Source organism: Dermacentor variabilis, chromosome 5, assembly GCF_050947875.1.
Source record: "Dermacentor variabilis isolate Ectoservices chromosome 5, ASM5094787v1, whole genome shotgun sequence".
Lineage (NCBI taxonomy): Eukaryota > Metazoa > Arthropoda > Arachnida > Ixodida > Ixodidae > Dermacentor > Dermacentor variabilis.
The window spans coordinates 133,597,385-133,669,473 of NC_134572.1; the positions used below are offsets into that span (position 1 = coordinate 133,597,385).

The window sequence follows — 72,089 nt, forward strand, 5'->3', positions numbered from 1 at the left end:
AGAAACTCGAAAACGGGGTCAATGCCATAGTGACTGTACTTCGCAGACTTGCAGGCACATCATGGGGCGGATCAGTATCGTCCATGCTGACTGTTTACAATGCATTAATACGACAAAAAATTGCGTGTTCCGCGCCCATCTTACACGGACTTTCCCACACGTCAGAAGAGCGACTTCAAAGACTTTTAGCTAGAGGACTACGCCTATGTCTAGGAGTTCCACGAGCTACTTCTAGTTCTCTTGTAATAGCTGAGGCTCGCCAATCACCATTTCCAGCTATGGGAACTACAGAAACATGCCGGCATTATTTCCGTCTTCAAACCCAGCATAAAAACCACCCATTGGCTCTAGACATAATGAAACGAGATAGAAGTTATGTTCATATAGAAATTCAGGAAAATATTCACATATTGCCAAGAAATTAATTTTGGACCTCAGACATCGAATATCCTCCATGGCTGCTTACAGTTCCAAAAATCGAATTGTCAGTAGATGGGATATTCAGAAAAAGAGACATGTTCATTCGAGCTGCTCAACAACTAGCACTATACCATATATATATGCGGTATTCAGGATACACACACGTCTATACAGACGGCTCCAGTACAGCAACCTCTTCATCTTCATCATTCATTATACCGCACTTCAACAAACAAGAATCATTTAAGTTATCTCGTGCGACTTCGTCCACAACGGCTGAACTGTTCGCAAGCCTATGTGCGATAAAATTTATATTGTCAGTAAGAGATGCGCAAAAATGGGTAATTTTCAGCGATTCACAGGCTGCTCTAACATCACTCTGCAACACAAAGGGGAAAACGTTCAGTGACAGTATAATATATGAAACACTTAAAAACCTCACAAAGACAAGCGAAGCGAAATATGCAATAGCATTCCAGTGGATACCAGGGCATTGCGACATTCCTGGCAACACAGCAGCCGATGAAGCAGCACGACAAGCGCACCTCAGAGATGATACGGCTCCGCTCCCAATATCAGAGGATGAATTACGCTGCATTATAAGGACAACGTCTCTCAAAATGTCTAGAAACACTTGGTTTGACCAGAATTCTAAGAGCTCGGACTTATACCATATTGACCCATTTATTGAGTTCAAATTTTCATTGTCATTAGATAGAACTATGGAAACCCTTATTCATCGATTAAGGCTAGGCACTGCCTACACAAAGCATTTCTTACACAGAATTGGCCGTACGGAAACCCCCGAATGTGATTGTGGATTTGTAGACGAAGATATATATCACCTCATTCTAGATTGCGCACATCACGACACACCAGGATGCCGACTTAAATCAGCGCTAGGTAAATTAGACCGCAGACCTTTCAGTTTAAGGAAACTTTTAGGGCCTTGCCCAACAACGGCCTTGCAGAAGAGTGCTTTAAAAGCACTAAAGACTTTTCTTGAAGACAGCGGCATTGTTGGACGTTATTAGCGCTTTCAATGTTCTCTTCATTTCAATGTCACTGTATCTATGCATCTGTTTGTGAATTATGTTGACTGTTCTGTTATGACTGTATAATGCATTTACACGATGTATGTACCACCCGCTGACTAGAAAATGTGTTATTAGGCGACAGTATCGCTTGTACTTTTGAGACTTTCATCTACATAAGTGTGGAGGCATTTACATTGTGTATTGTATGTACCATGTGTTCCTTACGTCATAGTCTTCCTGTGGAAACGTTGCGTGATAAGTCCTGGTGCTTGTGTGAAAAGACTATTTGATATGTAATCTTGAACACTATACGATGTATGACGGAACCACTCAAGAGACGAGGAGTAGCCGGCACCTTAAATTGTGCGCCAACATCTCCTTATATCATATCAATAAAAAAAACCTAATCTAGAATCTGGATACAAAATCTTCTGTAGAAGTACGGATGGTGCCCCAATTCTTTTCTTGTACACAACGTTCAATTAAAACGCACTGCCCTACGTCACATTCGCCTTTCAGAAATCCTTAAACTTCAGAGAAGCACCAGGCTTGTGGAAAGTTCACTGTGGAGGCTGGTGGTAAGCACGTACTTCTGTTGCTTGCAGACCAACATCTTCAACTCCATACTCGAGTAAAATGCTGTAGCAGATTACTGATAAACGTGTCTTGAAATTCGATTGCTTAAGCACCTTCTAACCTCGCTACAGCATGGTTTCCATCGTGGATAGAGCACTGTCACAGTAGCCAATTTTCTCCATGACGTCTATTGTAATGTCGGTCTGTTCGTAGACCGAGATTACAAAAGACGTCATGGAGAAATTTTTCCAAATAATGCTATTTTCAGTCACTTTCGTAAATGTTTTGTTTCAGTGATTGATGTTCAATTATTCGTCAAATTTAACGGTACGCTTAATAACCATCTTCTTGGAGTGCCAGCTTACCTCCCTTTGTCACTTACAATTTGTTTGTTTTATTCCATTCTATTGAATAATAATCTATTATATCCGGTGTGCCACATGGGTCCGGGTTAGGCCCTTCCTTATACTTAATGTAATATGTCAATAATTTGCTTCTCAACAAGTAATCTAAAATCAGTCTTAATGCTGATTATTGTGCCCTGTATGAAATCATTAATTTTGTTGATTACCTTTATCGTCTTGTTTAGTTCCTTGTGCCACATTGCGACGGGTGTAAAACATGGCAAATTAATATCGAGGGCATGCAGTAAAACAGTCCAAATATAATTTACGAAACGACTTAAATTGTTCGTTTTTTACTATTCTTTGACTAGCTAAAGCTATCAGTTTCCAAATATAGATATTCAAATGTTATTTTCACATTATTTTCTTTTCCGTATAACCTCGCTGATATTAAATAGAAAAGTATTTAAAATTAAGACTAGCTTACTTGAGCCGAATTTCAAGTAACAACCCACACTACACTAAGCGGTTTTTATATAAAACGTCAATTCGGCCACTACAAAGCATATCTATTCGTTTCATCTTTCATAATTTGGGCTGCAATATTTTACTGACACATGCACTGCAGTCCCTGAACTTAAACAACCACTCATGTTGAGTTATCACATCGTATATATAGACCTTCTGCGTGTACTCATTAAGCCTGCCTCTGTATTCGTATCTGAGTTAGATCACCCTTGCTAACGAATGTTGTGTTCACCGTTTCCATATCAGGAACACATTACCTCCTTTTGCTCATACTAAGGCATTGAAATGGACTTGTTTTTTTCTTCGCGGACAACAGTGCGTTAGAATTCACTGACCATTATTGTTCTTTCGTTAATTGCGGCCAAAATGAGTCCTTACTCTGATCAAGATGAGTACAGTTCACTTGCCTATGCCAATGGCTTCAATTATTTGCTTCTCCTTGCCTTGTTGGCCTTTGCTGATTTACTGTTATCTCTACATTTTTCTATTCCTGGTGAAAAGGTAGACGAAAATCCGGGCCGCTACGCCGACCAAAGTAAAATTTAAAAGAAGAGAAGACGCTTCGGCTCCCACAAGGGAGCCTTGTTCACAGTTAAAAGTTCTAGCCATAATACAGGGCTGCAATGTGTATAAATAAGCCAAGGAAGTTTATTCAGAATTTTGAATGGCTGTTTTGTTTCATTATTATTTGCTACCAATATTATTAATGTTGTTGTTGTTGTTGTTGTTGTTGTTGTTGTTGTTGTTGTTGTTGTTGTTGTTGTTGTTGTTGTTGTTGTTGTTGTTGTTGTTGTTGTTGTTGTTGTTGTTGTTGTTGTTGTTGTTGCTGTTGTTGTTGTTGTTGTATAGTTACCAGTTGATCGCAGGGATAAGGGCTTGCTCTGCACTGTTGATTAAGATTGCGTCGCTGCGAGGTGGGTGTTTCTTGTTTTGTTCTTTCTTGCTTGTTTTACAGCTGGTGCTTCCTCTGCATCTGACATTCCAAGCCGATTGGATCGGTAGAGCCCCGTCTAAAGCGCACAAATTTCTGCAATGTCCGTTTAGTCATACGCAATGACACTGGGAACGTTTGGATCAAACGAACTTTACATGACTGACTGCAGCAATAATTCATTTCTTGGTTCTGTGCATGCGTAAGCCTCAGGACATGTAGTCAGCCCTCTAGGGCAACGTGAAAGGGGGCGCATGAGTGCATATGTACAGCGTCAACTACAAGGACTGTTTTGAAATCTCCGGATTTTTAATATTTTTTTTTTTATTTAGGGTGTCTGGGCTAAGATATCTGCGAAGGCCACGAAACGCTTTGTCGGCGTCGCAAGTATGGACCGCTGCTCACCACATTTAGATAGCTGCCAGGATAAAAGTAGCGCAAATTATGCCAACAATGATGAATGTTGTGCAGAGCAGCATATTCATGCTACCGAAGAAGAACCATTATTAAATGTATTCTTTGCACTACTTTCCGGGGAGTCGAAAGGAGACGGCACCGCGAAGGAAATGGAAACAGGCACCTACACTGAAGGTCTGATCACTGAGTATACGCGCCCTGGGCCTACAATAACTATTGTTTCTCGGCTGCCTTTGAGCGCGAGCCGAGGTAGGAGCCATAGTATGTTCTTCACCCATTCTTCACCGATCCCCCAGAATCGATGTGACAAGGCGAACACAAGGGGTATGGTGGCCTTAAATATGTTAAAGCGATCGCGCCGTATCCGCACAGACACCTCCGTCTCGAGCGCGGCCGCTTTATGGATAGCCACTGCAAGAAACTTGTGGCCAAGATACAAGGAACAGTGGGGAATGCCACGGGGTTTGAACTGGGGTGCAGCGATTGCAAGACGGCATGGAATTTGTGATCGTCGTATCATTCGACATTGTGGTTGGCAGCGAGCTAGCCATTTCGTGTGTCCTCCTGATATGCCCATAAGGTATCATGGCTCACGGGCGGCATGAGGATGTGGTATGGGGATGCATCAATCTCGGTAATAATAATCACAACGTATAAAACGTATCACCGATTACGCACCTATCGTGAGAAAGATTGCTGCTCACATTAACGTCGCCAATCATCTTGTAGCAAGGGGGTACTGCGCTATAAACACACGGACAGCAGACGTAGAAGGGTCCTGTCCACTTCTGGTTCAGTTGTCTGTGTGTTTACAGCGCAGTAACCCCCTTATTACAAGATGATCTTCTACCAACTAGCACAACATGCTACTCTACCACAATACATCGCCAATCATGTCAAAAGAATGAATAAGCCGCCAATTTGTTTCTCTCTCAATATTTTTTTCTTTGCAGGAAATACAATATTCCTGTAATAGTATATGCAGGGTGTTTCACGTAACTTGAACCAAGGATTTTTAAAAGAGGTTTAACCGAAGGTAAGCGAAACCAACGACATCAGTGTGCCACGGCCAAGGATGCCACAGCCCTCGCTCACGGTTCTTTCGCACGAAGCGCGGTTGAGAGCGCTGAAACACAATAGCGCATGAGCGCATTCGCATGCTTTTATTTCACATTTCGCGGGGTTCCTTTAAACGCCGAAAAAAATCACCGTGTAGCACGTACGTTGCCACAAACAATATTGGATCGGTCGTTTCTGAATCCCGTCTACAACGCAACGAAATGCACTTGGCCCTAGCGCGAATAGTATAAACATTTTGCATAATTAATCTTAGTTAATGAAGTAATTAAACGAAATATAAAAAATGCTCTAAGGAGCGCAACATGACGGTAAACCACATGCATTGGTTTCATTCAGCTGAGGCTAACCACTTTATTTAAATCCGTGGTTCAAGTTACGTGAAACACCCTGTTGTTTGGATCGCACCGCTGGTACGATCGGTTGTTGGGAACTCGGCGCTGACGCCCGTGGTTGTACCTGGGTCGCAAGCCCCAAGGGTAGCGTTGGCCTGGCGGCCTGGGGTACAACTGGAAGCATCCGAAGGTCCCGGCAAAGCATGAGTCGACTGGTAACAACAAAACAACTTGTTTATTTTAACATCGCAAAGAGTTGGCGGTCAGGTTGACCGAAGTAGAGAGACGGGAGAGCACTTTCCTCAACAGAAGAAATCGGAGCCCTCCTTTTGGCGTCCGGGGGCAGCTGTTTTTATACTCTCGCAGTTGAGGGCAAGAAGGAACCCCTCAAAAGACGAGCACGTGAATGTACAATGGGCTAATGGTGACGCACACTGTCGAAGCGCTGCCGTAGCACCATGTCGAGCACGATCTCGTAGCACCCTGTCGTAGCGCTGCCGTAGCACCATGTCGAGCACGATCTCGTAGCACCCTGTCGTAGCGCTGCCGGTCGGGCACAATGACTGGAATGAGAGGGTGATCCTTTGCGGTCGCATCGCCGCAGTCGCGCCTGGAAACACCTGCCGATGAGCGTTGCGGCGACGACGATCGGGCCAAAATGTCTGCCGCCCCGCCGCAGTCGTGCCGGCAAAACCACGTGTCGCAGGCGAAACGCAACAGACCGCCCCGCCGGGGGAAGGAGATCCCGATGGACAGGGGACTGCATCCGCTGTCCGGAGGGATGTCGCTCGATGATGCTCATAACCGAAGTCGGGCGTCCCTCGACGTTTCTTGAGCGCAGCGCACAGAGAAGGCCTCGTTCTCTCGTTCAGGTTCGCACGGGACACTGCAAAGTGACTTCGGGAGAGTTCACATTTTTGTTCTCGTTCCCGGCAAGCGTTAGAACTACGCTGAAACTCAACCGCTCAGTCAGCAAGCACGGCACAACCCTCACTAAGCCCTGCCAGGCTCTTTCCCCTTTTTATACCACTGCCTAGTTCCTTACAGTAGTCTAGCATCACTCAGAACGCGTCCACAAATTGAAAAATTGCACTAGAAAGCATATCATCACTTTGAAACACTAAACAAAAGCAATATGTTAAAAAAAATCCTGCCTCAGGAAGAAAAACATCAGTAACAAACAATTTTGAGGCTGATTCCTACGTTAGGGGCTTCGACTTAAGCCATCGGCGTTACCGTTGAGACTCCCCTTTTTGTAACGCACCTCAAAGGAATATTGTTGTAAAGCGAGGCTCCAGCGCAGGAGGCGGCCATTTTTGGGAGAGATGGTCTGCAGCCATTGGAGAGGGCAGTGATCCGTCTCAATGATAAACCTCGAGCCGGCTAGATAGCATGACAATTTCTGAACGGCCCACACGAGACACGCACACTCTTTCTCGGTGGCGCTATACGCCTGCTCACGACTGGACAGCTTACGACTAGCATACAGGACGGGGTGTTCTACTTCTCCATTTTCCCGTTGGCACAGTACAACGCCCATGCCTCGCTCACTAGCATCGCACTGAACAACGAACCCTTTTGTATAGTCTGGCGATCGTAGCACAGGCTGGTTTGTTAGGGCACTCTTTAGGGCGCTAAAAGCTCTTTCCTTTGTCTCGTCCCAGACGACTGTTTGAGGCTCTGTTTTTCTTAGAGCATCCGTCAGGGGAGCCGCGATATCAGAGTACCTAGGGATGTACCTCTGATAGTAGCCGGCGACACCCAAGAACGACCGAATATCGGTCTTGGTGCGCGGTTGCGGAAAGTCTCGCACAGCGTCCACTTTTATTTCAGAGGGGCGGCGACGACCCTGACCAATCACGTGACCGAGGTAGACAACCTCGGCCTGTGCTAACTGGCACTTAGGAGCCTTGACTGTCAAGCCCGCTTCGCGCAGGCGGGTTAGCACTGCCCGCAAGTGTGCCATATGCTCAGACCAGGATGCGGAGAATATCGCTACGTCGTCTAGATACGGTAAAGCGAATTCTTGCTGTCCCCGCAACACTTTATCCATGAGACTTGAAAAACAGTATGGCGCGTTCTTCAAACCAAAACTCAACACTTTAGGACGGAATGTTCCCATTGGTGAAATGAACGCCGCATACCTACTAGCCTCTTCTGTAAGTGGAACCTGCCAATAACCCCTGACAAGATCTAGGGTGGAAATAAACTGAGCGCTACTAACTTTCTCAAGGCGCTCCTCGATGTTAGGGATCGGATAAATTTGATCCTTAGTGATGGAATTAAGCCTGCGGTAGTCGACGCAAGGACGAGGTTCCTTGCCCGGTACCTCAACTAAAATCAAAGGGGAGGTATAATCACTCTCACCTGCCTCAATAACACCGAGCTGTAGCATTTTCTTTACCTCAGCCTCCATAATATCGCTCTGGCGGGGTGACACCCGATACGCCTTGGATCGTACTGGCTCTGTGGAGGTAAGTTCTATATCATGAGTAAGTACAGAAGTCCTACCAGGCCTCTCAGAGAACAGACCTTGAAACTCTTGTAATAGCTGGTGTAGTTCGGTTTTCTGCTCGGGCGACAGCGGTGCTTTACTGATAAGGTCACTAATGACTTGACCGGTGTCTTCCCTGTTCGTCACTGAGCCTAGTCCCGGAAGCTCGACCGGAAGCTCTTCAGGAACGTTTACCATCATGCACACCACTGCTTCCCTTTGTCTATAAGGTTTGAGCAGATTACAGTGGTAAACTTGCTGTGCTTTCCGCTTTCCTGGCAGACTTACCACGTAGTTAACGTCCGACAGTTTCTGAACAATTCGTGCTGGGCCCTCCCACTGCACGTCTAGTTTGTTGTTTAGCGATGTGCGCAATATCATGACCTCATCGCCCACCTCAAAACGACGGGCCCTGGCTGTCCGATCATAATAAACCTTGGCCCTCTGCTGGGCCTTTGTCATTGCTTCACCTGACAACTCCTGTGCCCTTCTTAAGCGTTCGAGGAGCTTAAGCACGTACTCCACCACGACTGGGTCGTCGCCCCTACCTTCCCATGATTCTCGAAGCATGCGAAGCGGAGATCGAAGCGAGCGACCGTACACCAGTTCAGCTGGCGAAAACCCCGTAGCCGCATGCGGCGCGGTCCTTAAAGCAAACATCACCCCAGGCAGACACAGCTCCCAGTCAGTTCGATGTTCAAAACACAACGCTCTCAACACGCGCTTCATGACGGAGTGGAGCTTCTCAACGGAATTCGACTGTGGGTGGTACACTGAGCTGTGTAACAGCTTTACCCCACACCTTTCGAGAAAAGTTGTCGTCAAAGCGCTAGTAAACACTGTGCCCTGATCTGATTGGATTTCCGCAGGGAAACCAACTCGCGCAAATATGGACAGTAGTGCATTAACTATCTCAACTGAGCTGAGTTCTTTAAGCGGCACTGCTTCAGGGAACTTTGTCGCTGGGCAGATCACAGTCAAAATGTGTCTGTACCCCGTGGCTGTTACCGGCAGAGGTCCCACAGTATCAATAACGAGCCGTCTAAAAGGCTCCGTAATGATAGGTACCAATTTCAACGGCGCCCTCGATTTGTCCCCTGGTTTGCCCACCCGCTGACAAGTGTCACATGTCCTCACGAAATGGTCTGCGTCCCGAAAACACCCTGGCCAATAGTACTCTTGCAAGAGACGGTCCTTAGTTTTCTTAACTCCAAGGTGTCCGGACCACGAACCCCCGTGTGACAAGCGCAACAGATCCTGACGATAGCATTGAGGCACGATCAGCTGATCGAACTCCACTCCTCTGCGGTCTAGATACTTCCGGTACAGGACTCCACCTCTTTCCACAAAACGCGCAGTTTTCCTGGCGATACCTTCTTTGACATTGCAGCGCACGTTTTCCAGGCTGCCATCCTTTTTTTGCTCGGCTATCAAAGCCGTCCGGCTGACTTTTAGCAACCTATCAAGTCCGTCTGACGTAGGCGCGATGAGCAAATCAGTAGATAGCTCTTCTAACTTTCCCGCGTCGGGCGTTTCCTCTCCAGTATCTGGCGCCTTTAACGTTACAGACTCAAGTTTATTCAGTTCGGGCGTGCTCGGAATTTCAGCTTGCTGCGCCACTGACCCTTTTTCGTTGTTTGATAACGTCGGCCCCGCAACTACCGCCTTTGCAGCGAGCTCCCGAACCTTCGATCTGGTTAAGGCCTGAACACTAGCTTCACCAAACAAAAGCCCCTTCTCGCGCAGGAGGTGATCGGACCTGTTTGAAAATAGGTACGGGTACTGGGGTGGCAGCATAGATGACACTGCCGCCTCCGTCTCTAGCGCTCCGAAAGGTCCTTCAATAAGCACTTTTGCTACCGGCAGACACACGCTATGAGCTTCCACGGCTTGCTTGATCCATGCGCACTCGCTCGTGAACATATGGGGTTCTACGTAAGACGGGTGAACTACATCCATCGTAGCTGCGGAATCGCGAAGCACTCGGCACTCTTTCCCGTTCACGAGGAGGTCTCGCATGTAAGGCTCGAGAAGCTTCATGTTCTCGTCAGTGCTGCCTATTGAAAAAAACACAACTTTTGGTGTTGTTTCCGGACACTGCGCCGAAAAGTGACCCGGCTTCTGGCACGTATAACAAACGCGCGCTCGCCTCATCTCGAACCGCTTTCTGCGTTTGGCTGCCGCCGTCTCTTTACGTTTGGTCGGACTGCTTTCACTCGCATCCTCACTACGCGTGTCCCCTTTTAATCTCATGGGCGTGAACTTCGGCCTCTCAAACTTCGAGCCAAATTCACCCTTTTGACCGTCCTTAGCTCCGCGAGCCCGACGCGTCACAAACTCCTCGGCTAGCTCAGCGGCTTTAGCCACCGTACAAACGTCTGGCCTATCCAAGACCCAGTATCGCACGTTCTCCGGTAACCGACTATAAAACTGTTCTAGCCCGAAGCACTGCAGAACTTTATCGTGGTCACCAAACGCTTTCTCTTCTTTGAGCCACTCCTGCATGTTCGACATAAGCCTATACGCAAACTCTGTATATGACTCACTTCTGCCTTTCTCATTTTCCCGAAACTTCCGACGGAACGCCTCCGCAGACAGCCGGTACTTTTTTAGCAGACTCGATTTTACTTTGTCGAAATCCTCTGCCTCCTCTCTATCCAAGCGAGCGACTACGTCGGCCGCCTCGCCGGGTAACAAAGTGAGCAAGCGCTGTGGCCACGTTTCCCGAGAGAACCCCTGCTTCTCGCACGTTCGCTCAAAGTTAACCAGGAACAAACCAATGTCCTCTCCAAGCTTAAACGGCCGCATCAGGTCAGTCATTTTGAACAATACGCGTTCTCCTGCACCGTGTGCCTGACTTCCATTACGAGCGCGTTCCATCTCTACCTCAAGACGCTTCATTTCCAAAGCGTGTTGACGGTCACGCTCTTGTTGCTCTCGCTCTTTCTGTTCTTTACGTTCACGCTCTTCTTTTTCTTTTGCAGTCTCCCTCTCTTCAATGGTCTCAAGGCATTCCGACAGCTCGTCATCCTCAGCCTCTAACTCAAGAATAGCCTTTAGCAGTTCTGGTTTTCTGAGTTTGTCTGAGACATCCAGACCCAACTCTCTTGCAAGCTCCAACAATTTCGGTTTGCGCAACGACTTCAAATCCATGGCTGCTCTGAATGCTGCTTTCTCTACTGCTTACTATTGTCTTGCCGCAAACTAACCCGGCAGCAACGACAACCACAATTACCAGCTCTGTTTCTAACACTAACAAAAGCCTGGCAAAGCTCAGAAGAAGAAAGTCCCGCACTCACCAAACCTCGCAGGCAGGAATTCCGCGCAGTCGTTCCGCTGCAGGCAACCAGTCGTCACACAGGGCTCGTTGCACTGCTCCCGGATCGTCGTTGAGCTGCTCAGCATACAGTCAACTGCATCTCTTCGCTGCTGGCCTCCGTTGTCGCGATCTCACCGCTGGCAGACAGTTGTTTGAAGTCGGAGGCGATCTCACCGCTGCCAACCAGATGTTTGGATCGCACCGCTGGTATGATCGGTTGTTGGGAACTCGGCGCTGACGCCCGTGGTTGTACCTGGGTCGCAAGCCCCAAGGGTAGCGTTGGCCTGGCGGCCTGGGGTACAACTGGAAGCATCCGAAGGTCCCGGCAAAGCATGAGTCGACTGGTAACAACAAAACAACTTGTTTATTTTAACATCGCAAAGAGTTGGCGGTCAGGTTGACCGAAGTAGAGAGACGGGAGAGCACTTTACTCAACAGAAGAAATCGGAGCCCTCCTTTTGGCGTCCGGGGGCAGCTGTTTTTATACTCTCGCAGTTGAGGGCAAGAAGGAACCCCTCAAAAGACGAGCACGTGAATGTACAATGGGCTAATGGTGACGCACACTGTCGAAGCGCTGCCGTAGCACCATGTCGAGCACGATCTCGTAGCACCCTGTCGTAGCGCTGCCGTAGCACCATGTCGAGCACGATCTCGTAGCACCCTGTCGTAGCGCTGCCGGTCGGGCACAATGACTGGAATGAGAGGGTGATCCTTTGCGGTCGCATCGCCGCAGTCGCGCCTGGAAACACCTGCCGATGAGCGTTGCGGCGACGACGATCGGGCCAAAATGTCTGCCGCCCCGCCGCAGTCGTGCCGGCAAAACCACGTGTCGCAGGCGAAACGCAACACTCTATACAGTTCCATAATTATACAACTCCTTAGCTAGAATAAGAAGAATACCCAGAATAGCTCGATATTATAACTGCGTATATTAAGCGAGCTGCCGGCTGAAAGCACCAAGACGTTAGGACGAATTTAGAAAGCTTTTCGTTTGTAATTTTTGCTTGCTATTGTCTGACCGTCGTCGCTATTATAGTAGCGTTTTTGATATCTGGACGGAGTTATCAACGCTATATGTATAGTTCAGCAATACATTTACTATTTCATTTATTAATTTAAAAACAAAGAACTGAATTATCATTTCACTGTAACTTGTACGAGCTTGTACTCTCTGTGGCTAGGAATGAACGCAAACAAATTTGAATTGTGTTTCACATCTAATGGGGTTCGGTTTTCGTGGGATTTTCCTATGTCTTACGGGCACACTGAGATCAGATTTTCGACGCTTCATGTTCTTGCGTTATATCGAGATCTCGAACCACTAAACCTTAGAAAAAAAATACTCGTAAACCGCTCAGTAATCTAAATAATTTAATATATATTAACATTTCTGCAGCTACTTTTACTTTCGTTTCTACTGGGTCGTGACATCATGACGCAAAAAGTGGTCATGTGAGAGCAGGACCCATCGTGACATTTTGACACTATAGCTCCGGCTCGCAGCAAGTAGCAGCATAGGAGGCGAACGAGCGAACCGCAGCGACTGTCAAAACGTCCTATCTCCTGCTGCCATGTGACCACCTTTTCTGTCATGACGTCACGGCACAGTAATCTGCTGGGAAAGGAAACCGAAATTGTCTGTAGAAAAGCTGTTTTACTGAAATATTTAGGGCGCTCGTAGGCTTGCCAGTATATTTTCTGGAGTTTAGAGATCCAGGCCCCTCCTTAACAAAACAAGAAGGATGTAAAAGTCGCAAATGTCATCTCAGCACGCCTTTAATCTGTAGTCGCTACATCCCAGGTTTCGTTTAATGGCCGAGGTTTGCGTACCATTGTCGATATTAAACTGTTGCAGGGAGGAAAGCATAACCTTCCTCTGAAATCAATCAATCAATCAATCAATCAATCAATCAAGCAATCAATCAATCAATCAAAAAATCAATCACTTCATCGATTACCATGCCCAGGAACAACCCTAAGGTCTCAGTTCTGGCGAACGCATACACACGCACGAAAGTAACTACTGAGGAACATAAGTTAAAAACGAACACAATGAATAAAAAGAACAATTATGAAAAAAGTCTGTACATGAAGGAGCACTACACACTGAATAAAAGGAGGAGGAGGAGGAGGAGAAATGGACGGACAGACAGGGTGGTTGGCCAGTTCTCAGACCGGCTGGCTGGCTACCGTGTGCTGGGGAAAGGAGAATAAAAGATAAAAAAAGATATTACAAAAAAAAGGAAATAAAGGGAATTATGAAAAGAAGAGCGAACGTAAGAAGAACGCACACAAAGCAAAGCACAAGGTAAATACGAAAGAAAAAGGAGCAGAAAGGCAGTTGAGCAGTGTGTAAAGCTATGAAACAAACCCAAAAGTCCCAAAATAAGAATGACAGCGACCTATGAAAAATATCGAGATAACTATAATAAGCTTTATAATGACTCGGTATTCTGTGGATGGTTGAGCGCTGGCGATGACAAGCAGTAAAATGGAAACCTTTATATCTCCGGTAAGCTTGCGCGGAATACGAAACATGACACAACTGATAAATTCGGGACAGGTGAGGATACCGTAAAGTAGTTTGAAAAGAAACCGAAGGTTAGCACGATTACATCTGCAGCGAAGTAAGAGCAATGATAATAATCCAACAGTGCTCAAACAAGGTCTAGTGTTTGTGTAAGCAAAGCGGTAATGACATATGCTTAGAAACATTTTCTGGATCCGACCTATAATGCCACTATTGGACCTAGAAATGCCATTTCAGATCACCGACGCGTACTTGAGTTGAGGAAGACAGATTGTTGTGTACAACTTACGGAACGGTGTAGTAGAATTGAATTCACTCAAAAGTCTGTAAATAGAGTCGAGAGAGCTCATACCCCTCATTGCAATGCGTTTAGTGTGACCAGAAAAGTGCGAGGTTGTATCGAAACGTACACCGAGGTCATTGATCTCACAGGCCTTACACAATGCCACAGAAGTTACAGGATAAGAAAAAGAAATGCCTACTGTTTTGCGTGTGATAGTCATGACTGTGATCTCGGGAGCACTCAAGGTGAGGTAACCGCTCAAGGTGAGACTGACACCATCTGTAGATTGGCTCCTCTGATTGGCTCACGCAACCTCTAACTTTCGCTGCACTGCAAATGGATTGCGGGACGGAGTCTAAAGCTGGAATTTACAGGCATTCCTTAAGGCGCCTTCAGAGTGTGTGACAGTGTTGCTACAAAAATTTTCATAAACACGCCATGCATATTTACAGATTATAGTATTTTAGAATTAGCACCAAAGAGAAAAGAACGTATTCATGAAATGTACTATGTCATGCTCAAATGGAACGCTGAAGGGGAAATGCAAATCAGAGACAGGCATTCGGAAGTTTCTAATTAAGATGTACGTTTCACCGTACTTCTGTATGACTTCGACGTGCCACACATAGCTCTTTGCAGAGGAAGACTATGTATACTAGCATTCCTTTTTACAACCCGTTCATATTATTGTTAAATTTAGTCCGCATGTCTATACAGTTCTCCGCAAATTTTCTTTGAAACGTAAAAGAAGATTCATGTTCCCCTTATAGACACGTCATTTGCAAGAAAAAGTACAAGTTTGTGAAATTTGTCTTGCTTATGAGAAATACGCCTGTTATATTATTTCCTATCTCATTAAAGAAAACCCATCAGAGATACTTTCTATTTTCCACCACGCTAGCCTTTGCGTCCTGGAACTACATATGTGCGTGAAAGAAAATGCTACAAAAGAAAGAAATGGGGGAAACTGAAAACGGGACGTTTCTGCGACCCCCCGTGGCAATCAGGCGTAACATTGATCCATGGTTCAAGAGCTTTTGGAACGACGACTGCTATACTCGGGGGAACTCTGGCGCTGCAGTCGTTATACGGTAACGTTGTAATGGTGTTCAGTACGTGGACTTGTCTGATATCCGCGCTGGTGGCTTCAGACGTTCTTGTTGCTTCGCTAACCCGTAGGTTTAGCTCCCGTCACTGGCCTGAATTTCGAAGGAATCCTGGTTTTCTAAACATGGAAAGGAAGAAGTCTCTCCGCGCACGCACAATCACTTCGATTTGTTTCATATATAACGCAATATTTTGTTGAAAATGACAAATTGGCTCAGTCGCAAAGCCGTTTGAAGCCATATGGACGAAGTTTAGGCAAATCCACGTAAAACCCACTATTCCCATGCTGGTTGCCGCCATGCTTGCACTTTTTGTAGGCGGTATAGCACCTGATTTCCCTTAGTTTATTTTTTGTGAAACATTCCATGAGCACTAGCATGCTAGAACGTAGGAGTGCATGGGCTCCTCACAACGCGCATGACCATGAACAGGGCTTGGTTTACGATATCACTTAAACGTTGATACAGCTGCAGGCGCGCGTCTGTTAACGTTCATATTTGTCATGCCATTTTCGTGGCATCCCTATCGTACGGTGTCAAGAAATCTTAGTTGAACACTAAAATTGCCGTAACGACTCCTGGCAATACCTTGTTCCCCGCATATAACCAATAGCCGTTCCACAAAGTTCGTTTTCTTCCTCCCCCCCCCCTTCCCCTTAATCTCGTTGTCTTTCCTTGGGCTGCAAAAAATTGCCCCTTCTATATTTCTTGCGCCGCTCTTATACTTTCGATTTTCGCAGTCGTGCAAAGTTTGCCGCATACTGCAAACTTGTGCGTCCCTGACTCATCTGAAGCAACTCATCAAGAAAAAGAACAGAAGCAAAAGAAAGGAGAAAAAACAAAAATCGAAAAAGCGCGTCGCCGCCCACGAGGCATGACTGAAAGGGGCGTTGCGTTTTCCCCTGGCATCCGAGGCAACAGCAGCGCGATTTGAATATTCAGATCAGCGCCGCCTTTTCCCCGTAGCCGGAATGCAGGCGGTAGCGAACAACGGCGGCTTCCTCCGGCTGAATAGTGATGAGTGACAGAGGAAGAGTTAATGGAAGGGGACGAGGCGCGCGTGTTTGCTTTGTGACGAAACGCGCGGTGGCCCCACCGTCATGGTCGTCCCATATACGCATGCGCGGGTCAAGTCAGCGAGAATGAGTCGCCTATATAACCACCTATATAACCGCCGGTGTATAATATGGTCAACCAAAACAGGAGAGAAGTTCGGCCATGATCTTTAGGATGACGACCTTTTGAAATCGGGTCCACGTGCATGCATTAATCGAGGAGGCATATATCGCCAACTCTTACCAAGTCAGCGCTGTACTCCGCGCTTGTTGATAAAACATACTCTTCTTTTTTCCTCGCATTGGGATCTCCCGTTCTTGTGGAGAGCTCTCCACAAGAACGTCTGTCATGGCACCAGCGTTGCTTTCTAACGTTAAACTTCACAATTAATGAATTAATTATTTAGCTCAGTTAGTCAGTTACTCAGCCTATAATTACCTACCTAGGTAACTAACTAATTAAAGAAATCAAAAGGCGAGGCTTCAGGACGCAACCGTGGAAGGAGTAATCGCAGCAGTTTTCTTGTGCGGTTTTGTTGCCTCGACCTGTCGTTATGGGGCAGGACGAGGCCACAACCTTCGATGATGAAGCTTCGAATATCATACGTGGGAACAGATAAAATTGAAAGCGCTAGCATTCGTGCATCCCGTTTTTCATATCTTCTTTAAAGAAGTGTCATGTCGAGAACTTCCTCAAGCTTATCCGTGAGAATCCGTTTCACACATATCAAATCGCAGATAAGTCTATATATATGCATGTTGTTAGCTGTCTTCGCCACCTGACAACATGCATCGTGCGCAATGAGCACATTTGTGCCCAGTGAGTTTGAAGGGGTCAAAGTGGCAAAACAAACGGTGAAAGTCAGAGAGATTAATCAGATGAAACATCCGCTTAGTTACAGGTAAGAGCACTAAACAAGAGAAGACTAAAAAAAAAAGAAGAACGCATCAGTTCGCAACTCCATATATACGTTTTCAATGAGTCTCGCTTCTTTTAAAAAGCACAGCGCTTTTAAATCAGTTCGGGCCGACGTTGGCTGCGAACAAGGTCCAAGAATTCTGGCTTCCGTAGGGGTACAGTTCTCAATCTCGTCGAGCGTGGCACTGAGGACTTTTCTTTGCGTACTAAACCGATTACAATCACACAGAAGGTACGCTATCGCCTCTTTGCACCCGCAAACTTCACATTCAGGACTTGATGCCATTCCGGTGAGGTAGGCGTGGGCATTATAATAAAAGCTACTCCAAGTCATATACGACAAATGAGAGTTACTTCCCGTCGTGGTGAGCCATGTGGAAAGCGCAGCTTCTGATGAGGATCCAGGGAACAAGAGGACGAGGAAGAAGACGACGAAGGAGCTGCTGCACGTCTAAGTACCATTAGAATACGCTTCCATAGTATGGCATCCAAATAGCGCTGATCTTTCAAGCCAGCTTGAATCTGTTCAAAGCAGGGCAGCCAGGTTTATTTTATCAACATATTCATGTTATCAAAGCGTAATGGCGTTGAAGCCAAGACTTCATCTCTCTAATCTTGACACGCGACTCAGGATATCTCTTTCTTCATTTTTTAACGCGAGAGCGTTAAGGGGCTCGTGTCGCAGAAAGGCCGGTGTGGGCGGCGTTGGCCATGAGCGAAAAATCCCGGAAGGCAGTTCATAAATAAAAACAACTTGCAAGATTGGCTGGGTGGGAATCGAACCAGGGTCTACGGAGTGTGAGACGGAGATGTTACCACTCCGCCATGAGTTTGATGGTTCAAATCGGGGCAGTATTTAAACGAGTAGCGAAGTACGTTTCCGCTACATTTCTTCTGCGCTTGGCGCACACGCAGAGCCATCTTGCGGCAAACACAGAAGACCCCCTCCGCGCAATGTACGGCGCTGCACCGACAGGTGGCGCGCCACTCGCCCGCTTCTCCCCTTCGTCTCGTCAAGAGCATGCCGAGCGAATGAATGGGTGGTGCGAACGGGGTGCGATAACGCTATCGCGTTCCACTCTTGAAGGCGAAGCTTAAGCGTCCTCCAAATATTTTCACTCGATGTACTACAGCAATACAGATTTTGCAACTAGGAATTTTCTCCCGGCGCATCATATCTCTTCACGCAGAGACCATCGTCTGAAAGTACAACCAATTTTCGCAAGAATATTGAAATGTCAGAACTCGCCATTTGTGTTGTCAGTAAAGGAGTGGAATGATCTGCAAGAACAAATAGTTTACCCTTACTGACGTGTCATACTTTAAGACAGAATTACTGATGTATCTTGATCGAGCCGACATTCAGTAACCCTAATTCCATCAATATGCATGAAATCGATATTTTATATGGCATACTTCTTGATTGTGAGACGACATCTGTAGTGCTCTGCTGTTTTGATTTGTAGATGCTCCATTTCTATTGTACTTACTATATGTTGTTATTTTCGTAGGCGTCTGTAACGTTGTTGTAACCTATGATTGTATAGTAATCCCCCCCTATGTAATGCCCTCTGGGCCTTTAGGTTATTGAAAAATAAGAAAATAAATATGCCTGCATTTATTGTTATTTTCTGGTCATCTTCCTGGTCGGATTTGTTCTAGACGTCGGACAACTCGAAAAGATGCCTTCCGTATGGGAGAGCGACGATTGCTGCGCCACCCGTTGCCTCTCAAGGTGCTAGAAGGAACCCAGCTGGCCCCGACGAGCACTCCGCCATGACCTCCCAAGGGGTGGCACCGGCTCGAAAACGCCAGCTGGTTTGTACAAGCCCCCCTGAGTGCAAGCGACAAGACCCCGGAGAACCTGGAGACGAGTCAACAATCATCGGGGACCACGACGAGGCGAACCTTTAAGACCTAGTTGTGGACGAGGCTGGCTTCCGAATCGTGCGCCATCGCAAATACAGGACGGTGGGAATTCCAGTGGTGATCACTGCAGCATCCGAAAGAGCTGATTTAAGGCAAGTGAACCCTGTTGATATATTCTGAGATTATAACGATTCCCGGTGGAGCCTGTCATGTTTGGAGTCGGGCATGAAATAGCTGGCCCATGCGGTCGTCCAACTTATCGACGCTGAGCACGTTGAAGGGAAGGACTGCTTCTCATGGAGAACGAGGAATATGGGTTTATTCACTGTCTAATAGGGACGTTAATAAGGACGTTGCAGTTCATCAGTCTAGTATGACTGCGAGAGAAAGCACACTCAGCAGCCGCACAACAGCTGCTTATAAACACTCTGTCCTCCCTAGATCCCTAGGTGAGGGAAAAACGGCAGTTCACCGCCAATTCGCAGCGTCCTACGTTATCGTAGCCGAGCCGCCTTTTAGGGGGAGGGTTACACACACTTCCACACAGGTTTTACTGACCATGCCGAGGTGAGTGGGTTCTGGGAGACAAGGGGCTTGGCCCTAGCAGGCGCCTCTTCATCCCAGTGTTGACCCCGCAGACAATGGCCACCGCGTCTGTCCATGACTTCTAAGCCCCGTGAGACGGCCGCGCAAAATATCTTCCAGGGGCTCCCCTGCTTCAAACAGAGGCCACGGCTATTTCGCGAACAATGCTTGGTCCGCCGACCGCGTTTAGTCATATATGGCGCCGAGGGGGTGTTAACGCGGCACATCGTCGTCCCTACGAAACGAGTCACCGCGGCAGGTGGTGAACGCTTCCATGGTCGCTTCGGGGAAGCTCGCCACGCTCGCAGCTGCAGCTGGCTGAGAAAACTTTGCATGTCGGCACCTCTGCAGGCCGTTCCTAACAAGCCCCAGCCAAGAGACATTTCATAGCGCAGGGAGTATTGCTCTTGGAAGTAGAGACAGAAGGACAAACTATATAACGCCCTTATAGAGACCAAGAATATCAGTGGCATAGCCATATCTGCCCGTGTTCCACACAGTTATGTGAAAAACACGTGCATTGTTAGAGAAGTCCAAAATGGTACTCGGATGAAGAGATGCTCACCTACCTGAGACCTCAGGGAATATTCCATGGGAGATGAATCATCCGTCGGGTCCAAACCTTGTCACCTGAATGGGAGTCAAGGCGCACTGACTCGGTGGTTCTCATATTTGCTCCAAATTTTGAGCGCCCGCAAAAGATTACCTTCGGTTTTGCTAGACACGAGCTTGTCGACCGCGTGAAGATGTCACCACGCTGTTTTAAGTGTCGGCGCTTCGGAAATATAGCTAAGTGTTGTCGTGGGGAGCAGAAATGTAAGCACTGTGGCGGTACTCATGACTAAGACGTGTGCAAGTAAAGACAATTTTGTGTGTGAAAACTGCGGCGGCGACCACTCAGCTAGATACGGCCGATATACTGCACGGACAGCTGCCCAACAAAGGAATAAGATGTTTGTCTTGGGTCCGAAGAATGCAAACGCACCACCGAACAAGGACAAGACGTCGAGCGCGTGACACCTACGTGGTTCGGAAACAGAATACGAATCTAATTTCCCATGTTTCACACCGACAAAAGAAGTTATTGAGCCAACGTGAATAGTCAGTGGCACCGTTCCAAAAGAGTCTGAAAAGGGCGCCTACGCAGCCCCAGTAAACCAACCTAAAATGCCACTTGGAAACACTCAGCAGGAAAACTGCCAACATGTGATACGAGCTTTGTTCACGGCACTACGATCACACGTCGCGAAGATCCCTGTGAGCTCAACGAAGAATATGCTGGAAGCAGTGCTGGTTCTTGAGTCATTAATACTCTGCTCTACACACTAAGAAAAAAAGGAGTACCTCTTACTCTTTTCGGAGAGTCTGGACTCGCCACGTATACGACACACTTTGTGGGAGACACCCGAACTACCTTTCGGAAGAGAGTCCCGAGACTATCTGTGCTCGATACAAGGTGGTTACGTGACTCCACACCCAATAGTCATGCATACTCTCTTGTAGTAGTCTCCTAACCCTCTGAAAAGGGTTACACGACTAGTGCTGAGGGAGTCCGTTAACTACTCTGCATGAGTCAGACGACTCAAGATAAGGGGTCACATGACCACTGCTGAAGGATTCGGGTAACTATTCTTGATGAGTCTGATGAATCCAGCAGTGTGTGTCAAGTTACCCTTAGTGTGTGGTGCAGGACTCTTGCAGATAGAGTAAAATAACTAATCCATGTAAGTCGTTTGACTCTCGGATGGCAGTGTCGAGCCGCTTTTCAAAATGTGTCACCAACTTTTGCTGTAAGTACACACCACTACGGCTAGTTCTCAAGATTCCTGTAAAAAGACAACACATAAGAACCCATAGCAAACTTGCCAAAAAGGACATGGCAGGTTAGCAACAAAAAGTTAACATTTCATCACCCTTTGTCGTCTTCTGGAAAATTCAAATGTGTTAGTCAGCACAGAATCACCATGAAAGCAAGACAGTTCTCATTACTATTAAACTGGAATCAATAGCCAACCATGCAAAACAGTGTTAAATAAACATCCAATATGTAGCCTGCAGGTGCATATGCATGACACTGCAATGCAACTCAGAACCATAATGAGACCCCAAAATATTATGTAACTCGTGTAGAAGTTCAATGCAGCACTGCACAAGTCTCTAATGTCAAAAATTTATAAGTTAAACCTATTTCACTGTTCTTCAAGACGTGTTTTTATTTAGAACTTACGATTTACCATTTTAAGCAAGTAAGCTACACATAACAAATAAAAAAGGCTGCACTTATGTACAAAGGAGACCAAGATAATCAAGTGCAATAAAAACAATATTCCAACTTAGATTACATAATCTATGCATTATATTATGCTTGCTGAAAACAACTGGTTGGCAGTTGATAATCCAATCTAACAGTAAAAGCAGCTGTCTTACCTTATGGTACTCTTGTTGGCACTTTTCCCCCACAACTTGTGCATGTTAGCGTCAGTTGAAAATTGATCTGAAAAATACCACATTAAAAATTTGTGCATCAATTTTATTCTGTCATACAACATGCAACAGTGTATAAAAGCTTCACAACAGATAATATTACAAAAATAAATACAGCAACATTTATACTAATTGTTTATTTATGTTGACAAACATACTTTTCCAAGACGAAGCATAATAGCTGACACAGACAATTTCACAGATTGAAATAACCACTAATACAAAACTTGCCATAATGCAAACACTCTGACAAAATATGTAGCACAGGTAGCTGTATTTTGTTATGGCAAAGATAGCAAGATAGCAAACAAACTATACCCAGCTGCATGCACGCAGCTGTAACAATACACATGGCGCACCAAGATCCAAAAGAAACAAAGAGGAAGATGTGAGGAAGGCTTTTTTGTACTCATCACAAGTTATCCTGTAAGAGCAGATTATGCACTGCCTGTAATCTACCCTCAGCACGTACGTAAATAAGTTACATTAGGTGCCACATTTACAAATCACTCATATGATGTTCTTGTGATTGTCCTTATTCCGATTTTTACCTTGGAAAGCATGACTGAGTTACGTAAAGCCTCCCGACGGCTTGGCATATATACAGAAAGAACTGTTTCTATAAACACTGGAGGCCATGGAAGGATGACTGACACATACCTCTTTTAATTCTTTTGTCTTTGTCTTTATGATTATCTACCACAGTAGTCTTTTGTAGAGTGAAACACATCCAGATAATACACTGTGGGCAACAAAGTGTGAATACCTGTTCTTGATTTCTACCTTTCTCTGGTGTCCAGCTAAGGTAAGGTTGGTGCAAAAAATTGTCTTCCCAATGTATGCGCTCCCACAAAACAAAACTGGAGCAGATGATAAGCCACATTAATGGTGCGCAAAATAAACATCTGTTCTTAACTTACCACTGCCATTCCAATCTGGTGAGATTTTCTGCTTTGTTGTGTACTCTAGCACAGGTGCTACGCAGTTCACTTGGTGCCCAAAGCAACTCTCACACCATAGCAGGATGTCAATTTTGTTTTTCAAATTCTAAGCGAAACTCTGGTTATGGGGGACAATTGCAAACTTATAGTTTTGCTTTGTATCTTCATTATGTTGTAGAGCAGGGTAGAAAGCAAGAACAGATATCTATAATTTGGGTTCCCACTGTGCATTGCATGGATATGTTTCAATGAATGATACAACTATATCAGATATCTATAATTTGGGTTCTCACTGTGCATTGCATGGATATGTTTCAATGAATGATACAACTATTTGGTAGATAAACATATGAAAGATAAGAGAATTAAGCTTGAAGTCTACCATATCATTAACTGGGAATATTATGTGTAATTGAAATTTTGCGATTCCCAGTGAAGAAACAGTTTTGACAATATGTGCCAAGGCAACTAAGTCACTCATGCTCACAAAGGAATCAAAAACAAGCAAGATTACAAGAAGTTCGAACTTGCAACCTGAAGTGAGACACCTCACCTGGCACATAATCTGCTTGTACAAGATGACAAACAATGAGTTACTCTTGCTTTCTCTCTGGGGCATTTGGCTCTTCTGAACACATGCACATTGTGTGGCACAGCTGTGTGGATGTAGCTGGGCACAGCTGTTATTCAGCATCAATCTGTTTTTATGGTCCTGTGCTATTATTGTAATTTATAATTAGCAAATAGCCTAACTATTGCGTTGATCAGCTCCATTTTAAACAAAACATACTGACAGATTTCCCTGTTTATCGCTAACAAAGAGATGGGTACATCATTTCAGATTTCAAGAAACAGCTGTGAAACAGAACAAATGCTTAAGACAGAAAATCTACAGACCAATACTTTTTTATTAAATGCCATGTACTAGCCCTTTCTGCAATGAATACCATTATTAGCAAAAGCTAGCCTGAAAAAATAATTGGGAAATATTTACAAGAAAGTGCGCGTACAAATATTTTGCCACTATGTAGGACATGACTAAGAAACACCAGCTATACAAAAACTAATGACAATTCAAATCTACATAAAACTCCTTATGAATGGCAGTATATTCAAGCCTCTAGTACAAATAATTAAACAAAGTTGTTTCGAGAAGCACTTCCCCTTAATAAGTGGGTGTTAGTGTTTCTACAAAAGGGTTAGAAAATGCCTTCCGGCATACCATAGGGAGTTTTATAAATAGCACATGCACGCATCTGCCTAGAAAGCCCCACGCCCTGCTTGTATTCCTTAGTCATTTTTCGGCATTCTGTTGTATGTCACCGTTTGGATCCCTTAACACTGAGTGCGCAAAACCAAAAAACAGCCTATTAATACACTGAATTTTTAGCCTGTAAAGGGGTTGTGTGGCAATGGGGGCAGCCAACTCTAGTGTGAGAACAAACAAACAGTTAGTGAAACCAGTCAAAATGTACTCTCAGAAATTTGGAAATGAATGCACAAAGAACCTTGCTGATTGTCACATTATTGTCCCGAACAAGATCGTTTGGTGTTTACAATTCCTAGTTTAATTCACTTGCCTCTAGTAAATAGGCTCTGACCTAGAATACTCAGTGTAGGAGACTAACCCAGACCTGGAAGCCAATGTTTAAATCTGAAATAAAGACATTCATCCCCCGACCACATGGCACTGCTTCGTCATCAGAAGAATCATGCATCCATGGACATATAGTCTGTAAAATTATTTATACATGATCTGTAGCGTTAATCTTGCATTAACAAATTCTGAAATTAGGAAATACATCTGCTATGTAAAGCACTGCTGTAAACCTGTGTGTTTCAGAAATGCAATAGTCAAAAGGTGTAATACAACCAATGTGTGCATGAAACCTATGCTGCATTTGACATTCGTCAGTGTGGCAAATAAGCACTGAGAAATGCCAAGGGTATCATAGCTTGTATGTCTCAAACCTTGTATGTGAGTACCACTGGTATATTTGCAGCGAAAAAAAGTCACATTATTACCAGACGTATGAGGGGAACCCATGTTTCTCTAGTTTAATATTTTCTTTCTTGTGCTCTTATATCCTTGAGTTTTTCAAAAATAACGGGTGCTTGAAATAAGTACTCTATATTGCTCTTAAATTTATCCTGCACCAGAGCCCGTGTTATGTTAAATTTCTTGAACACATTGCAGTGCTGTAGGTTATCGAAGGAAGAAAAAATACCGTAAGTTTTCAGTTTAGCGTTATGTACAACCTGAATTAAGAACCTATCAATTACATCCACAAGTACAAAAGAACTATGAGAAACGGGGCATAAAGACAGGTATACATTATAATAGCAGGAGTTGATGGTCAGAACTCTACGAGAAAGGAACTATTAAAAACTAGGTACTAAAGAAACATGAATTATAATAATAGAAATATTTGCAAAGAATTTGAAGAGACAAATAGAATGTCTGTTCAAATCACTCCACCCCAACATTCATCCATGGTTAGATAAGTGATCGATAAGAAAAGAAACAGCTGGTGATGCTGTTTGGATAGATGGAAACTGAGGTACAGCTGTGAAATAGATGGAACACGTAGAGGGGTCACCAAGTGTTGCGCGCTGGTTGCACAGCAGGTTTCCTTGAGCTCCGGACTCACTCGACACTGATACGTTGAGCCTGGTTATACGTAGTTCGCTAGAGGCCTGGCCCGAGTATGTGGCATGGCTTGGGTAAAATTTCAAGGCAACCTGAAAAACACAGATTCAGATATATAAGAACCAAAATATTCTGCACCATAGGGCAAATCTGAAGTTTACCATTTGCACATAGCAGATGATGAAAACAGACTCAAGTCACCAGACTCAAGGTATATAAATGTGCAAAAGTGTAAATGAATGTGAAGAGCTGCTTGTAGGATGGAATCCTTCATTTTGTCTTTTCTAGATCAATAATAGTATCTTAACATAAAGTCAAGTGTACACGACCCTCCCTATTTGTGTCAGTAGGCTATTCCATGCCAGCTGTTCCAACCTGGCACATGACCACTTGGAATTTCTTTTTGAAAACTGGGGGCCCTTCAATATAGAACAAATCGCAATTTCACGCAATACTTAAAGCAAAAAAAAATTTTTACTGGCGTAAACACTATGTCACATTTTGTGTAACGCACCAAATTATGCATCATAAAATGGCATAGCGAAAAAAATTGGTTCCCTCATTAAGAGGGACAAATTTTTAACGACAATGAAGAGAGGCCTTACACCAAAAACTTAACTGCTTATTAGCCAGTGCTCACTTTATTATGGCCAATTAAAAATGGATCAAATGGCTTATTAACTTTATTTTCACAAAAGTGACCTACAGCAAAAGCTGTAAATTTATGTAATCCATGTGTTTAGGACTTGTGCTGTGTGTAAGAACTGGTTTCAGAAAGATACATTATGCAGCAGAGCAGAGAGAGTAGGATGAACTTGGAAAAGAAGTCAGTTTTGGTGTACGTTTATTGGCCTACTTACCATTGAGGCAGCCCTAGTAAATTTATGCCAAATACCATGTTTGAGAGCACACTGTATTGTTTTTAAAGTGGTAAAGCTTTATCAAAGTAGTTTTTGTGTTACACAAGAAAACAATTTTACAATTGGTCTCTTGTAGTTTCAAAATTTGCATCGCGTTTCGTCTAATACACACAGCCTCTTGGAAGCTAAGACAAAATGCATAGACTTGAGCATCCCTGCACAGACAGAAGGGAGTCTAAACTGCTTCGAAGTTACTTCTTTCATTGCTGAGTGGTTACAAGCCACTTCACTCAAAAAGACGCCGCTTAATTACAGGTATTTACCTGAATATTTCTGTATGCTGTCAGCCTGCTTGGCATCATCACTAAGGCTGCCAACTCCCTAGTGGATGTGGTCAGACATGGTGGTGGCAGGATGCAGTGGCAGAAGCCGCCAAGGGCTCCCAACTCCCTAGTGGATGTAGTCAGGACAGGGTGGTGGTAGGACGCAGGGGTAGGAGCCGCCACAGTGTACCTGCAACAAATTTGCACACCACGTCACGATTTACAATAAAAATTGAGCTGTCTGTGTAACATGGCTACCAATACAAATAAAGGCAAACAGTTAGGTCCTACGACTCAAATAGAACCCCGACAAAAAAGAAACGGTACTTAAAGGGACACTAAAGTGAAACAATAAATCAGTTTAGACTAATGAAGCATTGTTTGAGAACCCTGCAGGCAGTCATTTCAAAAAATAGTTTGATTATTAGATGAGAAAATGAAGGTCCAAGTATCAGTATTTGAATTACGCGCCGAAACCCCAGTGCCGGTACGTCAGCGTGACGTCAGGGATTCTAAAGCATGTTTTCGCATTTGGGCTGTGTTGGCTGAATAAAGGTTCCCGAAACTGCCCATGTTTATTATTTGGTTCCTTTAGAACACAATGTAGTCAACCTGTACCACTATATATAATTAGTAGGCCCTAGAAGATGCCATCAAAATCCAAGACATCACAGCCCCCAGGTGCGGGAATTTAAGTAGGCGTCGCCACCCGTATTTCGTTCCTGCGCTTTTCGTGGCTTGCCAGACGTCTTATCGTTGAATTGGTGGTGTTTTAGGTGTTGCAGAACGGTAATTTACTGATGCAGAAGAAATCATTTTTCACTGTAGTGTCCCTTTAAGTTTATGAAAATCCAAACAATGAAAAAAAATGTGCAACTGATTTGTGCATGGAAGCTCGGTTGAAACCTGAGCTCATACTATCAAGTGATCTGCTAGTCAACTGCAAGCCTGCCACCTTAAAATGTCATTGTAAATTTCTTTACATGCATTATGTAAGCTGCATTAATACAAGTTCAAAATCTCTTAACATAAGTAAATCACCAAGCTAATTAAATTAACGAATTCCAGTGGTCGTTAATGCAACAAAGTGCAAGCTCGGAATGAAGCTGGCCAAACTGGGCAGCGAAAAATAACAATGTGGTTCTCTACATCTTGTTTTTCTGGCTTTCGCTCTAGCGTTGGAATATACAAGAATTTTGACATTCCTGATATTTCCCCCTGCTAATTTCTATTCCATAATGCATAATACTTGAGCAAGAGCAATACTGCTTTCTTTTAACCGTAAATAGTGATAGAACAAGAAAGTTCACTGGAGCCAACATTTTGAGAAAAATCTCCTCTTTGTCGAAACATTGGCTCCAGCGATGCTCCTTGTTCTACGGCTCTTCATCATGTCAAATCTCTGTCATCCTGTGTACCTCTGTACTTTCGATGTTATGTCAATGAAATTGTAATAACAGATCATTAGTAAATGTAATATAGAGATAGGACAAAGGAGGCTTGTGTGTGTTGTCTTCTCTAGCCATTGGGCGATTACTCTGTCTCGATGTAAAACTATTACCCTATGCACAATAATACTAAAATACATAAAGACAGGAAAGTGGACACACAAATTACAACAGATAGCATCATATGCTAATGAGATATGCAAAAGTGCCTGCTACAATTTGTCTCACCCATAATGTGCTGGATAAGATGGCGACTTCTGGCTGTTGCCATTTCTTGAATACCTAAAATAAAATACATATCAAAATTATAAAACTACACAGGACAACAGCAGTAGCCGAGGACATAACGCATTGTTTAGTACAAGAAGGTAAACTAATCTCTGATACACGGCAGACGAAATTTCCTTTATTAAGTTAGTAGAAAAATACACCACACTTCATTTCATTCAATACTGTCGGCAAAAAAAGGTATTTCTGCACGGAAGCAGCAAAATAATAAATGGCCTTCTACTTTTACAAAATATTCTGCGGCGACGAAGCTAACTACAGCTGTATATACTTAAAATTGTTGTATGCACATTACAATAGCCAAGACAGGATAAACTTGGGTTCATATGCAGCTCACTGGAAGGTACAACTTTGCAATGAACTCATTGCTGCTTGGCAAATATACGCATTAACATAAAACTACAAATAAAAGGATCCTTTTTTTCATAAAACGCCGGACTCAACATAAAAAAATCCAGTAGCAATATTACAATTTCACCACATAACACAGCCAGGTTTTGTAAGCCTAGTAGGATTTACTATATAAATGTTGCAGCAAGTTCATGCTTTTAAATATTTGCAACCGTGAAAATAAAGATTACGTAAAAATAATACATTATATATAGGCTTAGATTGTGAGCTAATGTGCTTTCTACTTACAGCCAGATGCACATAAAATTTGTTCTGTTTCAGCGCTTTTAAAGAGCTGTGTCTGTTCGCTTGAGCAGGTGGCCGCTTTACCGCTCTTAAAATATCTGTGCTCCCACATCGCCTGACACTGCCATACAGCGTTCTAGCGCTTTTATTATTCGCCGTAATATAGCTAAAGCGCTAGCAAATCTTCAGAATACACAAGCTGTCTTTTCGACTACCTGTCTTCGCCAGCGAAAGTCACACTGGTGCGAGTATTGTATCTACACTTCAAGTTACGCAGTACTTGATATTCTACGAATTTTTCGATGCGACAGGCCACTCGTCACTAGAGTCGTTAAGAAGGGTGTTTCTCCTGGCAGTACAGCTTTGCAATAATTTCAGACGCTCTCCTGAGGCTTCCGTCTGCCAGTAGTATTTTCGCATACATACGCGCACACATGCCTAAGAAACGTCTGCGAACTGCCAAGAGAAACGTGGAGCAAAATGTAGCCATACCGGAAGGGCCGAGTACGCGCCGTTTGTAAATTCGGAACAAAAGCTGATATGCTTACCTGAGACGTTAAGAGAAATATGGCACAGGTCACTGCCCGCTGGTAGTCATTCGTATGCATCTGGTCGTCTCTGTCAGTTGCGATCTCCCATATCACAATGAAAGATGCAGTGCAAACCGCAGCACTTCGGGCGCTTGTGACGGTCCGGCGAGCTGCACTTGCTCGATGTCGGCACAGACGACATCGGCGACACGCTGCTGCTGGCGGCGGTCCCCGTCGTCGCAATCACACAGCACGGACAGAAGCTCCCACCGTAACTTGCCGCAACGCCTGGTTGCAGTCGCCCCTAACACAGCGATTTCAGAACCACTCAACGACAACGTACTCGCGCGTGATGCAGCGCAACTGTAAAATGGCGTCATTCTATTGACGGCTTCGGCATTGGATCATTTTGTATCTGCACAACTGAGCAAAACAGTTGCACTAGTTTCGGTTTTGTTTCCTCGCGTTGAGATAAAAACTGTTTTGCTCACTGATAATTTTACGTCACTTAAGTAATGTTCACGAATGAAACAGCCATGAATTTAACACGCGTCTTGAAATACCCGCTACGTTCACTTGGCAGAAGCAAAATTTGCTCGTCCGAGTGTGGTTGCGTTTGAAATATCTATCGTTGCGCTGTCGGAGCGTGCTCGAAGTGTGAAGACGCGGCGTAATTGTCCTTAATTTGCTTAGCTATAACGGTGCGGCTGCCCTTGATTTCTGTCGAGTGCAGTTTGCTCTGATATAAGGTAGAACTACAAAGCCGCCCATGTTACTGAATGATCTAGTGCACCTGAAGCTGCCAGAACTCCGGTATTTCCTCCACAAGTTCTTGCGACTGTGTGCCGCTGTCACCAAATGCGAGCGTAGTCATTTGGTGGAGATTTAGCAACACATTTTCTAGAACTATAGTTCACCGCTCTATCACGACATGGAGAAGCAGCGTGGTTGCTCCTTAGTAAAATTTTCTGTTTATTGCGAATTTTCCAATAGCAATTATATGGACACAACCGCCGAAATATATCTGTCGGTGTTGCCGTGAGCTTAAGTATATAGTCAAGTGCGATAAGATCCCATCCTGCGCCGTTGGCTGTGCGCATTAAAGGAAGTGTACGAAGGTGAGCCGAGAGGTATAGTGCCTGGATGGGTGTCCAAGTATCTATAGGTGGCCACGTGCTAAAACGCGCGCAAGCCGGGGAAAGGAGGCGCTGGTTTAGCACGCTCCTCCTCTGGCCGTTGCTCTAGCCCGGTCTGGCGCCACTCTCGCTCTGTCTTGGCGATAATTTCCGATGGGTGCAAAGCGGGGGGAAGGGGGGGGGGGAGAGGGAGGGCGCTTTTATAGCGCCATTTCAAGTTTCGGAGACGCTTTGAAGGACGAGGCAGCAGAAGCGTTCTGTCCGCTCTATTCGCGCCCTTCATCACGCCGACTCTGTGACAGCGAGTGGTCGCGGTCATTGAGTGAGATCTGTTCATGTTTGCACGTGCGCGTGACCCCGTGCTTGCTAATTTACGGTTTAAGCGATTGTTTACTGCACTTTATTCAGGCGATGAAACTACGAAGCTTGGTTCGTGCAGTTGTTCGTGCAGTGGTTCACGCAGCATTGGGGGAAAACTGCTACATTTTTGTTTTTACATTTCTAGGGGGTTCAAAAGCAGTGCTGCGTACGCTAATGGTTGTTTCTGGTCGCGGGACGCAACGCACTGCGGTAGCCCAGTGGCTTTGGTGTTGCGCTGCTGAGCTCGAGGTCACGGGTCCAATCAAGCCGCAGCAGTCGCATTCCAATGGGGGCAGAATGCGAAAACGCGCGTATACTGTGCATTCCGTGCACATTAAATAACCCGAGCTGCTGAAAATAAATGTGCAGTTTTCCATTACCGTGCACCTCATAACAAGATCTTGATTTTGGAACCTAAATCCTCAAAATTTAATTTTACGTAGCGCAATTACATTTGCAATCGACACTGTTGAGTGCGCCTACTGAACTTATCTCGTTGCAGTGCTCTCTTTAGTAGCCAATGCTTTTTTTTTTTTAGATTTACTTATAGTCAGAATCCAGTGTGACAAATCCGGGTCTTCCTTTGTATAGAAGCCAGCTATCACTTAAGCGTGTGAGATATTAACAAACATGTTCAAGGAAAATCGATATTGGGAGTTCGATGTAATTGCAGAACGTGACAAGGACGAAAGAATGATACACCGCATAACAACCAGGACAGGAACACGAGGGCCCGCCTCAAACAGAAGACGTTATCTGGTATTTCTTCTCCTGCATTTTAATCTTTCTCTCGCCAGACTCACCTCGAATATCAGAGGAGTCGGGATCTTCCACGACGACTCTTCGCGTGCTATTAAGAGTCAAACGACCCATACACAAATGTTGACTCTTGTTTTGTGACTCTACCCGCGCGAAAAGGGGTCTTCGTAAGAAAAAAGAGAGTCAAGTTGCCGTGACTCACTTTTTACTCTCTTTTTTCTTAGAGTGTACTTCCGTATGTGCTTAGTATCATAATGACGATTTCTCGCCCACCTCGTCCATTCCGCCGTTCAAAAGTGCCCTTAATGCAGTGGACCTGTGCCGGTATTCTTAAGCGTCTGTGCGAATTTAGCCTTTTCCTTCGAGACATCCGTATACCAATTCTAGCCCTCGCGGAGGCTGGTCTCCCAAATAGCAGGACGATCCCAGGATACATCAGATACGGCGATCAGAGTATATCATCATTTGCAAAGGGCAGTGCAATGATATACATCAGGTGCGAAATACCTCCTGTCACCTTATCGGCGCAAGACCTTTGTTCTACATCCTTGGAAGTCTCGGCTCTGCCGGTGTGCCTAGGAAACCGAAAACACAATGTGGTGTCGGTGTATGTAGGCCCATGAAAGAAGGTCTCCATGGGGGCGTTTCTAAAGGGCCTTTGCATTCGTTGCCTCTCGCCTAGAATAATCTGGGGGGCGGGGCTTTAACGCACATCATTCGCTTTGGGGTGTAGATTTTCGAGGCAAGGAACTTGTCCCTGCCACGGCGCATGCTGCTAACTTATGTGTGGCGAAAGATGGCAAACCGACTTTCTTCAGGCCAGCAGATTCATGGACTGCCATAGATCTCGAGTTACACTAAACATACCTTTTGGTATTATTGAAAACTGCTCCAGACAGGATTGACAGCGACCATTTCCCAATCTTCACAAACATCATCGGATTTCAGACTGCTGGTCAACAATTCTGTAATGTGACACGCTAGCACACATACAGAGAAGCGTTGGATGAATCTCCTGGTGAGCTATTCGGCAGATATGTTGTGGAGCAAGGAAGAGGCTACTTCAGTGTTGGAATTTCCAGGTCATTTCATTGCTCCTGACTTCAAACTAAAGAATATCTGCGCAGCGCTAGGAGAGTGGAGTGGAAACTAATGAGAAAAAAAGGAAATCCCTCTGCGAAAACGGAATATAACATGATAAACGCTGTTATCCGCCATCGCACAGAAAGGTGAAGACGAGTTCAAAGGGCTGCTTTCTGTGAGTGCTTATCGGCGTTTGCTCTCATGACAAGGATATGGGGAGTAATCAATAGCCTATCCGGAAATATTCGCCCGCACAAGCCATTCAAAGTACTTGCTTTAAAGGAAGGTAAAGATTTACCAACCATTGCAGAAGATTTTGCAGATGTATACACATCTGACAGATCAGCAGGAATGGCGAAACCTCTGTCATCTAGATCTCTCCATGCGATGGATACGCCATTCACCTTTCGTGAGTTGGGTTTGGCGCTTAATTAGCAGATTAAAAAGACGCTGTACTGTGAGTCCGGATTTGATCAGCAATCAAATGCTGACAAATCGGCCATACGAGCGAAGACGATCCCTTCTGGGCATATTTAATCGCGTCTGGGCCAGAAGAGTGGAAGACAGCATGGGTGGTGCCAGTGCTCAAGTCCGGAAAGGACCCTGCGAACTCTGACTCACACCGGCCTGTATCGCTGACATCATGCGTATAAAAGTTGATGGAAAGACTAATATGTACGAGGTTAACTTGGTATCTTGAGCAAGGAAATAGACTGCCATCGCGTATGACCGGATTTCGCCCATGCTTGAGTGCACAGGACAATGTCTTCGACTTATCAAGCCACATCGAGCACCATCGCGACACTCGCCATCGTTATGAACGTTGCCAAGGCACTGCTGGGCTCCTTTGGTGGGAAGAGGACTACACGCTTCATAGACGCGGCGGAATACCCACAAGAACACCGGTTCACGGCGGTAGTCGTGGACGTTAACTCCCAGCTTACGCACGCGTGTAGTGTCAGCACGGAATATCCAGAAACAGCGGAAGTGGTTGCGATTCCGCTTACGATTACCAACCCTCTCTGCGAGGTAGCTCTTAGCGACTCACACACCGCAGTTCGTAACTACGCGTGGGGGCGCATTTCCTCGGAAGCTCTCCAGATCTTAACGAAAGCTGGCCGACAGCACGTCGATAGCACCGCGATTATGTGGTTCCAGCTGCGCATCGCCAGCCCCAGCGAAGAAGCCACCCCTAACTTGAACGAGGTAGCACACCACCCTGCGCGAGAACTGACCCACCGCGCAGAGACGGAGACCCCCTCTTCGAGTCCTGACCTCCTGGTACGCAACACGCGAGAACGCTTAGTCAGATGCAACGACATCACCAAGCACTACCAGTTAGGCAGGCGGATATTGTCCCCACTTCATCCCAAACTGAAACATCGCCAGGCAGTCATCTGGCGACAACTGAACACACACCTTCCCCAGTCCTGTGCGATTGCGGCACATTTTCCCAGCGCAGTCCCCGCATGCTCTTTGAAAGTTATGTCAGGCAGCTAAAGCGACGCTCTCGCACGTGTTGTGGTAGCGTCCTGTTATAGCACGTAAAATGGCAGTAGCTCCGGAGGTTCTTGCGTCGAAGTGGGCCGCTGCTCTGCGCGGCTCCAACCTCAAGACACAAGACTTGGCAGTCCAGCGGACCCGAGAGGCGGCGACGAGGCAAGGCCTCGAGGTCCCCTCATGGGACACTTGACCCGCATCCGTCCATTATCAAATCGTACGAGTGTGGGCTTCATAGCGTTATCATCAACGAACTCCAAGCCATGGGTGCCTCTGGAAATTGTTTTCGATTCATCCATAAATTTCTTAGAGAACGACATGTTCAGGTTAAACTCCGAAATTGGCGAAAAGCGACGCATTTTCCTCGGCGTTCCACAGGGAAGTGTCCTATTTTCCTGGCTTTTAAACGTTTTCATGGCCTGTCGCTGAAAATTAGAGCCCATCCAATTCGTCGTGCAACTATAGTGTTCGATTCCTGAGCATCACCATCGATAGCAAGCTACTATGGCGGTGCGCGGTTGTAAGCGTTGTGGCTGCACCAGTTCAAAAGGTCAACGCACTTCGTCTCGTGCACAGGTGTACGTTGCGGAAACAATCCTATAGGTCTATGTTTAAACTGAACGCTGCACTGATAACAAGCCGCATTCTCTATCAGCTCCCGCTGGTATCACGATCACCGAGACAATTCGAGCGCTTGGAGGCAGTGCACAGAAAGGCACTTCGCTTGGCGATGGTAGTTACTCAGCCGGCTTCAAACTAAACGGTTAGCAATGAAGCAGAGGCTCTTCCACTCCGCCGTTTGTCATGTCAGGCCTTCCTGACCAAGCTCTCAAGGCTGGGCCAGTCCCTCGCAGGTGCGGCGCTTCTCCGGTGGCTATAACAGCAAGAACTCGCTCCCATTTCCATGCGGCGCTGAGCATATTTCGATTTTTATGTTTAGAATGGGGCCTTAACGCAGTCGCTTAGACCCGCCATGGTCTTTTTTGAACGTAACCTGCAGCCTCAGTGTACCCCACCTTGCCGCGAAATGGACCATTTCCACTACCGAACCGAAGTTTCTTGTGCTAGACCACTTCAGCACAGCGTGCCAAAGCCACCTACAAGTGTACAGAGATGGGTCGGTGTAGCTGCGCAACGGCATTCTGCCTATACCCTCCCTTGATTGGTCATGGTCTGGCCGCCCGGATGGCGTAGTTTCGTCTATACAACAGCAGAAAGTGCCGCAATTACCGCGGCTTTGCGAAAACTACGCGCCTATTTCGCACATGACGTTGTGGTGCTGACGGATTCAAGGTCAACGTTACAACAATTAGAACGTGGCCTACGTTGAGAGAAATCTCGAAGGCAATCTCTGGCACTGATCAAAGTTCTAAGTGCAAGGAACTTAACGTGAAATTTCAATGGATCCCATCGCATTGTGCCTTCTGTAGTGAAATCGACGACATCGAACATCAATATCGACATTTGGCTATCCCGGCAGTTCGACGGAGAAAGTGGTGGTCGACAGCCTGCAAAAGAATGGTATTTGGCACAGGACCTTTGAAGACGTTGTTTTCCCCGGAGGACCCGCAGCTTTCAGGAAGAGAGTGCAACTACTGCTGATTGCCTTCATGCGAGACACAGGGCTCTTCGACACCTGGTGACCCACATGGTGACACTCACAGGATGCTCAGGTGGAACAATCGCCGGCTATGCATGCCAGGCTAACCCCACTTGCTGCAACACCACCACCACCAGGAAAAGAAAGCGCTGGTTTTTAATGTCTGCCGAGTTCCATTAGGCCAACGTAAGCTCGCGAGCAAGCGCACGGAGCTTTCTCGCTGCGTCTGTTCTTGACAGCGGGATAGCGACGCAATCGCCACTGGTATGTGGAGATCGAGCGGCTGCGTCTGCTTGATCGTTTCCAATTGAGGATACCACAACGACTTCGTAACTATTTAAATACGATGTCACGTCCTTTTTCAACTGCCCGGTGGTAAATTTCTCAGGTATCCACGACAAGCCGTTCGTGGGGTCCGCGGCGTAATGCAGAGAACGAGCTCTGAAGGGCGAGCTTGGAATCGCAGAAGATGGAGCATTTCTGGGCGTTTCTTTATTGAGAAATTGAATTACTGCACGCAGAACTGTAAGTTCGATAGCCGTCGTCGATGTCAAGTGCGATGTCCTGAATTTTATCACTGTACGTTTCGCTGGGACAAATACTGCTGCTGCTGAACTAGAGTACATGGCCGACCCATTGGTGCAATCATGGAAGCGGTCACGTTGGACTTAATGTAGTGCCAATAACGATGTCTGATTCAATGCTCCTGACAGAATTTGTGCCTTCTTCTCGATGCCTGAAATTGTAAGACACACTAGAGGCGAATGCAGAGACCACAGTGGCAACGAAAATAAGGCCGTGCTGCTGGGACGTAATTCGATGGCAGCGATGCTCCGTGAGTAGCCAGGGGACGGCTAAAACTCGTATGCGGCCTAGTGATTGGCATGCAACCAACATTGGGAAGGGTATTCTTGTGACATATCGAATGTGCGCTCTTAAAGCGTCAACTGCAATGTGTGTTGCTATGAAGTGTTCACGCGATATGGCAATTGTGGCTGCTGGGGTTGCACACTTAGGGAGGACGAGTCAAGTCCGTAGAACTTGAGATTGTATACTCTGGAGTAGGCGAACGTTCGTTTTACTGTTGCTACCTAGCACGGGCAGGCTGTATCTTAGGACGACCATAAATAATTCATGGTATAGCCCCAGGACTTTCCGCCGAAAAATTTGAATACGTGGGATATTGCAGTCAACCTCTTCTTGATGTATTAAATATGTGGCGTCCCACACACATCTCGGTCGATCATGACTCCGAAGGAATGGTGCTTCGTTTTGTAATCAATTACTTGTCCATTTATGGATATAACATATGGAGTCTTTGTTTTGTGTGTAAACGCGTCTAATTGGGGCTTTTCTGAGGAAAGATCTAGGCCTTTCATATATGTAGGGAAGAACACGTTTGTGTGACCGCCTTCTACAGTCTCGCTCTTATCTGCGGACGTGTCACGCCGGACGCCCAGGTATAGATATTATCAGCATAGATGGATGGATATCTGGACCGCCCTTGGCAATAATCCAACATCGTCTAAAGGTACTACATTGAAAAGCATGGGGCTTTACATTCCACCTTGCGGCACACCTTTGCTGGTTAGATGATGGGATGTTATTCCATTCTCGGTAAGCACTACGAATGATCTATCTTCCAAATAGCTATAATCCAGCGCACTGCATGGTCACTAATGCCCACATCATCCAAAGCATTGAGGATTGCTTGGTGTGCTACATTATCATATGCACCTTTGACATCAAGAAATATCGCTACTGTGAATCGCTTCATGATCTTTTGATGTTGAATAGATGTTACTAAATCAAACATGTTCTCGATGGATGACCGACCGCGCCGGAGGCCCGCCATTGCATGCAGATATACCTCAGTATGTTGTAAGCTCAATCAAGGCGCGTCAACAGCACCCTTTCCATTCGTTTCCCAGCGCAACTGACAAGAGCGTGGGACGGTACGATTCTAAATCTTATGGAGATTTAGAAGGCTTAAACAAAAGCATCAGGTGGCGAACCTTCCATTCACAAGGAATCAATCCTTCGCGCCTGGATTCGTTGTATCTCTCCGAGAGTACACTGCGGGCTTTCTGGCCAAGCTTTCCAAGCGCCTTGTATGTGACTCCGTCGGGCCCAGGCGATGATGACTTCCTACAAATCAACAGCGCAGCTTCTAGCTCCTCCATAAAAAACACGAGATCCGTGCGAGAGTCCTGGGATGCCGCAACATCACGTGATGTTTAGACAGGCAGTGACGGCAAGCCAACAATTCTTGCGCAGAAGCCCTCAGCAACGTCGATCTCACGTCGTCCTTGATGCAGGACAAGACACTTAGAAGGGGGGCGCTGTTGCCGAGACGATTGTATGCCACACAGAGTTCTCCATATACGAGACAGAGGCGTACGAGGCTCTAAGGACTCGGAAAATGACTTCCACTTTTGAGATTGTTACGTATCAATGCGGCACTGGATTTTCTTTTTGATCCTCCTCGCCTCCCTCCGATCGTGAATACATTTGGTGCACCTGTGTCTTCTTTCTGCTCGTCGGCGAATTGTTCGAAGCCTTTCCAACTCACCTTCGCATTCTGTATGCTTCGGATAAGGACTAATAGTGAACATGGCCACTTGCAGTGCATTTGGAATCTGATTCTCCAGAAATGACGGGTGGCCTTCTTGACATTCGTCTTCATTAAACGACCTGAACTTCGTCCAATCTGTTATACGGGTGACAGTAGACAAACTTGGTCACTCCCTTGATCTCCAAATAAGTAGGAACATGATACTTCCGTGAGATTCTATCTCTGAGAACCACTTTGCAATGTTTCGAAGACACTGAGAGACCAAAGTCAAGACCAGACAGCTGCTGTAGACCAGTCCCCGTAACTATATCGGGCTGCCGTCATTGAGACGACAAAGAGATGACGATGCAAACGATGCGACGATGCATTGAGACGACGATGCAAACGCTACTGGTTTTCTTTCCTTGGAGTCCATCTTCAAGCTTCCCCGGAGCGGGTGGAGTGCTTTACTATCTCGACTAAGACTCCAAGGGCCAAGTGTTGCGGATAACAAAGCGCCCAGTCATTTCGTGTCAGAACGATTAGTTGGAGAAATATATGCCGCAACAAGAGTGAATGAAGTTTCTTTGTTTTCACAGTTAAACAGACGTATTGGTCGTCGTCGTGAGGCAAAGCTGAATGTAGCACGCAAGTGAGTTCACACCGAACGTAAACGACGACCTTGCTGAGGTCACTTCATACCGCGGATGAGAAAGCTTCATAGCCAGATATAGCCGGATTCTAGATTGAAGGATTGGTTCGTAGACGAGAACTATGGGAAATGCCTTCGAAAAAAATGAAAGCTCAAGAATCCGATATTCTTGATCTGAGGCCTCGAAGTGATGCTTCCTTGACATTTTTGCAGAACGACAGCGGTGAATGAGCCATGGTGCTCTTCATGACTTGCAAGCACTGGATTCATTGTGTCAAGTACCTGGAGTACGCTGCGAGCATTCGAGGTGTTTAAGTTCCTCAGTAATGTACGCATGACATTCATGAGCGACCTCAGCACGTCGAGCACTTGCAAGTCCTGGCCTTCTGCACGGACTGCTGCAGCGACATTCGTAGTTGGTGGACGAGTTGTGTCTAGTGGTTCTGCGAGTTGGCGTGGCTTCGGTAGAGGTGGCCATGCTTGACTTGAATTAGCGATGGTGGGCGTCCTTCTCTCATCTGCGCTGGTAATGGATGACATGAGCGGTCGATGACCCGTCTTCGCCGGATTGGGAACTTCCTTAGAACTACCAGTGTACTTTCTGGACTTGCGGTGCCGGTAACGTCGGCGTCTCACTTCAGTTGCAATTTATTTGCGTCGAATGCATGGTCTCTAACCACCTGCCTCAAGATCCTCTATTAATTTTTTTCTGGAACCAGGAACCATTCGAAGACGCATCTTGCGCACCCTTGCAGGGGGAGCACTTGAGGTCCACATGCACAAGTGTCAGAGCTATGTTACTTGGAACACCGTGGGCTATATGCCTCCTGCATGTTCTTACAGACAGCTCTCACATGTCCTATTCTACGACAATTCCGACACTGTAGGGGCTTGGGAACAAAAGGTCATACATTACGACGAAAATGGACGACCTTCACGTGCGATGGCAGACAATCACCTTGAAGAGGGGCTTCACAGAAGTTGATTTGCCAGTACGACAAGCTTGTAAAATGGCAAAGCTGCCTGTCGTTGTTTTGATCATAATAGGCAAATCACTGTCACAGCTTGAGACTTCGATGTTGTAAACCATGCCTGCAGTTGTTTCCAAGCTCTGTTGAATGTGGCAGCGCAATTTGATGTCTAGCTGCGTAATCTTCATCAGCGGATCCAAGGCGCTTCGGTTAGTTACATCGATAGCGAGGACGTTCTTGTTGTTATCAATTCTGACGTCTCTTGTCCTGCCTGGAGCGAGAGCCTCCAGATAAACAGAGATGGCCTGTTTATTGAGTCGGTTGAGATTGTCCGTAGCCGTCTCGAGAACAAGGAGACTTAAATGCCCCGGAGTTCTCGGCGTAGGAGCCACAGACAGCTTACTTGATGCGTAGCACCCGCCGACATTTCGTCGTTTCGCTTTTCGCCGCGTATATACCTCGAATCTTTCATCGTCCAAAGTTGTGTCGCTCGATGGAGAGTACGGATCGGTGTAGTGAGTGTGAAAGCTGCAATGTAGAATAGGGCAGTCTATTGTTCCCTGGCAAACATAATGCCCATTTGCTAGAACCCGTAAACTATAAACGGCATCGTGGCACGTTTTCAAAGAATGGCTCACGTTCACGACCGGCATCGTAATGTGTGATTTCACTCGGAAGTACGTTCCTGAACCCTAAGGGATTGCGCGCGTTTCAGTGTGAGTACATTGAAACACCTTTAATATCGTTTTTTTTTTGTTATCTGTACTGGCATGTTACAAACGTGCCACGTCCCCTCCCCCTTCCTTCTTATTTTTGTTTTTGTAAAGACACTGGAAGATATCTATAGAGGCTCCACGGCCACCGTAATCCTCCACAAAGAAAGCAACAAAATCCCTATAAAGAAAGGCGTCAGACAGGGAGATACGATATCTCCAATGCTATTCACAGCATGTTTACAGGAGGTATTCAGAGGCCTGGAGTGGGAAGAATTGGGGATAAAAGTTGATGGAGAATACCTTAGCAACTTGCGATTCGCTGATGATATTGCCTTGCTTAGTAACTCAGGAGACCAATTGCAATGCATGCTCACTGACCTGGAGAGGCAAAGCAGAAGGGTGGGTCTGAAAATTAATCTGCAGAAAACTAAAGTATTGTTTAACAGTCTCGGAAGAGAACAGCAGTTTACGATAGGTAGCGAAGCACTGGAAGTGGTAAGGGAATACATCTACTTAGGGCAGGTAGTGACCACGGATCCGGATCATGAGACTGAAATAACCAGAAGAATAAGAATGGGCTGGGGTGCGTTTGGCAGGCATTCTCAAATCATGAACAGCAGGTTGCCGCTATCCCTCAAAAGGAAAGTGTATAACAGCTGTGTGTTACCAGTACTCACATATGGGGCAGAAACCTGGAGGCTTACGAAAAGGGTTCTGCTGAAATTGAGGACGACGCAACGAGCTATGGAAAGAAGAATGATGGGTGTGACGTTAAGGGATAAGAAAAGAGCAGATTGGGTGAGGCAACAAACGCGGGTAAACGACATCTTAGTTGAAATCAAGAAAAAGAAATGGGCATGGGCCGGACATGTAATGAGGAGGGAAGATAACCGATGGTCACTAAGGGTTACGGACTGGATTCCAAGGGAAGGGATGCGTAGCAGGGGGCGGCAGAAAGTTAGGTGGGCGGATGACATTAAGACGTTTGCAGGGACAACATGGCCACAATTAGTACATGACCGGGGTAGTTGGAGAAGTATGGGAGAGGCCTTTGCCCTGCAGTGGGCGTAACTAGGCTGATGATGATGATGATGAGGTATCGAAGTTACATGATGGAAGCCACATCCGTGTCCATTAACAAATTAACCAAACTTTCAATGTTTCCAACAGAAAACTTCATCAGCATTCCTAAAGAGGTTATATATATATATACAGCGACGGTCTCGAATCTGGCAGCCTTAATGCCGTTAGGCAGCATACACGAGTGTTTATTAGCCAGGTACCTGCTCTCCTATGTTCACGTGTTACGTGGCGCCATCGTGCCAAAAAAGGAGTTCCACATACCACCGCTATGGCTCTGAGTGGCGCTGTATATCACACACTCAGTGCTAAATCTGGTACACATAAATAACCAAGTTTTTGTACCAATTGATGCGTTTCGTTGTAACACAATTGGCAGCGCATCGCACGCGTAATGCATAGGTTGTTGGTTCGGTCCCCACCGGCGGTATAGTATGTTTTTCACTTTTTTTTCAACATTTCAATTTCAGTCACAGCTAATTATCCCTATGCTTGTCTCGGCTTCATTGCCTGCTTGATATATATATATATATATATATATATATATATATATATATATATATATATATATATATATATATATATATATATATATATATATATATATATATATATTTGTCATTTAATCGGCTAGTAAAATATATACACAGATGGTTCAGTAAAACTCAACAGCTCTGCTGCTGCAGTCATCATCCAGGCACAATCTGAGGAAATCAAATTAAGAACTTCATGTGCGACCACATCGACGGGTGCAGAACTCGCGGCGCTCCGTGCTGCACTTCATTGCATTAAGCAGAAGCCACCGCAACAATGGACAGTCTTTAGTGACTCCAAGGCAGCCCTTAAGTGCATACGAAGCCTAATGCGCCACGGACCCAATGAACAACTGGCCTCAGAAATTCGGCACATATATCATCAAAACCATGACAAGGGACACAACATAATCTTTCAGTGCCTTCCAGGACATTGTAACATCAGCGGGAATGATCACGCCGACGAAGCCACCCGATCTGCACATGAAAGTGGTCAACGAGTCTTCATTCCGCTTTCGCGAACAGACGCTGCGGCTGAGCTGCGATTGATGTCCCGTGAGTGTACCTTGCCCCTGTGGGACTCGAATGTTTTCACCATGTGTCGGTTGCGTTCCTTGTCTCCGGACATACGGATGCACCTCCCGCCTGGATTACCACGACGTGAACAGACCATGCTCTACCGTCTGTGGCTAGGCGTTGCCTTTACAAACTCATATGCTTTCCTCATAGGAATGGCCAACAGCCCCACGTGCGACACATGTAACATTGACGAGACGCTAGCACACATTATCTGTGTCTGCCCGCGGTACAGTGCTGAGAGACAGGTGATGTGCAGAGTACTGGACCAGTTGGACAATCGTCCACTTTCAGAACTGAAAGCTTTAGGCCAATGCTCCGAAAGAACATCCGCGTTGAAGGCCTTACTCGCGCTATTAAGGTTCTTGCGGTCCACGGGGCTTCACGACAGACTATAAGAATGCCGCCCCCTACCGCTCTGTAGTGTACGCGCTTTGTTCGTGCTTGTCTCCCTTTCTTTCTATCTCCCCTTTCCACTCTGTTTCTCTTTTTATCCCCCTTAACCCTTCCCCCTGCGCAGGGTAGCCAACCGAAACTACCTCTGGTTAACCTCCCTGCCTTTCTCTGCATTATTTTCTCTCTTCTTCTCTCTACGTCGCAGAATGCACACTTCGTTTAAATGTTGCACATGAAGTTGTAGCAGGGGAGCAGGGGTGCACCAATTCGAGCACCCCTGGCGCATTTTTTTTTTATTGAACATAGTTGCTGCCAGCCTATAGCAGTAAATGCTTTGATTGATGACACAAAGCAAGCGGAATACTTTAAATAGACATTGTTCACTTAATGCGGAGTGACAGAAGAGCACGCTTAAACGCATAGAAACGACTCTATCCAAATGATTGGCTTCGTCACAGCGGCTAATGATTACAAACGGACAATTATAACGTGCGAGGTGAATAATGACTTTCTCTTTCTTTTTTTTTTTTTTTGAATGATCAAAGTATTTTACTACGTTCCGCCCATTCGTTTCAACTCATTTCGATCAGAAATGTTACATGTAAATATACGTGAATTGGAACTACTATAAATATGATTCATTTGAATATACGGCGCAATTGCTTTAAAACCAAGGCCCTATACTTGGTGTGTACGACATTGCCCTCAGCGATCACTTTCCTATAGTGTAGCCATGTTACATTGAAATCGCACGATGTAACGGATAACTTACAGTAATATGCTAAGCACTATATAGATCGGGTCATTTCCTAGAAACATTGGCTTCTGTTTTGCTCAATACATTTTACGATGCTTGATGATTTCGACGCTGATGTACCTTCTTAACGCCTCGTTAAGGAAGAAAAAGAAGTTTATCTTCTGTACCACGCGCAAGAAAACCCAAATATAACCCTACAATAAACGCTATTACTGCAAGCACTGACATAAACCGGAAGAGAGAAAATCAGTATTAGCGTAGAATATCGCATGCAAATGAGTTATATCCTTAATGGGCCTGCTAGACAAGCTATGTTAACTTGAAAAGTATAAGGTGTCGGCCGGCACTTCGCACAAACTTTGTAAATTTATAAGTTACCTATAAAACTATCTATGTTTACAGCTGTTCGCGTAGGCTGATTTATCAACTAAATAAGTAACAAGTGTCATGCAACAGCTTGTCTCGGGGAAGTCTACGTGAATCAATAATTTGTGTATGGCTTATGCTATGAATATCAAGAAACTTTGTTGCGAAGTTAGCCTCGCAGTGCAATAAATATTTTCGCACGACTTCGTGTACTCATGTCACAAACGACATATGTTTTGTACACAAATGCAGTGACCTAATTGACCTCGGCAAATATATTGTCATTTGCCATCTTTGCCATCCCATACTTTCAAGGGAAAAGCGTAAACAATTCTCATGTTTTAAAAACTCAGCTTGACTTGCAGCCTGGGAGGTCTGCTAGTACTTTCGAAGTGTCTCGCTTTCTGAGGTCATTTGTAAACCTTTTAGTAGTGGGATCATCGGAGTAATTGTCATTCACAGGAAAAACATTACTAAGGTCTCGTCGACTCCTTATTGACTGTCATCAAGGGCAGCAAGAACCTATAACTTGCATGGACAAATCGAGGACGTCTCACACGAGTGTTGGTCCCCTCGAGATGCTGTTCTTCACGGCTCTATGCTCATTCTTCTCGTTTCTTACATTTACACAAAAGGTTTTCTAGATCGTCTGCGATCAGCTAAAAGCAATTAAGTATGCGCCTAAAACACGCGTCTGACTATGTTCTTGTAGAAGTTGGCACTTGATTGATTGCAGCCATTCATGCATTATTTCTCATGTAAGCCCAAAACACAAATTAATTTGAGTTCCATCTTATACACGAAGGTCGTTCAAGTCAAACCGGAATGTCTCCTAGTATTCCCACACGAATTCACACAAGAGCCATCAGTTTGGCATGCATTGACGAGACACTTGTCGACTATCCACCGCGGTGCGCTGGTGGTTCGCACCGAGTGACGTGTGAAACAATATGAGATAGAGCCTGCGAGCAAAGTTGTGAATGAAACCATTGAAATTAGGTTTCTCGCCAACGAAACCTTAAAACCGACTGAAACTGACATTAGACTTCAAGATCATCAGTACATGTTGCTGGGCTAGTCGGTCCATATTGCTGAGTAGACCATAAGTATGACCGCTTGGCACAAACAAAGAAGGAAGGGAGGGAGAAAGGGCAGGGGTCCCCTTGTTCTCTCCCCTCCTTCCTTGTTTGCGCCAAGCGATCATATTTATGGCCTACTCTTCAAGATCAGCACAATGACGCGATGGCAAGCGGCAGCAGAACGTGTGGCGCAAACGGTTTTGAGACGGCCGGACGTCACTGGAAGACAATGCCATACGAAGTGCCTCATCGGCAGTAAAACTCATCACAAATTTTGGGGATAAACGGAGCATCTTTTATGTTCATATCCTCTCCACTGAGGAGACCATCAACTGCAAGTACCACTGCAAGGTCCTCCAACGTGTACGAAGTGCATTCAGGAAGAAAATGCCTGGCTTTGATTAACATGGGTGTTCTTTTCACCTATAGGATTTGCGTGCCAGAATACAGTGCGCCGCACAGTGTTCGGATTGCGGGATCTTGGTCTGGCGGTATTGCCCTATATTCCATACAATCCCGACCTCGCTCCAAGTATCCAAAGGCAATAAAGAATTGATTGATCAATTGATTGATTGATTGATTAATTGATTGATCAATTGATTGATTGATTGATTGATTGATTGATTGATTGATTGATTGATTGATTGATTGATTGATTGATTGATTGATTGATTGATTGATTGATTGATTGATTGATTGATTGATTGATTGATTTGAACCAATGAAATAGTTACTAAGAGTTTAACAATTCAGCGTTCACAATAAAGTCAAGCAGGCCATCCTTTCATCTCTGCGACGCAAGGAGAAATCTTTCTATGCTGGTGGCAGCCATGTGCTGTCGAAAAGCTGGGATAAGAGCGATAGTTCCAAGGGAGATTACTTCGAGAAATAAGAGCACTTCTATGCGTCCAAACATGTTTTGCAATGCTGAAAAATAAGAAGTCCGGGTTCTACTTGAACGACACTCGTATAAATTCCCAACCGGGCTGCCTTGTAGTTTACGTAAGTGTATCAGTGACAAAGCAGACAAGCAGGTTCACATATTGGGCGTTAAGTTATAAAGTGATATTAAATAGAAATTTTTTTCCCATACGTGTTTTGTGAACTGCGGTCGTATTTGCATCTTCTTTCAGGTGAAGTTATCATATCGTCAAAAAGCTATCTTATCCTTTTAAGAGCCCTTGTACATTATATTGCACATTCCCTTCAATATTTTTCAAAATTAACGCGGAAGCGATTACTCAAAATATTAAAGCGGAATTTGAAGCCCGATGTACGTGTTACTGAACAAAAGTGGGAGAAGAAAGGCAGCTCACCGAAGGGCCTGATTTTTATTAATCGTAACATGAGAAGCCAACAGAGACACCAAGGTCAACATAGGGGAAATCACTTGTACTTAATTATTAATTTAAAGAAGTGATAAGTAAATGGCAATGAAAGTGGATGAAAAACTAACTTGCCGCAGGGGGGAACGATCCCACGTCTTCCCATTACGCGTGCGATGCCCTAACCAATTGAGCTACCGCGGCGCCGTTTCCCCATCCACATTCTTGGGTGTTTATGAGTTACTACTAGAACTAACCTTAGAAGTGTCAGCCAGCGCCACCACTAACAAACCTTGGCGGCGGATGTGGAACATCCTTTCTGGCGCAGGTGTCACGAGTACGTGACCTTTCTGGATGAAGGCAACTAGTCAATAAGCCCGCACATGCTACCTGCAGGCATCAATATTGCCGGATTCGAGACCCTCGTTATGTAAGAATGAGAAGAAAGGGGCTTAACCGAGGGGCCTGATTTTTATTAAACGTGTTATAAGAAGCCAACAAAGACACCAAGGACAACATAGGGGAAATTACTTGCCCTTAATAATTGAATTAAAGAAATTATAAATTAATGGCGATGAAAGTGGATGAACAAACAACGCAGGTGGGTAACGATCCCACGTCTTCGTTTGTTCTCGTTCTTACATGACGAGGTCTCAAATCCGGCAGCATTGATGCCTTCAGGCAGCATGTGCGGGCTTATTGACCACTTGACTTCCCCCAGAAAGTTCACATACTCGTGACGCCTGCGGAAGAAAGGACGTTCCACATCCGCCGCCAAGGTTTGTGAGTAGTGGCGCTGGCTGACACTTCTAAGGTTAGTTCTAGTAGTAACTCATAAATACCCAAGAAAGTGGATGGGGAAACGGTGCCGCGGTAGCTCAATTGGTTAGAGCATCGCACGCGTAATGCGAAGACGTGGCATCGTTCCCCACCTCTGGCAAGTTTTTTCATCCACTTTCATTGCCATTAATTAGAGATTCAAATTGTGCTATCTGCCATAGGCAATCTTTAAAAAATTTGCCGCAGCTAAAAGAAAAAAACCATGTATGTTCATGATCTGTCAGTGCAACGACTAGACAAAGACGCAAAAAGAAGAAACTTTTCCATCTTTTTCGCCTTTGTCTAATTGCTGCGCTGACATATCGTGAATGTAGTTCACGTTGTTGCGTCTTCATCTCTGTGTTTAGGTAATGAAATGCAGTTTTACCGCAGCAAACATCAGGAGATGGTTTCTTCTTCCATGTGCACGGAGAGGCAGCTTTTGCCATCTAACGATGGTACTTAAAGAAAAAAAAAATCCTTTCTGTTTCGTAACATGCCAGTTGACGAGAATTTTGGGATGTAATCATTATTATCCTCCTACTGTCGCTCGAGATCCTGTCGATTATGTCAACGTAACATACCAAGGCGGACATGAAAAAAAGTGGGTAATTTGTACGTACTCCTCATAGGCTTTAGCGTGTCTTGAAATAATTTATGACAATCAACCACACTCACGAATAACGTACACACTACTGAAGACCTTAACTCACTGAAAGAAAACATAAAGTGATATTACAGTAAGTCCCAGGACATGCTGGTATAGTAGGCAACGAATTAGCGGACTCGTTGACAAAATCGGCCCATAAAGATGCACAAATTCAACTCAGCCCTTTAACACTAATGGATACACAACGTATATTAAGAGAACTAAAGAAGGACTTCTTTGTGTCAACCTGGTTCAATGAACATACTAAGGAATCTAAGGAATCGATTCTTTGCGAAGTGGACCCTCAACTCAAATACCAGCTGGATGGAGTACTTTCAAAAAGTACCGATACATTAATTCATCGACTGCGCCTTGAGGCAGAATAGCCTAAAATTTTTCGATATCGAATAAAACGGGCGTCCTTCCCGGCTTGCTCCTGTGGCAAAGACGATGAGGATGTTCGCCATCTCCTCCTCGAATGCCCCAGACATGCCACGCAAAGACGGCAGCTAGAATAAGCAGCACACTGCATGGATCCTCACCGACCTTCCTCGCTCGCAAAACTGCTGGGCCCATGGCCATAGAAAATAACGCAGCGAAAAGCATTGAATGCACTCGAACGCTTTTACGAAGGTTCAGGCATCGTAAGTACTAGATATCGCACTGAACAGACGCACAATCTTACTTCAACTTGCTTTCATTATATGTAATTGTTAGCGCTTGTATATTACGTATCATACTTTTTTTTTTTTATTCTGTGTTGAAACTGATTCTGGACTGTCATATTCTGTGCGTTGGTTATTTTAACTTTATAATTCCTATCTGTTCACATGCTCGTCGCAGTCTATACATCGCGGCCGCGTGTGTTACTTTCCTTGTGACTTTGTTTACAAACTCAATGTCGTGCGACTTGCCTTTGCCTTTCATATTTTTATGTTCGTGGATGTATAGGACAGTGTACTGTGGATTTCTGACCATGTGACATCGTTTCTTTTCATTATCCTGCAGCATATTTTTTATATATATTGTTATTTCTGCTATGAGAAAAGGAGTAGTCGTCACCATTATAGGGTGACTGCGTCTCTTTCTTTTATTTTAATTTCAATAACAAACAAAAAAAGCAGAATAAGGCATGCTCTTGTTTATTCTTCTTCCCCGCCTACGCCCTCTCCGCCCCCGCTCCCTCCCCCTCTCCCAGTAGATGAGTTCTTTGTCTTCTTTGGCTCCCTACGACCATACGACGTCTTCTTTCTCTACCTCTGTTATGTTTTGGGCGTTTCCCAAGTAATTTAGAGGAGGAAATGACATCGAAGACGACCTCCTAACAGTAAGTGCTTCGACAGTCAGTCCAAAATTGGTTACTATAAATCGAACTTTATCAGGTGACGAAATGCGATCCCATCTCGCTTTGACGGCATTGCTACTTGTTATTGGCGCGCATGTGCCGTCTTCCTCGTATACGCTTGTATTTCTGAGCGTGTTGACTTGTTCTGGAGCCATATCGATACAGGACGAAGGTCGTCAGGCCCGCTGGACACGGTCCATCCAGGCAGGGGGCTCGTGATTCCAGGGCAGTACGCGAGAAAAAGGAGACCGAATCATTGCATGGTGGTGCTGGTGGTGGTGGTGGCTTCCAGGCAGTCTGCTGGCCCCGACAGAAGGCGAAGAAGGTCATCGAATGTTGGTGGGAGGCGGGAAGGTGGAACCCGACTCGGCGGCGGCGGCGGCGACGGCATGTCCGCCATCGCCGACCATCTCGGTTTCTGCAGCGCGGCAACCGATGCGAGCCGCGTCGAAAACAATGACCACCTTTTCGCGGAGTTCCAGGCGGGCTCTCAATGACTAAATCGTGATTTTTCTTTCTTCCGCGTTATTGTAAGTGCCCCCCCCCCCCTAGTTCCTCACCCCTCTTCTCCACCAACCTAGTATGGCAGCAGCAGCAGGCAACAAGAGGAAACAAGTCAGGCCCGAAAAACAAAATAAGAATGTACACTGGCGCCGAAACCTGCCGCTGCAAACACACAAGCGAAAAGAATCAAACGCGCAGCAGTAGAAGAAGAAGCAAGAGACCGGTGGTGGTGGTGGTGTCTGTGTGTGTGCGTGCGTGGTGGAGGCAGACGGCTGAGTTAGGTAGAAGGAACGCGGCGGTGCGCGTGTTGTGCCTGAGCTGCACGGGTCCCCTCGCCAGCAGGAAACGGCGCGGCGGCGTGGGACATTTGGCTTAATGTCTTTCTGAAGGAAGGCGAAGGACGGGAAGAAAGGCTTGCAACGTGTGCGCGCAGAAACTTCTTGCAACCCCCCCCCCCCCGCCTCACCGCCCCCTCCCGCTTCCACCTTGCTTTCTGCAGCAGTCTTCGGCTCCTGCGCCGCTTCGGGAGGTGGGAGGAGAGCTGGCGGCGAACGTCGCTCCTCCAAGGACCCCCCCTGTACCTTCTGTCCAGGCTGAGCGCGCGGCGTGCACCGCCGGCCCTTCGCTGGCGGCGCGACGACGTGAGCGCACGGCGTTGCAGAAATAAAAAAAAAGAAAAAAGGAAGAGAGGCCTCCTCTCGGCGTCCATCCGTCCGCCCATGCAGGTCTCCGAGGCTGTGCGTGTGTGCGTGCTGCGGCTGTTGCCTTGGCTCAGCCGAGGCCAGCGAGCGAGCGAACCAGGTCTGCTGAGCGTGTGCGTCTGTGCGCGTTCGTGTGATCTGTCGGTTGGGTTGTCGGGCCAGGCAGGATGCTGCGCCGCTCTTCATGCCATGACGGCCGCGCGCCATAAGTGAGGAGGCAGTACGCCAGGCGATACTCCCTCTTCGCCGGCACGAAAGACGGCACGCAGGCTTAAGAACAGGGGTTGGATGAGAACGTGGTCCGAGGTGTGCTTGGGAATGGAGGAGGCATATATTATTTGCCGTCTCAGACCCCGTACTCTAAAGAGGCTGTGATGTTACGTTTGGCGGGGGCATGCGCCACTGAGCAGCGGAGTGATTGCCGACGGTGCGAAGCGGCAAGGCACTGAATTGAACACCGTCGGTGACCGACAATCCCGGCGTTCCTTTAGTTTTTATTTTTCGTGAACTCAAGCGCATTAGAAGAAGGTCTTGTTTGAGGACGATCAGCGGCGCTGGCCACTGACGAAAGCCGGTGCGTGAGACTGAACCGGGTCGTTACTGCATCGGTTCCGACAGAGACGGCACGGACGGTGCTTCCTATGTGCACGGAGCTTGAAATAATATGCCTTACACGACGTGTTCTCATGCATTCGGGTGACTAAAGGGTACCAATACCCGGACCTTGGATTTAATAAGAATGCTTTTTATCTGTAGCTCTCGTTCGATTGGTCTATCTATCGACGTTCTTTGCTTTGATTTGTTGCCCTCCCCCCCCCCCTCCACACACAAGCACTTAAGAAGAGTGATTCAGTAGCTCTGACGCTCGCTGACGGCACCCCAATAGACAGCTGTAATTCATGCAGCGCAGGAGTGCGCCCGTACACTGTCTCGAAGCACTTCACAACCTTATAACGCCTCTTGAACTCTTTCAAACTTATACTGCAGAGCTTGTTATGCAGCCTCTTCTCGTCTTATATATTTATGCGCAACCGTATATCTCGGATTATATCTAGGCCGCGTTCCATTTTTCGACCTCTTCTTTCTTTAAATACTCTCATAATACCCCGTCGACAGTAGCAGAACTCGCGGCTCTTCAAGGCGCACTCAATTACGAGCTCCACCAGCCGCCAAATCGTTGGGCCATTTTCTGCGATTAGAAAGCAGCCCTACAAGCTCTGCAGTTTTCCCTAACGCCATGGGTTACACGAGCAGCTAGTGTACGAAATAAGGCGCGCTCATCGCCACGCGCTCGACAAAGGACAGGACATTGTATTTCATTAATTGCCGAGCCAGTGCGGAATTATCGGTAAGGACACCGCAGGTGAAGCTGTTCTCTCGGCTCACCAAAAACATCAGTGGGTGCACCCCTCTCAAGAGCGGATGCTGCGCGGAAGCTTCAATCACTGGCTGGCTACACTTCTACGATGCAATTCACCGGGTTTCACCAACTCACGCTTGCACTCTCTCGACCCTATCTTGCGAATTCACCTGCCATCTGGGCTCTCCCTCCGTGAAACAACTTTACTGTGTCGCAGAATTTATAAATTCCTATTTATTCCTATTAGGAATGACCAACACTGCGGCGTGCAGTTTGTGCTGGTGCGATGAGACTCTAGAGCACCTTCTGTGTCATTGTCCATCCTTTGGGGCTCAACGACGCACTCTAGATGCTAAACTCAGTGTATTAGATAATAGAGGGCTCTTGGAGGAAAAGATCCTGGGGCCATGACCTATGCATTCTTGCATGCGGAAGGCCACAAAAGCCCTTCTGCACTTCTCGAAGGCTACTGTAGTGTGCCAGCGCTTGTGACAGTGGACATTCCTCTGCGACTGACTCTGTGAATGACTGACTCTTTATTATTTTTCTTCTCTCTCGTTCTTCTCCACTTTTCTCCTTTCCCCATCCCCAGTAGCCAACCGGGCGCGTCCTATAGTTAACCTCCCTATCTTTCCCTTTTGGTTTCTCTCTCTCTCTCTCTTCTTTCTTCATATTCTTATTTTTGTACAATTTCCTTTTATTTTGTGTTACGATTTGCTTTAATACAGCTCTTCCAAAATAGTTGCCGGCACCATTGTATAAAGAGACAAAATCTGCTTCATTTACTTTCCCATAATGAAGCGCTACCAGTCATTAATTATGGCTTGATACCCGTCCAAGTTTTTTTTTTTTTTGCTTTCATGACGTGTTCATGTACTAATTCTGGACGTCCAGTTCCGGAGAAGCCAACAAAATAGCTAGTTTATTAAGCAAGGGCGAGCCCGTGAGTACGTACAATCGAGTGAGCGGATGAGTAAGACGGGTTTGCTACTTTGCTCGGACAAGCGATCGACTGCCACGGGAACAATACGCCCGTCTAAATGGAAGCAATCAACGTTGCAACCGATTAATTACACATGTTATATCCTGGCTGATATTTCTTTGCATAGTGAGCAGGTTAAGCGTTATGGGATAACATGGATCCAAATTAGCTTTGTGGCACTCAGGTCTTAAAGCAGATCACACGGGTGCATTGAAAAAGGGCAAGTTGATCAAAAGCGTGGGTTAAATAAAGGCAGTCACTTCCGAAAGTTCACTGCAGCATTCCTTAACTGTCTCGCACATACTTGTAGGACACGTTGCCAAAATTTTAGTAATATAGCCTAGCCACAGAACAATACGTCTGTACGCAGTGTGTCAGAACACCAGTTAGATTCCTGAAAACCCTGACTATAAATGTCACCTAACAAGTGTCCAAAGAAAGGTGCCCTCTATTGCATATGAACACATTGTATATAACAATTTCAATTTTTCTGCTCTTCGCACCAGTCAAAACAAGAGTAGCGAGCCTAAATGCATAATAAATGCATGCATTAAATCCCTTCAGGCTGGCAGGTTATTATTTTGAAATCCTATTTTCGTTTATTTGGCGGTAAGTGTTGGCAGAAGTGAAAGCTCAATTTTCATGTTCTTTTATTTCGCGCATAAATAACAGCGCCAGTACGCCATGTGTGACATCACAAGATATTCTTAAAAACATTTTCTTTCCTTATTTAGGCCCGCTTGGGGCAGGCAACCTTCTAGAAACTTGCTTCATTCAATATTTAGTTCCTTCAGATTGCTATGTAGGCCTTCGTTACTGTTGAACAATCAATTTAGACACGAACAGATGCTGTTAAAATCCGTGACGTTACGTCATGATGGTACGCCAATGCGACTGTGGTGCTTATGGCTGTCATTCATCTTTGCGTCTTTTCCAGTTTACCAAGCCTTCTCTCACGGGTGAGATCATGATTATGTACGGATCCGAATGGCACAAGTGCCAGTTACGGCCAAAGAGCGTCAAGACAATAAAACCGATTCGGATTCTGGCAGTGGGCTGGTAAGAGCTTCTTTTGCCGGAGTGTTATTTACTAAAGCAGCGCCGCACTTAACATGCTCGATGCTTCTGTGCTTTCGGCCACCGCAGCCTAGAAAACTCGTGGGCACCGTGGATGACCGGAAAATGCGGTTACGAGGAAAACATGCAACGTTTTTCTGTCGTCAAGAAAAGGCGACCAACGAACAAACATGCAAGCGAGCGACCAAACATTGCACGTAAGCGCGCCGAAGCGCCCCACACACACGCGTGCGTGCTCTCCAAAGGGGGAGGTATAAATAAACGAAGGAAATGCGAACTCGAACCGAGAAGAATCGTGAGACCCCCGCGCTTTCCTTTTTTGTCTTGCAGTCTTGCTTCGACGCGGCGTCATCGTGACTGGAGCTCGATTTGCGTGACTTTTTTTTTTTTTTTCCTCAGCTGCGCACGCTTTTGCTCGCTCTCGATGAGGTCCTGAATGCGATGACGGAAGAAAAAAAAAAAAGAAAGAAAGCAGGACTCCATTGCACCAACCAGGTTCTCCACATCGCATCCTCCTTTGGGACGTATATATATTTTGGTGGCATGACCGGCATTATACCGTATGCTTTGACTTTTCTTGCTTAGCTTTATTCCCTTTTTTTTTTCTGCTTTCGGCGCAGGCGCTGCATTGAGTGATGGTTGAGTGGCGAGGAATTCAATTTTTCGCGCAGCGTGAGTGGCAATCGCCGAGAAAAATTCTCATTTGATCGTCAAACATTGCACAGCAGTTGAATGCATTTCGCTATACAATAGGAGGAGGTTCAGGAACAAAGGGAAAGTTAACGCTATGCCTAATAAAGGTTCTGACGCTTCGCGTTCACGGGCTTTCTTGCAGAGTGGAAAGAGGAGATGCTGGCAACGCTTACCAGAATGGTACAGAACGTGACCAATCCGTGTGGTTTGGGTGCATGCATACATGAGGAAGTGGAAGGAGGCAAGAACAAGACGCGTTACATATGAAAATGAGCGTTTTATCGACGGCCGAGATTATGAAATGCGGCAGGCGGCAAGTTTGGTTAGTGGAGGACAAAGGGTACTCGGAAGGTCCAGGGGAGGGATTCGTGCTCCGGTTGTCTTAATTAAAGGAGTGATGGTTACCGTAATATGGCTTTGACATATTTTACTTCAGGAAAATGTTTTAGTAATTTGAAATCTTCATTTTATTGTCAAAATAGAAAGGCATGTTTGCGTACAGATACGGAGCAGGCAATTGGTTCTTGAACAGCTGGTAGAATTATTTCATTTCATTTCCTTTTATTTGGGAAAACAAAAGAAGGGAAGGTTTGTCCGCAATGCAAGGCAAGACATATGTATTACACATGTATTATACATGTACTTTTGTGTACTTCCGGGGGTATCGTTTCGTAGGAGAAAGAGAATCTCAACAAGCAATGCACACACAACGACGTTATCGTGGTAACAGTCAAATCAACAACACAATAGATTACAAAGAGACTCTGAAAGCAACAGTCTATTTCTTACACTACCGCATTCACATGAATATAAGGCGATTTTTTTTTCTACGGAATTTCCAGCCCCAGAATGCGCCTGGCGGTATATTCGGGTTTTACAGGCGTATAGTTGTGATATACTATGTTTTTTCTTTGTCGCAAGACCGAAAGTCCCCCCTCACGTTGTATTTGTGGTTAGTTAAGCGCAAATAGGGTATGTTTTGTAGACTTAGTGTGCTTGTGTATTTGCGACAGCACGTGCTTATTTCTGAACTGTGTATTTGGAGTGTAATGTAGCCTACCTTCCCATTCGTATGCAGTTACTAGATGAAAGCAACAACAACAAAATACGAACAACGACAATATCACATAACACAGCTACATTAACGACAGGCACTTAAAGTAACAATGCTAACCGCAATAATATCACACATAAGACACAGAGACTAAACAAATAAGGAGTATTTATAAACGAAACACTTTCTACATGCGTGAATAGTGCACGCAGAAATTTTTTTAATAGCTTTGTAAGACCATTATAGCACGTTGTTGTGCGCATTGCATGGAATTAAGCACAATTGATAGCTATTCGTTAAGCGGCAGTATATTTCGGCTAAAGAACTCTGCACAAAGATTTATGCTGATACGTTATAAAAAGCTAAAGAATAAAGGCACCCTGAGTTTATAAGAATTGGACTTCACCAAAAGCAAATTGCTTTAAGGTAGCAGGGACGATAGCGTACGCTCTAAGTACCCCCGTTAATAATGGTATCAGGGGGAAAAATGTGTCTTTATTACGATTAAGAACTTCCCAATAAATTAGTTCATTTTCTTTTGTTTAACGCCAGTATAGAAGAGGAAATATTGTACTAGTGTTCTTGCTGAACTTTTTGCGTGTATACTTGCTTTGTTTTTTTGTTTAGCAAATACAAGGGCAGGAAATGCACGCTTATTGCCTTTCTCAGCTGCTCGCTATGTGCGGCGATATCACTGTGAATACGTCATGATATATTTGATGCGGCACTCATCGTCACAGCGTGGCTGGTTCACATAAAAGAAAGCGAGAGTGGCAACTTTGCACGGTATAGCCACAAAAAGCGCAACAGCAATTACCACAAAGCTGCGCTTTAACGCACGACTTCAAATGTGGGTGTTGTTGCGTTTCGCCTGCGACACGTGGTTTTGCCGGCGCGACTGCGGCGGGGCGGCAGACATTTTGGCCCGATCGTCGTCGCCGCAACACTCATCGCCAGGTGTTTCCAGGCGCGACTGCGGCGATGCGACCGCCTAGGGATCATCCTCGCATTCCAGTCATTGTGCCCGAAACAGGCGATGCCAAAGCAGGGATCTCATTCCAGTTATTGTGCCCGAAACAGGCGATGCCAAAGCAGGGATCTCGTTCCAGTCATTGTGCCCGAAACAGGCGATGCCAAAGCAGGGACCATCCTCTCATTACAGTCATTGTGTCCGACCGGCAGCGCCACGACAGGGTGCTACGAGATCGTGCTCGACATGGTGTTACGGCATCGCTACGACAGTGTGCGTCACCATTAGCCCATTGTACATTCACGTGCTCGTCTTTTGAGGGGTTCCTTCTTGCCCTCAACTGCGAGAGTATAAAAACAGCTGCCCCCGGACGCCAAAAGGAGGGCTCCGATTTCTTCTGTTGAGTGAAGTGCTCTCCCGTCTCTCTACTTCGGTCAAACCTGACCGCCAACTCTTTGCGATGTTAAAATAAACAAGTTGTTTCGTTGTTACCAGTCGACTCTTGCTTTGCCGGGACCTTCGGATGCTTCCAATTGTACCCCAGGCCGCCAGGCCAACGCTACCCTTGGGGCTTGCGACCCAGGTACAACCCCGGGCGTCAGCGCCGAGTTCCCAACAGATCGTACCAGCAGTCGGATCCCAAACATCTGGTGGCAGCGGTGGGATCGCCTCCGACTTCAAACATCTGGTTGGCAGCGGTGAGATCGCCTCCGACTTCAAACAACTGTCTGCCAGCGGTGAGATCGCGACAACGGAGGCCAGCAGCGAAGAGATGCAGTTGACTGTATGCTGAGCAGCTCAACGACGATCCGGGAGCAGTGCAACGAGCCCTGTGTGACGACTGGTTGCCTGCAGCGGAACGACTGCGCGGAATTCCTGCCTGCGAGGTTTGGTGAGTGCGGGACTTTCTTCTTCTGAGCTTTGCCAGGCTTTTGTTAGTGTCAGAAACAGAGCTGGTAATTGTGGTTGTCGTTGCTGCCGGGTTAGTTTGCGGCAAGACAATAGTAAGCAGTAGAGAAAGCAGCATTCAGAGCAGCCATGGATTTGAAGTCGTTGCGCAAACCGAAATTGTTGGAGCTTGCAAGAGAGTTGGGTCTGGATGTCTCAGACAAACTAAGAAAACCTGAACTGCTAAAGGCTATTCTTGAGTTAGAGGCTGAGGATGACGAGCTGTCGGAATGCCTTGAGACTATTGAGGAGAGGTCAAAAAGACAGGAGCGCGAACTTAAAGAGCAAAAAGAAAAAGAAGAGCGTGAACGTAAAGAACAGAAAGAGCGAGAGCAACAAGAGAAAAAAGAAGAGCGCGAACACGCTTTGGAAATGAAGCGTCTCGAGATAGAGATGGAACGCGCTCGTAATGGAAGTCAGGCACACGGTGCAGGAGAACGAGTATTGTTCAAAATGACTGACCTGATGCGGCCGTTTAAGCTTGGAGAGGACATTGGTTTGTTCCTGGTTAACTTTGAGCGAACGTGCGAGAAGCAGGGGTTCTCTCGGGAAACGTGGCCACAGCGCTTGCTCACTTTGTTACCCGGCGAGGCGGCCGACGTAGTCGCTCGCTTGGATAGAGAGGAAGCAGAGGATTTCGACAAAGTAAAATCGAGTCTGTTAAAAAAGTACCGGCTGTCTGCGGAGGCGTTCCGTCGGAAGTTTCGGGAAAATGAGAAAGGCAAAAGTGAGTCATATACAGAGTTTGCGTATAGGCTTATGTCGAACATGCAGGAGTGGCTCAAAGAAGAGAAAGCGTTTGGTGACCACGATAAAGTTCTGCAGTGTTTCGGGCTAGAACAGTTTTATAGTCGGTTACCGGAGAACGTGCGATACTGGGTCTTGGATAGGCCAGACGTTTGTACGGTGGCTAAAGCCGCTGAGCTAGCCGAGGAGTTTGTGACGCGTCGAGCTCGCGGAGCTAAGGACGGTCAAAAGGGTGAATTTGGCTCGAAGTTTGAGAGGCCGAAGTTCACACCCATGAGAGCAAAGAGGGACACGCGTAGTGAGGATGCGAGTGAAAGCAGTCCGACCAAACGTAAAGAGACGGCGGCAGCCAAACGCAGAAAGCGGTTCGAGATGAGGCGAGCGCGCTTGTGTTATACGTGCCAGAAGCCGGGTCACTTTTCGGCGCAGTGTCCGGAAACAACACCAAAAGTTGTGTTTTTTTCAATAGGCAGCACTGACGAGAACATGAAGCTTCTCGAGCCTTACATGCGAGACCTCCTCGTGAACGGGAAAGAGTGCCGAGTGCTTCGCGATTCCGCAGCTACGATGGATGTAGTTCACCCATCTTACGTAGAACCCCATATGTTCACGGGCGAGTGCGCATGGATCAAGCAAGCCGTGGAAGCTCATAGCGTGTGTCTGCCGGTAGCAAAAGTGCTTATTGAAGGACCTTTCGGAGCGCTTGAGACAGAGGCGGCAGTGTCATCTATGCTGCCACCCCAGTACCCGTACCTATTTTCAAACAGGTCCGATCACCTCCTGCGCGAGAAGGGGCTTTTGTTTGGTGAAGCTAGTGTTCAGGCCTTAACCAGATCGAAGGTTCGGGAGCTCGCTGCAAAGGCGGTAGTTGCGGGGCCGACGTTATCAAACAACGAAAAAGGGTCAGAGGCGCAGCAAGCTGATATTCCGAGCACGCCCGAACTGAATAAACTTGAGTCTGTAACGTTAAAGGCGCCAGATACTGGAGAGGAAATGCCCGACACGGGAAAGTTAGAAGAGCTATCTACTGATTTGCTCATCGCGCCTACGTCAGACGGACTTGATAGGTTGCTAAAAGTCAGCCGGTCGGCTTTGATAGCCGAGCAAAAAAAGGATGGCAGCCTGGAAAACGTGCGCTGCAATGTCAAAGAAGGTATCGCCAGGAAAACTGCGCGTTTTGTGGAAAGGGGTGGAGTCCTGTACCGGAAGTATCTAGACCGCAGAGGAGTGGAGTTCGATCAGCTGGTCGTGCCTCAATGCTATCGTCAGGATCTGTTGCGCTTGTCACACGGGGGTTCGTGGTCCGGACACCTAGGAGTTAAGAAAACTAAGGACCGTCTCTTGCAAGAGTACTATTGGCCAGGGTGTTTTCGGGACGCAGACCATTTCGTGAGGACATGTGACACTTGTCAGCGGGTGGGCAAACCAGGGGACAAATCAAGGGCGCCGTTGAAATTGGTACCTATCATAACGGAGCCTTTTAGACGGCTCGTTATTGATACAGTGGGACCTCTGCCGGTAACAGCCACGGGGTACAGACACATTTTGACTGTGATCTGCCCAACGACAAAGTTCCCTGAAGCAGTGCCGCTTAAAGAACTCAGCTCAGTTGAGATAGTTAATGCACTACTGTCCATATTTGCGCGAGTTGGTTTCCCTGCGGAAATCCAATCAGATCAGGGCACAGTGTTTACTAGCGCTTTGACGACAACTTTTCTCGAAAGGTGTGGGGTAAAGCTGTTACACAGCTCAGTGTACCACCCACAGTCGAATTCCGTTGAGAAGCTCCACTCCGTCATGAAGCGCGTGTTGAGAGCGTTGTGTTTTGAACATCGAACTGACTGGGAGCTGTGTCTGCCTGGGGTGATGTTTGCTTTAAGGACCGCGCCGCATGCGGCTACGGGGTTTTCGCCAGCTGAACTGGTGTACGGTCGCTCGCTTCGATCTCCGCTTCGCATGCTTCGAGAATCATGGGAAGGTAGGGGCGACGACCCAGTCGTGGTGGAGTACGTACTTAAGCTCCTCGAACGCTTAAGAAGGGCACAGGAGTTGTCAGGTGAAGCAATGACAAAGGCCCAGCAGAGGGCCAAGGTTTATTATGATCGGACAGCCAGGGCCCGTCGTTTTGAGGTTGGCGATGAGGTCATGATATTGCGCACATCGCTAAACAACAAACTAGACGTGCAGTGGGAGGGCCCAGCACGAATTGTTCAGAAACTGTCGGACGTTAACTACGTGGTAAGTCTGCCAGGAAAGCGGAAAGCACAGCAAGTTTACCACTGTAATCTGCTCAAACCTTATAGACAAAGGGAAGCAGTGGTGTGCATGATGGTAAACGTTCCTGAAGAGCTTCCGGTCGAGCTTCCAGGACTAGGCTCAGTGACGAACAGGGAAGACACCGGTCAAGTCATTAGTGACCTTATCAGTAAAGCACCGCTGTCGCCCGAGCAGAAAACCGAACTACACCAGCTATTACAAGAGTTTCAAGGTCTGTTCTCTGAGAGGCCTGGTAGGACTTCTGTACTTACTCATGATATAGAACTTACCTCCCCAGAGCCAGTACGATCCAAGGCGTATCGGGTGTCACCCCGCCAGAGCGATATTATGGAGGCTGAGGTAAAGAAAATGCTACAGCTCGGTGTTATTGAGGCAGGTGAGAGTGATTATACCTCCCCTTTGATTTTAGTTGAGGTACCGGGCAAGGAACCTCGTCCTTGCGTCGACTACCGCAGGCTTAATTCCATCACTAAGGATCAAATTTATCCGATCCCTAACATCGAGGAGCGCCTTGAGAAAGTTAGTAGCGCTCAGTTTATTTCCACCCTAGATCTTGTCAGGAGTTATTGGCAGGTTCCACTTACAGAAGAGGCTAGTAGGTATGCGGCGTTCATTTCACCAATGGGAACATTCCGTCCTAAAGTGTTGAGTTTTGGTTTGAAGAACGCGCCATACTGTTTTTCAAGTCTCATGGATAAAGTGTTGCGGGGACAGCAAGAATTCGCTTTACCGTATCTAGACGACGTAGCGATATTCTCCGCATCCTGGTCTGAGCATATGACACACTTGCGGGCAGTGCTAACCCGCCTGCGCGAAGCAGGCTTGACAGTAAAGGCTCCTAAGTGCCAGTTAGCACAGGCCGAGGTTGTCTACCTCGGTCACGTGATTGGTCAGGGTCGTCGCCGCCCCTCTGAAATAAAAGTGGCCGCTGTGCGAGACTTTCCGCAACCGCGCACAAAGACCGATATTCGGTCGTTCTTAGGTGTCGCCGGCTACTATCAGAGGTACATCCCTAGGTACTCTGATATCGCGGCTCCCCTGACGGATGCTCTAAGAAAGACAGAGCCTCAAACAGTCGTCTGGGACGAGACCAAGGAAAGAGCTTTTAGCGCCCTAAAGAGTGCCCTAACAAGCCAGCCTGTGCTACGATCGCCAGACTATACAAAAGGGTTCATTGTTCAGTGCGATGCTAGTGAGCGAGGCATGGGCGTTGTACTGTGCCAACGGGAAAATGGAGAAGTAGAACACCCCGTCCTGTATGCTAGTCGTAAGCTGACCAGTCGTGAGCAGGCGTATAGCGCCACCGAGAAAGAGTGTGCATGTCTCGTGTGGGCCGTTCAGAAATTGTCATGCTATCTAGCCGGCTCGAGGTTTATCATTGAGACGGATCACTGCCCTCTCCAATGGCTGCAGACCATCTCTCCCAAAAATGGCCGCCTCCTGCGCTGGAGCCTCGCTTTACAACAATATTCCTTTGAGGTGCGTTACAAAAAGGGGTGTCTCAACGGTAACGCCGATGGCTTAAGTCGAAGCCCCTAACGTAGGAATCAGCCTCAAAATTGTTTGTTACTGATGTTTTTCTTCCTGAGGCAGGATTTTTTTTAACATATTGCTTTTGTTTAGTGTTTCAAAGTGATGATATGCTTTCTAGTGCAATTTTTCAATTTGTGGACGCGTTCTGAGTGATGCTAGACTACTGTAAGGAACTAGGCAGTGGTATAAAAAGGGGAAAGAGCCTGGCAGGGCTTAGTGAGGGTTGTGCCGTGCTTGCTGACTGAGCGGTTGAGTTTCAGCGTAGTTCTAACGCTTGCCGGGAACGAGAACAAAAATGTGAACTCTCCCGAAGTCACTTTGCAGTGTCCCGTGCGAACCTGAACAAGAGAACGAGGCCTTCTCTGTGCGCTGCGCTCAAGAAACGTCGAGGGACGCCCGACTTCGGTTATGAGCATCATCGAGCGACATCCCTCCGGACAGCGGATGCAGTCCCCTGTCCATCGGGATCTCCTTCCCCCGGCGGGGCGGTCTGTTGCGTTTCGCCTGCGACACGTGGTTTTGCCGGCGCGACTGCGGCGGGGCGGCAGACATTTTGGCCCGATCGTCGTCGCCGCAACACTCATCGCCAGGTGTTTCCAGGCGCGACTGCGGCGATGCGACCGCCTAGGGATCATCCTCGCATTCCAGTCATTGTGCCCGAAACAGGCGATGCCAAAGCAGGGATCTCATTCCAGTTATTGTGCCCGAAACAGGCGATGCCAAAGCAGGGATCTCGTTCCAGTCATTGTGCCCGAAACAGGCGATGCCAAAGCAGGGACCATCCTCTCATTACAGTCATTGTGTCCGACCGGCAGCGCCACGACAGGGTGCTACGAGATCGTGCTCGACATGGTGCTACGAGATCGTGCTCGACATGGTGTTACGGCATCGCTACGACAGTGTGCGTCACCATTAGCCCATTGTACATTCACGTGCTCGTCTTTTGAGGGGTTCCTTCTTGCCCTCAACTGCGAGAGTATAAAAACAGCTGCCCCCGGACGCCAAAAGGAGGGCTCCGATTTCTTCTGTTGAGTGAAGTGCTCTCCCGTCTCTCTACTTCGGTCAAACCTGACCGCCAACTCTTTGCGATGTTAAAATAAACAAGTTGTTTCGTTGTTACCAGTCGACTCTTGCTTTGCCGGGACCTTCGGATGCTTCCAATTGTACCCCAGGCCGCCAGGCCAACGCTGCCCTTGGGGCTTGCGACCCAGGTACAACCCCGGGCGTCAGCGCCGAGTTCCCAACAGATCGTACCAGCAGTCGGATCCCAAACAGTGTATACACAAAGTTATTATACATATACGATAGTATTTCGTATGTTTTAAATATTTCTTCTCTATGGGAAATTCTATGTCGCCATCAACTATTAACTTTCCATTAATTTTCCCTTCCGCTAAAACCGGTAATATGTCCCCCTGAAACTAAACTAAAAGCAGCATCACACTCGAATCGGATCGGACAGTGTCATCGCATCTGCGGTGTGCATATTAATAATTGAGGCTTTGCGTCTCTTCATCCTATTTTTCGCATGTACTCGGGCTACTCGTCGCAGGCGTGTACCTACGTTCAGGTATTTAGCAAACTGCAACACAACAGCGACCGAGTGAAAACGTTTTAGATTATTAAATATTATGGTGCTTATTGCCGAAATATATAGTCAAGGTGATATATAGTATCCACGCCCGTTTGAAACTACATTTGATGTGCAACCATGGTAGCTTTTCTTCAGATAACGCGTGCTAAATTCCGGAACTGAAGCGCGAACACTAATGCCGGGGGGCGACATCTAGTAGCGCTTGTGTACAAACTAGGACGCCTACGTACTTTCTTCTGTTGCGTCACTTTTTTGTGTGACATATTACTTTGTAGAGTGTAAGTACGGTTCTGTCAAGTTCGCGTCACTCCCAATGTTTCCTTACGCCATTAGATGGGCCGCACAGGCAGGTCCATGCTTCCTGGAGCAGAGTGCAAGGTGCATCTTCCAGCGCGGCAGTTTCGGCTCCGTTGCCGTGTTTCGCTAAACTGGCGATGCAATGACTAATCTGGAATTTTCACCAGTCGCGGTTCTTTAGCGGACACAGAAATATCAGTATACGGGTAATCTTGCATTCGGCGACAATTCGAATACAGTGGCCGAGAATGGGAATTGTACCCGCGAAGTTCATCGGCTGAACGTTCTGTTTCTCATGCAGCAGCAGAACGCTATTAGTGGCTGAGCTACTGTTGCATCTTTTATTTTAATACGTTCTCATTGCTGCGTTCATAGTAAAAAATATCAGACCTTTACACATCCACCATTGTGCTACCGTCTTCCATTTAAAGGTGTCTTTTCCGAAGCCGACGGACGACATTCGTCATTTCTACATTTGCATGTGCGGTTCACGGGACGAAGCGCCGTGTAGTTTTTTCATGACTTGGCAGTTTCATAGTGCTACATAGAGCGCGTTGTATGGTCTCCGAAATGTGTGGCTTACAAAGGTGACGACAAAGGTGAGTTTACAAAAATAAAAATGAAGAAACTTTCGTGTTTCGGCACCAGTAGAACACTATTTTGACGCGCAGCATATAGCCATTGTTCCGTACGCGGAACGCTGTCATCGATGTGAAGTGGAATCGCTTAGAGAGTGCGCAAGAAGAGAGAAAAGGTGGTATAGGGTAACCATCCGCGCGCTTTCGCTTTGGTACACCGCACTTGGGGACGTGGATATATGGGCGAAATGACGGAGAAAGAAGGGAAGAGGACGAACAATGGTTGCGCGCGCACTTGATGATGCCCAGCAATTCCGTAAACTGTCTCAGAGGCGTGTCGAATTGAGGAAGTGCAGTGAACGCTCTCATTGCTCTCTGCGCCAGAAACTCGCATGGCCACGCTTGGTCCAAAGGTCTTCGCTTGCAGCGATTCAATTAATGGTTTCATTGAGACATTCAAGAACGATTGATATAGTTTATGCTATCATTTTATTCCTTGAGATCGGGGAGCTCAATATTAGCTTAAGGGCTCAAGCTCCCTCTCTAAAGCCGAGCACCAGGTCCGAGGACGCTTGGAACACATTCTGATGCACTATTTAACGATAAGCTCAATGGCTGGCCGCGGTTATCGGAACCACGACCTCCTCCTGCAGGCGAGGCGGGCGCTCAACCAAGGGGGGCCAGGCTGCAGGTGAATACGTGCTGTCGCATTTCAAACATGCCCAATGCGCTCTCAAAGAGTGCCGCGTGAACCCGCCTTCCGCGGACCTGAGGAGGGCCTATGAGGTGTGCGCGTCGATGCGGCGCAGTTCTCTGTGCTTGCAAGGGCGAACGTGATGGTGGGTGGCGAGAGATCGTCGCCCCGTGTGCGCTCCAGAGACCGAAAACGGAGGGAAAATAAGAACAAAAACGAGACGCCTACGGGCAAAACAAAAAAAAACATACATTTCAAAAAATGTGGTGCGAACCGTGACGAATAGACGGGCAGCCCGAGCGGGCGGGCGAGCTCGGCTGTCCGTGCAGTCAGCGCGCGGCAAACATACGCTGTTGGGAAATGAAAGGCAACACATACGCACATGGAAGAGGGAGAGAGAGGAAGCGGAGGGGGAAGAGGAAGGAGGAGAGACAGGTGATGGATGATGACGCAATGTCGAGAGCCGCTCGTGCTGCCGACGCTCTTGACTGCCTGCGCGCGCCGGCCGGCTTGGTTGGCTGCAATGGCTGCCGCCCGCCCTTCTGTGGCCTGTCCGTGCAACTTTCACACGTGCGGCGGGCGCCAGTAACGAGCGCTCTGTAAGCGTAACGCCAGCCGCTATAAACGGAGAGACACGCACACGAGAGAGAGAGAGAGAGAGAGAGAGAGAGAGAGAGAGCTATAGGCCTATTTTAGAGACGGGTGTCGGCTTGTGCTGAAAAAGGCATTCGCAACTGTAAAGCAGTATATACCTTCCCGGTAGGTTGCGTTGCAGTCGGAACATTTCGTGCGGCACGAGCCACTTTGGGCTTATCAAACTGTTAGCCGCGCAAAGTGTATAAAACAGACTATGCGAAGCGTTGTGGCCACGTCCGAAAGTGGCGACTGCAACCGCTTTGAGCACCATGCAGCACGGTGCTGATTACTCTTGTCACGCGATACTTTTGTGCAGCACGTTCCGAACGTGCTTTCCGTGAATACACAGCGCTTCGCGAAATGTTTGGAGGAAAACTTTGATGCTTCGAAGGAGCCAACAGCGAACATGGTTGCGCTTGTGGAGAATGGTAAGTCGTGTAATGGATCTCTTGAATCAACAACCGCGCTTTGAGAGTCAGAAGCGCCCGCTGAAATTTTGTAGCCACCGTGTGAACGACCCACTAAGAAACAAACTGCTGATCAGCGCGCTCTTGCAGGACCATTCTGAATGCATTTTACTGCAGTGGCAAGGTCCACGCTGTGGTTCAGCCTTCGAAACAATCATGTGGAATTCCTTAGTTTTCGCATGAAGTGGGCGCGAACATGCAATCAATGAGTAAGCAAAGTAGAGGGTTCTACGATTTATATATAGAGAGAGAGATGTAGAGGGAAATGTAGGGAGGTTAACCAGGGGCGTGCCCGATTGGCTACCCTACACTTGGGGAACGGGAAAAGGTAAGAACAGATAAGGAGAGAAAATAAAAATAATAGTCAGTCCTTCACAGTCAGTCGCAGAGGAATCTCTACAGTCACAAGCGTTCGCACAATCCAGTGTCCTTCAAGAAGCGCAGAAGGGTTTTTGTTCCCTTTTGCATGCAAGAATGCATAGGCCATGGTCCAAAGATATTTTCTTCTGAGAGTGCTCTATAATCTAGCAGGTTCAGCTGCGCTTGTAAAGTGCGTCGTTGAGCGTCAAAGTATGGGCAGTGGCACAGAAGGTGCTATAGAGTCCCATCGCAACCGCACAGATTGCACGCCGCACTGTTGGTCAATCCTGTCAGGAATGAATGGGTATTGATAAATGCGACGCCCAATCACACGCTACACAGTAAAGTTGTTTCGCGGCGGGAGAGTCCATGGTGGAAGGTGAAGTCGCAAGTTAGGGTCGAGAGAGTTCAAGCGTGAGTTGGTGAAACCCGGTGAATTCCATCGTAGAAATGTGATGCGGCGAGAAGGTGACTGAAATTGTCGCGAAGCATCAGTTCTTGAAAGTGGTATAGACCTCCTCGTCGGGCGAGGAAGAAAGGGCGCGCGGCGCGAGCCTTTCCTCCTCTGTAGCTTGAGCGATCCGGCGCGGCGCTGCTTGAAAGTATTGCTGTCGCGTGCTGCGGAATGATTTGGAGACGTTTTAGCTCGTACTTTATATTGGATTGGATTGGAGAAACTTTATTTATGAAAATCACGCTATGTCCGTTCATACAAGGTCGTCGGGGAACCAGTGAGTAGCCTTTTCGTGTATCGGTAACTACAATATGAGGAAATATATCTTTTGGGTGCGCAAACATGTGACGCGCGTCATCAACCGTGGTGCATGTAAAGGTTGTGAATTATTTTGGCCGTATCGGTTTTAATTCAGCGAAGAGAACCGGCTTCTTTGTATTGCCAGGAATTGAAAAATCTGCTCAATATCTGATCTCTCGGCACAGGAACTAAAACATATGAGCGCACGGTCGTGTACGGCCAACCTTAGGCAACCCTGAAACATCTAAGCGCCAGGCGTTATCAAATATTTGGGATATCGTTCTCACGATATCGTTCTCACGCATATCAAGTCTAGTAGATTTGAAATCACTATCATATGTCTACGCAAGTCTCCTTCCTCTATGAGGTAGATGGCGCTGCTCAACACCGCAATCACAGCTTTTGGTAAACTAGCATGATACATGTATGTAATCTACGTGCTTCGGCATTTCCTTTTTTGCCCTTTAAAGCCGTATAATATAGCCGAGAGTGATCGCATAAAAAGAATGTGGCGGCTATTTGTGAGGTCAAAATTTTCGTAATGCGGGTAAGTGCGTCGTAGTGAACGCAACGAACAAAACCCGAAAAATAAAATTCGGTTGTCATCCTCTTTCTCGAAAAGAGAGAGAGAGAGCTAACGCCGCAATAAGACCTCGCATGTTCATGCCGCACAACGTTTATAGATCTGTAAACGTTGATGTTGCATTCTTGGACCACGGGCTATATAGAGCAAATATATCTGCAATCCATCATCTAAGACTGCTTCGGACGCTCACGCCGTTCGTAAACGGTTCCTTTGCTGGACAAGTGTAATTCGCACTGTAAAGTATGCTGTTTTTACTGACCAAAGCTATTTTATTCATGGGTGGAAATCACGTCCACTGAACCAAGTAGTCTCGCAATGTAATCTACAGCTAACAGTTTGAACGCTTCTCAAATTACAACAGCACAACTTCTATCGTAGCACAACGTTACTCACGTTTTTACGATCATCGCGTATGTTTCGTTGCTCCTAAACTGCAGCTTAGATCTAAAGGAGAATACTGACGTAAGGTCACAGTAGTGAATGGAATTCGCAGAAATACACAATTGATCTCCGAGGCTGATTGTAGGCTCAAACACGCGCGCACACATCGCGCTGCTTGCGCCGTCCGCCTCAATGCCAGCGGAAAGTCCAGCCATGCCGATTTAAAGCACTTCAGTACGTCTCACAGAACCGTTTTCCACGTAGAAGACGCCTCGTAACACTAAACAGAACACGCGAGCGCGGGAACAATCGCCAAAAACTAGCGCCGAGCATATACCTGACATACAACGTCCCTAGATGGCGCCACTGAGTACGCAATATGGTGGCGCCCGTGAAAAAACGGTCTATAGGAACCCGTTGATGTTTTTGGTGCGGCGAACGCACAGCGTCATCTGCGCCGCCGTTGGCGACAATTCCACCGTGGCTCGGCAACCAATGAAATACAACGTCGTGTCCTTTCCCGAGCGCCTGATGATGAGCGTGCCGTATTTCGTACACTACCCATGGCATAGGGCAAAATACAGAGTTTGTAGGACTGCTTTCGAATCTCAGAAAATGGCCCAACAATTTGGCGGCTGCTGGAGCACGTAATTGCAATGAGTGCACCTTGAAGAGTCGCAAGTTGCACCGCTGACGACGTGGTATTGTGAGAATATTTAAACTGCAAAGAGACGGCGTCCGATGGAACAACTGCTACTCCGATAGAGCTGTTGGAATTGGTGCAACCGTCCGTGTAAATGTGTCATCGTAACTATTGTTTGACTGCGCATGAGCACACTGCAACCGCGAAATTCGATAACGTCCAACGTCGCTCTGTATAAATCATAAGTCATTCTTCCATTAATACTATCTGTTCGAGCTCTACGTGAAGTATCGACGGAAATTTAATGTTTCGTTACTATAGTCTGTTGTGGTCTGTAGTGGCACGCTTCATGCACATTGTATTTCAGTTAACTGACGCAGTCGACGCACGTTGTGATTTGGATGACGTAGTAGGGCTTTATTTAGTTCGTGCTTTCTTGAGCACACGTCCGTCAATACCCCGTTCCCCCAGTGCAGGGTAGCAAACCGGGCGTGCGTATGGTTTAACCTCGATCCCCGCCTTTCCTTATCTCTCTCTCTCTTTCTCCCCCCCCCCCTTGAGCATATAAGGGAAGGCCGATGCTGTTCGGTGGCTTGCACAGATTCCTTTGCGTGTTCTTCCAACAAGCATCGGCACTGAGCTGCCTAAGGGGATTACATGGGTTCCTACTATCTTGTGACATTATTGAGTGACACATATATGTTCGTGGAACACTTTGCGAATTGTTTCCATGTACGCGTTTAAACGGCACACGCCCGAACACTTGTCGGTTGCGTTCAGTGGGAAAAATTTTTATGGACAACACAGCAACTTCTACATCCACACGTGCCTTCATTTTCCTTTACGAAGACACTTTCTGAAGCTGAAAAGATTTTCGAAACGAAGCGGTCTAAAACCAATGAATAAGGGAGAATTAACATTGTTATTGGGTGAATGCAGCTTTGGAGTGGCGTCCTCCTTCCAGAATGCCTTGAGCTCGGGCCGCGTCCCTCGCAATCAGCCGTTGCTGATCCTCGAGGTCGGAGCTGGCAATCAAACTGTGCAACTTTATAAAAGAAACTTTCCGTGGGCTAATTGCGCCACCACAGTGTCACTGCTGCGACGTTCTACTTCAGAGCAGCAGGTCGCGTGTTTGATTACCGTCCCTGAGGCAGCATTCTGAAGGACACGCAGTCAAAATGCCCATGTAACGCGCTTTGGGTGCACATTAAAGAACGCCGTGTGATCGGAAGTAATCCGCAGTACCGACACTGTGGTGTCAGCTTTGAGGCAGTAAGTCCCGCAGTTTAACTGAAGTGCCACAATGGCAACTCAACAACCATTGCACGCACTCTTGCAGAAACATGGTAAGGGGCTTCAGTAGCCGGACGTGGACGGGCTTTCATGTTAACTCTGCCTTATGAATGAATACCACGTTTTAACGAGCGACTGTTCGCAGATAACTTGCCACTTATCATTCGCTAATTTGTTAAGTGACCACATGGTTAACACTCCTTACCGAGTCAGATGCTACACGCAGATTGCTACCGCTAAATCACTCTTTGTTACGCAGAGTTACGGAAAGAGCGAAAGACTGCTCAGCGCCAGGCGATGCCAGAGTGCGCCAGGATGAGGAGAATGTTATTAGGTGCGCGGGAGCGTGAAGACGCAAATCTTCCTACGGGAAGCCCAAATTTATAAAGATATAAAGAAATCCAAGTCAGTGCTTGTATATTCGTCCTAATACAGGAGCGTTCTTATGTACAGAAAGTCAGGCTCTCTCATGTGTTTCTGATGTTTCTTTCTTTTTCGCCCATTAGTCAGTCACGGAAGGTTTCCAAACAGCCTTGACAGAGGCGCTATAGCCAGTAAATATCAAGTGCATGAGGTGAGGGCACTCGACACTAACGCGTAGCTCACATCTCTGGCGTATTTCACGCCTACACGAGCAACCCTGCGTGCATCCTTCGGCGCATTGTTACGAAGACGCACCAGGTGGCGTATGTGCAGGAAAAAAAAAAAAAAGAACAGAG

The 72,089-nt window shown here is 46.5% G+C and overlaps 1 long non-coding RNA gene across 1 annotated transcript; it reads right to left on the reverse strand.

Annotated features, from left to right (window-relative positions):
- Positions 1-22,339: 22,339 nt before the first annotated feature.
- On the reverse strand, positions 22,340-27,233 carry LOC142583169 (uncharacterized). The gene is made up of 2 exons (XR_012828559.1): positions 27,084-27,233; positions 22,340-25,992 (listed from the first exon to the last, which is right to left on the reverse strand). It is a non-coding gene; the product is annotated as an uncharacterized LOC142583169 (long non-coding RNA).
- Between the last annotated feature and the right edge of the window lie 44,856 nt (positions 27,234-72,089).